This window comes from Lactuca saligna, chromosome 4 (genome assembly GCF_052625555.1).
Source record: "Lactuca saligna cultivar CGN05327 chromosome 4, ASM5262555v1, whole genome shotgun sequence".
In the NCBI taxonomy this organism is placed as follows: domain Eukaryota; kingdom Viridiplantae; phylum Streptophyta; class Magnoliopsida; order Asterales; family Asteraceae; genus Lactuca; species Lactuca saligna.
In genome coordinates, this window is record NC_136420.1 from 35910063 (window position 1) to 35980861 (window position 70799).

The window sequence follows — 70799 nt, forward strand, 5'->3', positions numbered from 1 at the left end:
GACTCGTAATGAGGGTTGATCAGTTATATTCCAATCTTAGGACAGAAGGGGGCAAGCTAGTCATAAGCTCTTGGCTTGAGTGTAATGCCCGTGTTTCTGGACTAAAATCATTAATGATGATATAATAGTCTAGGACAACCATTGGAAATCGTTTTGAAGTAATAAGAATGAATTATGTGCTTTAAACTTAATTATTATGATTAAAGATAAAATTAAGCATCGAAAATAAATATTAGATAAAGATGATATCTATGAAAAAAGTTGTAGTGGTTGAAACAAGAATTCCGAAGATATAAAGAACACCGAAATTCGAGTTATACCGAAGGAGTTATGACTGTCGAAGTTTTGCGACAGAATCGGCACAACGTTGTATGACGTAAAAAGTAAATTTATGATAAAGTGCTTTTTAGCATTAGTGATCTAAACAAAAGTCATAGTGTTCGTTAAAACGAGAGCGTACATAAAAAGAATGTCAAAGTGTGACTTCGTATGAGGAAGTTATGAATTTTCTAAGAGTTGGCATAGAAATATGCAGCCTAAAACTCGAATTTTAGATCGAGTGATTTTTAGCCGAAATAATACAAATGAGAATCGGAGATCTTGTTGATTGTAGTTTAACGGTAAAAAGACAGAAAAAAACTGACGTTGGACGAAGAAGTTATGAATTTTTAATGGACTTTTCCTGTACCGTCCTGTTAAAAATATAACATTAAAATAAAGTCAAAATTAGCCGACGGAGTCTAAACGAAAGTTCTAGAGCATAATCTCACCTATGCGTGGATATAAAGAGCGTAAAAAATGGAGATCATACGTGAAAGATACAAAAATTTGAAGTTTTAGGCACAAACTTCGAGGAGGCGTACGCCCAGCGTACTCGAAACTTGGTCAGGAGCCGGCCATGTCAAATCTTCTCCAGATGAGGGACACGTTCCATACGGATTCGACACGTCGGAGGCCCAAGAACCGAACACGCGCCACGTAGCCAGTACGCCCAACATAACAGAAGTGTACGCTTAGCGTACGAGGTGAAGTTGCACCCTATAAATAGAGAGCGAGTCTCCCCGATTTTTTTTTTCAAATTCGCATTTCTCTCTCACTTTAAACACTCTTATAGCCATTCTAAAATACCCCGAAGCCTAGGGTACCATCCTAGCACCCGAAACAAGTCTCGGAGCCCTGAAGAGAAAAAAAAAGAGTTTTTCGAGCCGAAATTATGTCCGCGTGAAGTCCAGTTTTTGAGAAAATATACTGGTTGCATTTAAGAATATTATTTTAAGGGATGAAGTGCTATACAATCTTTGTCTTATCAAGTGAGTGTATAGTCACTTTCACCTTACACATATATATATGAAGTATTTTATATAAAATATGTGCTATGTGTATATACATTGTTTGTTTATTTGAGATGGATGTTGAATGAATGTTTTATACATGTTTAAAATGATTTAAAATGATTTAAAATTTATATATATATATATATATATATATATGTTTTATACATGTTTAAAATGATTTAAAATGTATATATATATATATATATTATCTACAAATATGTTGGGTAAAACATGGGTATATGGAAGTATGTTTTATACAGATTTTAAAATGTATATGTATTTTACATCTACAAATATGTTGAGTAAAACATGGGTAGATAAAGAATGAGGGATGAAAGTACGATATAGATGTACGTTGGTAGCTATGAATTTAGTACGGTATAGATGTACATTGGTAGCTATGGATTTAGTACCTTGGCAGCTATGGACTTAGTGCATGTTGTATAAACCCTGGCGACAATGTGACTTTGTGCCTATTTGACATAAATTGCTGAGGAAAGCAGTGTTGTCACCCCCAATGTTTGCCTTATTTGACATAAATTGCCGAGGAAAGCAGTGTTGTCACCCTATTGGTTGCCTTATTTGACATAAATTGCTGAGGAATTTCCAAAGCAGTGTTGTCACCCTGATGGTTGCCTTATTTGACATAAATTGTTGAAGAATCCACGAAGCATTGTTGTCACCCCGATGAAAATCTTTAGACTAGGTCCCTTATAAATAGATACTTTAGGGACGTAAAGTGAGGAATACGGGAACGGGTAATCAGGGTTATTTTTGGTTGATGAAATTAATAAATTTATTGTTGGTTAATGAAATTAATAAATTTATTATTTGTGGGTTGAAAACCCTATATGCCCACCAGGCTCCCAAGCCTAACCCACTCAATTTCTTATATTACAGGTAGTGGCAAGAGCATAGTTGGATGACTTAATGAGAGATTTTCGATTATAGGCGAGCAGATGTAATAAATGTTGTAAGGCTTATAATATACTATTTATGCTTTTGATTTGTATTTGAACATGACATCCCGAGGTTTTGTTATGAAACGGAAAATATATTTCTTTAAAAAATAATTTGATAAATTTTTATTATATTTTGTTTTGGGAACAAATTCCGCAACACCTTTAATCAAAGGATTACTCTGATTTTATTTTAAAAACATAAACTAAATCAGTCTTTTCTGGCCATGAATTTGGGGATGTCACATCGAGAGCACACCAGACTTATGTTATGGGCTCGGAAGCAAGCCAGATATGAGTTGTGGGGCTAAAAGGCAAGCCAGACTCACACTGAGGGCTCAGGGGTAATCCAGTCTGTAGAGTTGTGGACCCATTACATGCTGTTATTATGTGTATTATTTGTTATGTATCGGTATTTTGGGGGAATTCACTAAACTTCGGGCTTACAATTTTAGTTTTGGTTTCAGGTACTCCGGATGATCGCGGGAAGGCGAAGGCATGATCATCCAGCTCCTCACATTTTATGATTTTGATTTTTGGGATACTCTAGCATGAAACTATTTTGAAAACAAAATTGTAATAACTGTTGGTTTTTGAATGTTTTAAAAAGTTTTAAATTGTTATAATTTTTATGGATGTTACATCACTACGGCATAACAACGTACTCGATGCCAGGATACAAATCTAACAGATCACTACAACATAACAACATACTCGATACCAAGATACAGATCTAACAGATCAATACATCATAGCAACATCCTAACTATCAAAATCCAAGGAATGCATGACCGTATATATTCAGAGGTGAGATAGCCAACCGGATTAATACTCCTACTCTAAAACCACAACCAAACAAGGAACATGTAAGAGAGCCTAGACCAAGGTGTTGTTTGTTTTTTTAGAAAAACCTTTTCTGACCACTTCTTGTTGTGTCGCGCATCACACGCGCAACACTTGACCTGTCGCAGTTGTTTGTTTTTGCAAGACTTATACCTTAAAAACTGTTGCGCTTGTGTTTGTGTGGTGCAACACTGGACCATCCTCTTCAAACCATTTCTCACGTACTTTAAGTTATATTATTCATCATAGATTTGTTTTAATTTTTTTCAACGACATGTTTATTATTTTAATAATATTCGAAGAATATGTAAACATTTAGAGTATATTTTACATAAATTCAAAAAATTTAAAAACTGTTTGGTAAATTTCATATAAACATTTTTTGAGTTATATTATTTATAACCAAAAATTAATAATGAAAATTACCAAATTTATTGAAGTTTACCGGAAATATAATCATCATCTTAAATTTTTTTACCAAAAATGAACATGTTTTTAGCTAAATTAACAATTTTATTTATTGTTATTTAGCAAATATTATGTTTAATTCTTTTATATAAACCTTTTTAAAAATCATATCATCACGATGATCTTTATATTTGCTTTGCATATGATTAAACTAAATATTTTTTTACTTAGATTTAGTTTTAACTATTGTATAGTTAATTTCAGTTTATTGCAGCAGTCTGCAAAGGTTAAAAAACAAATAGACTTATTATTACAGGCTGCAGCCGTTTGGTCCACATCTTCTATTGTAGAGGGTTGTAGATGTGGTCCATAGATTTCAACCGTTTTCGCTTCGAAAAAACAAACAACACCCAAGAGTCCACAGTCTTTCCTATATGACTATATACAGTCCCTAAGGCATCCTTCTACTAACAGATAACCAAAAATAGTAAGTCGACATTGGTGCCTTCGACCACGGTACAATGAGGCAAAACTTACCTGAAATGAAAAAACTCGGGAACACCATGATACACTCCTTACTACACTGCTTGCTCTCGCGGATCTACTTACATCGTAATCAATAAAATCTTAATCACCAGTCAAACCCTCAAGTTTTATCTATAGTCAAACTTGGTTAAAAACTCAAAAGTCAATGGAGTCAACAAAACTCAAAGTCCAAGGTTGGTTGAGTACGCCTTGCATACTCAACTTATGTCATGCATACACGATGGTTGAGCCAATTACTGGTTGGTTGACTAAGTGCACCCGACGTACCTGGGTTACGCCCAATGTACGCTGCCTACACTCCATTCCTCCATTAAGAGCTTATTCTTTAAGCCCTTTTCTCAAATTCAATATCCAACCTTAAACTAACGTCCTTAACCATAAAGTTTCCAACTTTATGGTTTTGCATGGCTAATAAGTGCTTAATGTCCAAAACCCTATGTTCTTAACCCACTAAGACCCTCTAACACATGCATGAGTTCATTATCACCTTCAAGATTACATTTTTATGCTTCAAGACACTCCTAAATGTCTGAAAGGACAACTCAAAAGGATTAGAGTACCACATACTAATAATACCACGCTCATGGGACCAAAATAACCACAAATCTAAGGCCAACAAGATCTAAATAAAATCAACATCCAGTTCAGAACTTTATACCTCCAAAGGGTGTCAAAAGGTGATGGAATACTGGAACCAAAGTGTTCCACTCTTCAAGGTTGATCTTCTCTTCCAACTTGCTCCTTCAAGGACACCAAAATATACACGAAAGCTCAAAAATGCACTAGAGAAGATTAGGGTTGTGTAAAGAATGATCTTCCATATAAGGGCTGAAGGGTGAATAAGAAACGAGGAGTTAATGTTGTATATATATGGACCAAACCCTGAGAATTAGGGTTTGAGGATCCACCACATACACACTGCGTATGTGGAGTACGCCCCGTGTACTAAGCTTTGCCCAAGTACGCCCACTGTATTAAGTCCTTAGCCAAATTCACTAAAATATCACTATAGGCTGAAATGCAAATAACTATCATACTAAGGGGTTAAAAGAAAAGTACTTGAAAATCAGGATGTTACAACTCTCCCACACTTAAATTAGACTTCGTCCTCGAAGTCTGTTGTTGTAACTAATAGAGGGTAGTGATCGTGTATCTCACCTCAGATCACTCAGACGATTCTCCCCGGAACCCAATCTGAACCAAAAGTCGTCTCAAGTAGGCAACTACCTTCATTACTATCCTTAACCCAATATTAACGAAATTCACGCACCCCGAATAATAACGAATTCTTGACCCACTAACTTTTACCTTTGAAGAAGACCTTCTCAATCCTCCCAAAATCCGGGGATTGAATACCTCGACAAGAACTGAAGCAAGCACACTATCATGAAACATAGTTATTACAACTACTTTACAAGTTGAATCATACGGATCCTTCCGACCCTAAATTACCTTGCTGATACTACTAGGAAACAGAACTCCTGACCATTCACTGCTGTTGAACCCTTCACACAGAAACAAGGCGACTCCCAACACGAGCCTCAGCCAGATAACTGCTGCAAACAAACACATACAATGCCAACATATTCCCACAACTTTCTAATCATAAGACCTAACTTCTAGCGAAAACCATAGAGACGGGACTCTCAAAACCAGAACTAGCGAATCAACTTTATCAATATACTTCCCGAACCCAGAAGCCCATCAGATCCAAGCTTCATAACCTGTATTCCAGGATGAATATTCATCATGTAACCACTCCGCATGAGACTTTCTAAAGCACGATTGATACTCCCAACAACCCTTAACTGCTCACTTATCCAAATCAGCTTGTTCGTGTGGGTTTTCTTAACAACTTCCGAACAGACACATCGGCCAACCTTTCGGCCAAAGAGCTCTCATGGACGGCCAAAAAGTGGGCACTATTGGTCAAACGACCCACAATATCACAATGGGTATCAAAATTCTCCCCCACTTAAATTATGCTAGAATTTGACAACTTCACAATTCCTCGATTCCTAGACTAACCTGAACTCCGACACTTGATCCCAACCACTGATAACCAAATAAGCAGGAAAAATATAAACTCACAAAACATTCAAAAATATCAACACATACAATCTGGCGACAATGATAATTAATCCAGTAATAATAAGAAGTTAAATTTCATTGATCTAATTAAGATAATTCCATTCGAATGATCATTCAAGATTACAACTAAACTTTGAAACGTAATCAAAAAGTTTTAGATAACTAACAATACCACCACAAATGCTAAAAAGAAGAGCTACCAACTCAACTCTTGGTCTCCGGGACTGCGGCCGTCCCATGACGACCGTCAGGAAACTACTAAGCTAAGGGTGTAGGATCCAACACCTCACCAAAAACAATAAAAAGGACAATGAGCTCTAATGTGGCCTTCCTGGATGCAATGGAAACAAACTCGTGCACTCCGCCTACAGTCTCTTCCAAAATGACCCTTCTCGTCATACATGTGATATACAAAATATCGACACCTACCTCAAATTGTTCTCGAACTCTGACCGGTGGACTTGAATCACTTCTCTGCAGGCTAGGAATGATATGAAGCCTGAAGTTTCTCCCTTTTCTGAGTATCTATCTCAATCTATCGCCTCCTAGCAGCACCCTCAAGGTCGACGAGAGAACCGTAGTGTTGTGTCACGGACCGAGTTTCTGGAAAATTCCACGTTCGTCTAGAAAACTCCAGAACGATCAAGTATCCTCGAGAAGTCTCCAGAGAGATCAAGAATACTCTATGAGACCCCGAAAGACTCTAGAAAATTACAGGTGTCCGCAAAACACGATGGAATGATCTGAAATAATTAAGAGAGCACTAGAGGAAGCTAGAATGATACGGAAGGTCCTAGACCATTGTAAAATCCTCTAGTACACAAAAGACTAATATAAAACCTTATAGAATTTTGTATATATAATAAGATCTTGTAAGAATGATCTAGAATACTCGGGAATGTCTATAACCTAGAAACTTCCCTTGAAGAGGTGTAAGGTTCCTATAAATAAGGAAAAGGGCTCATTTTCTAGAACCATCAAGAAGAAGCCTTGTAAAGAATTTGACTTATATAATAGAAGCTTTGTTTCGTACTTGAAGTGTCCCTTGTCGTGACTATTGCTTCCTAAGTTCGTTAGTACATCTAGATTGTTGAAGTTAGCCTGACTTAGTCGGATAAGCACTAAGTGGCACACTGTATTGACTAGTCTAGAAGAGTCATCCCGTGACAAGTGGTATCATAACCAGGTTCATACAAGCAAGAGATCATAGTCATGGAAGGAGAAAGTAGTGAAATAACCAACATTCTCTATCTCGCTGGAGAGAAAGGGAGGAAGTCCAGGAGGAGGGACCAATTGATTGAGCCTATGGCAAGCTTAGCAAAACAATCTTACAATGGTGGAGATTAGCATCAATGAGATCCTTGAGTGGAAGGATACTGTTGATCAGTTCGTTGCGGAGATTAGTGATACGAGCGATTGATTGAAGGAAACCATAGGTTTCATCAAGGAATAAGTCCTTGGACTTATCAACATCTTGCGGTATGAGTTCCGTGAGAAGGTTGCTACGTTGGAAGCCGAAGTAAACTTGTGCAAGGTAGAAATCGTAGGAGGATCTGTTGCGAGTAAGTTACCACACACACAGGCATCCAACCCATTGAAGTATGGAGGAAAATGCGACCCTAAATACCTTGACGAATTCTTTTGGTCGATGGAATGTTTACTTCAATGCTAGTCAAGTAAATGAAGACAAGACAAAGGTCGATATGTCAGTCCTTTACCTATGTGAAAGTGCAGCTCTATGGTGGAGAAGGAAGTACAGAGACATTGGAAAAGGATTATACACCATATTGTAAAACCATAAATTTTCAAACCAAAATTTTCAATTAAAAACACAATTATCTCATTTCAAAAATCACAGAAATCCCACAAATATCAAATCATCAAAGCAAATGTCTAAAAACTGTATATATCACAAATCTAGGATCCTCCAAAAACATAACTCTAACTCATGTGTGTGTACAATCAAGTTGGTGCCTTCCCGTGATCCTAAGAAGTACCTGAAACACATAACACATAACACGGTAAGCATGCAGTTTAGTGAGTTCACCAAAATACCACACACGGCTCATTAGCCACTCGAGGCTATAACTCAATAAGTCCTTATGGTCAATGTGTCTCAGTGGGACCCTCTGGTCCCACAGCTCGGGTGGACCCTCCGATCCTAACCCAGTAAGCTCAGAATAATACACAACATAAATCACAAAGACATAATGCAGTATATCACAATACTCAATATAAACACATAAAACCCTCCGGTCACACAACTCATATTACCACTCTAGGTATGTATAGTGAGAAGACTCACCTTGTAAGAACTCGGATAACCTCGAACTCGAATCACTGGTCTAGCCTCCGCCTAACACATACAATAATTATCCCTAATTAATAACGACTCTCAATGAAGCTAAACTAACCCTTCCACGACTCACAGAAAGGTAAAAGACCATTTTACCCCTCCATGGCCTTAATAGTCTACAAATTGACCAAACCCTAAAAGTCAACCAAAAGTCAATGGCAGCACGTACGCTGCGCATACCAGCTCTCTACGTTGGGCGTACTCCGCTGCCATGCAAGCATCGAGGATGCTCGACCCCTACGTTGTACGTACTGGGATTACGCTCAGCGTACATCCCAGTTTCACTCTTTCTACCCTTTTGGTCTTAATCAGTTAAGACCTTGGCTCATATCACACATCTGGACTCCCTAAAGGCTCTTACTCCATAAAGTTAGTGACTTTAAGCCTTTGCCTGGCTGATAAGGTCACAAACACCCAAAACTCTCACTCTCTTATCTCAAAATGCTCATATCTCATCCATGGTTTGATTCCAACGTCGAAGCCTCAATTTTGATGTCACTACACCACTAAAGACACTCAGAGGAGCAGATCATAGTCTCTGGAGCTTAATATCTCATAAAGTCTAAAACTTTTGGGACAAAAAACCCTAAAATGCTCTAATATGATGCAAAAATCAAAAGAGTGAGAAAGTTTGGAGCTTTATACCTCTAGTTGAAGCTCCCAAAACAGATATGCTCAGATATAAGGCCTGGACTCTCACTCCTTCTCCAAAGCTCCTTCTTCACTCCAAGAACACACAAAATCACTTAAAGGCTCTCAAATGGACTCACAAGCTCTATGAACGAAGGTTTAGGGTTTTAAAGGGTTGTTTGCCTGAGGATGGTGGCCAGGAATGAGGTCATCATATCCTTTATATAGAGACACACCCCAAATTAGGGTTTTCAATATGGGCCTAGTACGCCCAGCATACCCTCTGGTACGCCCAACGTACTAGGTGGCTTCCGCATCAATAACACGTACATGAGTATGCTGAGCGTACAATCGCGTACTCCCTGCATACTCATTTGCCACCTTTTTCTCTATAAGGGCTAAACTTGACAAGTACCAAAAGAACAAGGGTTTATAAGGTATACCTAGACTTGGGATGTTACTCATAGACACTTGGAAAGAGTTTAAGAGGCAGCTTAAGAGACAATGATGACCACATAATGTCGTAGACATGGCAATGAATAAACTACATGGGCTAAAGCATACTGGATCCATCCGAGACTATATAATCGAGTTCACGAGCTTGATGCTAGAGTTACCCGACATCTAGGAGAAGTTCAAACTATTCTATTTCATGGATGGACTACAATGTTGGGCCTACAACAAGCTCAAGAGGAGAAATGTTAGAGACATCGAAGAAGTTATAGTCGTGGTAGAAGATCTAATGGAGTTTCGGAGAGAAACCATGACTGAACGAAATAATGGGAGAGGGCAATCTACATCTGAAACACAACCAAAAGAAGACAAACCCCAACCTTCGAATAAGAAAGGAAAGGAAGTCGAAGGAAGATATCGAAAAGAAGAACGGAAGAGGATTAAGTGTTACCTTTGTGATGGTCCTCACTTAATCTGAGATTGTAGGAAAAAATAGACCTTTTATGCAATGGTGTTGCAAGAGGTGGAAGAAGAAAAAGAAGCTCACATTAGTTATTGTTTTAATTTGATATTGTTAGTGATTTTCTTTTTGGTGTAATTTATTTTTATTTTAGTTTTTTCTTTATTTAAATGTTTGGGTGGAAAGGGGTAAGAATTTGTAAGAAATGCCTTTTATTTTGCCTTCTTTAATATTTGATGTTGGTTGTCATTGTGATAGCATCCTACTTTTGTTTAGAAATTACAACATCATATTTTGAAATCCTACTTGGCATAGAAACATGGAACATAGTTATAGTTATGATTGAATGGATATTTTAAAATATAATGTCTTAATAAGAAAAAAAAGAAATTTTATATAACAAAAACACATACATGATAAGATGTGATTATTATATCTGCACCAGCTTCAAGATAATAGAAAACACTTGTTTCAAGCTGCATATCATGGGAACTCAGAAGTTTAGAATTAGTCACAACAATGTCATATAACGGGCCAGGCATACAAGCAAGAAACAAATTACATGTCCCAGAAATCAAGGAACTCAAGCAATAACTTACAACATGGCTACAAATCAGAGAAGTAACTAATCAAGTCGTTTTGAGCAAAACATCAATAAAGTAGACTCCTAAGTGGACGAAAGAAATAGAAACCACAAGGATAAAATTTCGTTACACTGCTAGTAAAATGAATAGAGTAAGTTAGCTAATATATAAGAAACAACAAACAATCTCAGTTGCAATTTAACACCATGTATGAGTTGACAATAACCAAATCAGAGTAAATATATGAGCATCATGTGCTACAATAGGAATTGTAGAAAAAGCTCAGATCATCTTAGGATTCATAATTAAAAGTTTTAAAATCAAAATTTCAAGAACACCATGTAAGAGTTGACAATAACATAATCTATGCTTGATATAATAATTAGATTTACAATAAAATGGTTGATCATATAGGTTTCAAGCATAGAATGGTGAAAAATCATTAGAATGCCTATGAGTATGAATGGAAAGAGAATAAAACAAGCTTAGTTGCAATTTACCACCATGCAAGAGTTAAAAAAGAATGGAATCTGAGTTGGAGTGAACATGTACATGAACTACTACAAAAAAAATAGATGAAAGTTTTAAAAATATAAATTCCAAGTGAAAAATAAAGAAAGATTACATCTTAAAATAAAATAAATGTTTATTATTTTGAGTTAACTATTTTCCATGTATGTCCCAACTATTAACTTATACATAATATTTTGGCTTTTCCCTCATCATATTATGTATCTAGTTGCTCCAATATTTTAGTTACATCGAGAATTTGTTTGATGTCATATTTTATTGAATCAGCCAATTTAAAAAAGTCAAGTATGATTATGCGAACCCTTCTTCTATGTCTTACTTCACTATTCTCATCTCACAATAAATTGGATTTTCACTTCTCGATTCTCACCACACAATAAGTTAGGCTTGAAAATTATATAACGGGTCAGATATACAAGCAAGAAAAACTTCAAAATAATAACCTGATTTAGATGAATATGACCAACAAGTCCTACACCAATGTTAGTATTATCAATTGATGTTTGTTGTATTGTGAATCTGTAGTAAGAAATAAGGAAAAATATAGGTTAAAATAGGGCAGGCATACAAGAAAGAAAAACTTCAAATTAAGCTAAAGGCTAGAAATAGTAATGTATTTTCATCTATTTGTACAATGTTATAGTTAGGTAGGATGTTATAATTAACAAACAAATGAAAGTAGATTGCTATTTCTTGTATTTAGCAAAACAGGTGGACAAGATTTTATTGTATATGGTATTTCAAGTTTAAACTCATATTATATCTGATTAGGTGATGGCTTCAAAGCCATTAACTTCTAAAGATAAATTTTTGATTTGGATTTGAAGGGTTACTTTATAGATTTCCTTTAAACCATGTATTATATCGAACTTTGCAATTCTTATAGGAGAAATGGTGAGTTTGTATTAAAGTTTAAAACCCAAATATAAATCTAAATCATTCCATACCATAATAAGCTCCATCAACTGCAAGCACATCAATTTGCATGTATTACAAGAAATGTTTACTAATCCTAATCACATAAATAGGCTCAACGAACCTTATAACAGAAAAATAAATAAATATTGACACAGAGAAAGGAATACTCTAAAATGTTAGCAAGACCTACTAACAAGGGCTTGCATGTAAAAAGGAAATAACGAACAGAAAACACAATGGAAAAAAGAAGCAGCTTAAGTCCTTCCTAATGTAAAATACAAAGAGGCACATTCCAACTCTTAACAAATAATTGACCATACTATATTTTGAAAAGGAAAAAAGAAATATATCACTTTCCAACTCATATATACCTGGTAAAGATAAAAGAGTTGGCATCAAGATCCTCAAGAAAATTATCATACTCAGTTAAGTTCTAAACAACTATAACCCCTCTAGAACTATAACTAATGCAGGGATTGCAAATGTTACTAAAAGTCTTGATATTTTATTCACATATTTTTTTTCTAATACTACCCAAACCATGCTTCTTTCAACATATATAACCATATCATGTTGGTATATAATGTATTGTGGTGGCTCAGTTGAGTTTTATCAAAGAAGAAGAGATTCAAGGCTATGTTCTTCAAATTGACTTCATGATAATTGATTTATGTAGTGTATTTAATCACATCATGACAATACTGTTGTTTCTATAGAATCCTATCAATATAAGTTACATGGGCATACTTCCCCTTTATAGATCTATATACTATATGAATCTTGGTTTTATGAAGAGTATAAGACTATTTATCAGCAAAATCTGATTGGATTGGTTATCTAATGCCAATTGGAGATATGATAATCCAATTAATAAAAAATATAAACCTAACACTCAATCGATGTAATAGAAAAAATAAGTTAGGTTTTTTTTTTTTACCAAAACTTGGAGAGAAAAAAAGTTGAAATCGGATCCAATGGTAACGTCTACCAGCTACAGCAACAACTTACACGATGGTGACCATGACAATACACTAAGGTGATGTTGGTCGTCATTCGCATAAAGATAAATGGGAGCAATTTTACTTGGTTAAGAGGCGGTGGGTTGCATGTCAGATCGACAACGAGAAGGAGAAGGCATATTGTGTCGAAGACTTGGAGGAGCCGGATGGCTTTGCTTGTAACAACTGGTTATTTCGGGTCTATAAAAGTCAAAGAAATTCAAACATAAGTCAAGGAATTAAATAGTTAAATATTTAACTCCAAATTATAGTAAATTATACACCACCTTATGATTTTTCAGGATTGGAATCAAATCCCATGCCAAACCTGAAATCAAATGTTGGCCGAAAACCCTCTTGACCGAAATCACTTCTCGGCCGGAAACTATGCGACACCGAAATCCCATGCGATGTCCCACCTTTTTGCACCGAAAACTCCTTGGACCGAAATCTCACATTTAGACCGAAAACACCATAGTTCTTGGTTGGATCTTTTGACGAATATCATGGTTCTCAGTTTGGAAGATAGGTCGAGAACTCTCAATTTAATCTGTAGCACACCAATCAAGAGGATAAAATACATTTCCCTATGCATCTATCACATCACATTTTATCCCATGTATATATAATAAACCGAAATCAAGGTCCCATTTCTCATTTACATCTTCGAAATCCTTCTCATTTGCTCTCAAAACTCATAAACAAATCTTGAAATATTCAAGTGTTCCTAGTACATCTTCAAACTTCCCGAGAACACATTCAAACCATTTCCCAGGAAACTCCTTCATACCTTGTAGGTAGCCTTACACAAATTAGTACTATTTAATATTTAAACGGTTAGTTTATCTAACTTATATATATATATATATATATATATATATATATATATATATATATATATATATATATATATATTATGTGTGTTAAATACTATTAGGATTTTGGATATGTCGTGTGTTCTAACACGAAGAACATCACTACCACATCGTATCCAACTAAGAACACACACTCGAGATTAGTTCATACCCCTACGTTTTTTATGATTTTTTTTCTATGTTTTAGGGGGGGGGGGGGGGGGGGACACAAGTAAAACACAAGATAAATTGTGTTAATATAAAAATTGTTACATTTATATTTTATAAAATATAAATATACATATGAGTATACAATTGATTTCTATAAAACTTTAACCCTTTTGTAACAGGTTGAGCATAAGGGTATAATTATATAAACGTATATAATTATTATTTAATTTCATTTTATTATCATAGTAAAAATGATAATATACATATAAACGATGTACTATTTCACCGAAACAGTTATTTAAACTATAATATGTATAGTTTATGGAAAATTCACATTGTGTAAACATTATGAACACGTAATACATACAAATACAAGAAAAAGGAATTTCACTATATTATACGTAAATCGTTAATATGACTTATTGTGAGACACTATTTTCATAGTACTTACTAGAGCACTCACTAAAATCTTGTATTAAAACCAGAATCTCCTGTAGGAGAACGTGACACTTGTGTATAGATTGATACAAGATGTACAATCCCACACCTAAACTGTTAGCTACAATTAGATCGACAGGTATGGGGTGACAAATATCGTACCATTACGATGCCTGAAGAACATCGTACGTGTCACTAGTCACCAGTCGCTAGCATGGTTATAAAACTCACAAATGGGTATTAACAATGTGTTTGGTTTACATACATACCTTCAAATGGTTTTATTTAGATAAAACTACGCTACACTATTTTCCAGTACAATACAATTTTCATTTCTGGGAACATGCATTCAAAGGGTTTTACACAAATACACTACAATACACTATACGTACAGTAAAATACAGCTTACATACATTCCAAATAGTTTTATAAAGACATAAAACTACCTTATACTATTTCCAAGTACAACGATATTCATACATTTTTTTGTCTTAGGGTATTAAGACTACAGTGCATTTAATAGAAAATATTGGATTTTCTGGAAGAAAACACTATCATTTTCAAGCAACAAAGACTCATCTTTTTCATGCAAAATGCTTATGAACTCACCAACTTAATTGTTGACACTCTTTTCAAAACTACTTGTATTCTCAGGGAATCACTAAGACAACTATCAGCAAGCTTTTGAAGACGAGACAATAAGACGTCATTTAGTCTTATATCATCAGATTGCAATTGAATTTTGAAACATGTAATACTTACAAACCATGTAGTTTTATCAATTATATTTATGATTGTTGTTTTTATTGGATCTCTATTATTCAATTGTTATGATACTGTACATGGCATCATCCACCCTTAGACGTTTCCGCCGTTTCATCGGTTCGAGGGTGTGACATTGCTGCGCGGAGGTGACACCGTTGGTGAATGCAGTGGTCGGATGGTTGAAGATCGAAGATAAGTTGGAGGAGTAAGAGTATCACGTGAACTGGAAAGAGAAGAGGGCAACACGTTCATTTTTTAGTTCCAGTCACATATTTACTGAATTGCCCTAAATATTTAAAAAATAAAGAAAGAAAATCGAATTTTACTAACGGATTTCTGACAGAGTTTCAAATTTGTTGATTTCCGTTGTTAAACCGTCGGTATACTGTAACGATTTATTCTGTTGCTAAACCATGGTAAAAACGTTGCTAATATCTTAATAATTTGTTTGTCGGAAATCCGTCTCTTTTTCCAACGGATTTTTCGGTAGTTAAAATTTTGTCGCTATTGCTCTATTTCTAGTAGTGAGACCCAAAAAGATATAATTAACTATTTTTGGTATGTGTCGTCAATGAAGCCATATATTTCTCAAAGGAAGTGAACCGTAAAACAATATGTTGTTTTACATAATAAATTATGCTTTAAAAAATTGTATAATTTATATATCGTACAACTCCTACAGTAATTAGTAAGAATATATTATAAAAAGAGTAATATATTTTAGTGCAGGCTCATTGTTTTCAATGATATAAAAAGAACTTCAAGACGATATGTAAATAAATGTTGAAACTTTGGATTATTTCAATAAAAAAAAAAAAAAAAAAAAAAAAAAAAAAAAAAAACTTGATTTTCAAGATAATCAGCAGAATAATATATTTTAAATTTCAATATAAAATGTTTTTTACTTTTATTTATTACGATGAGTTGGAGTCTATTTGTCAAACAACCTTATTTTAAATCATGGGGAAAAAAAAAGTTGAAGTGGATTAGCTAGATTTGTCTTTTTACAATAAATATTTTTCTGTGGAAGTTAAATGAAATATACGATTTTCAATTTATTTTAATCATTTTAACTAATAACTATAGTAATAACATATTTGGGATTAGTCATTTTGTTTAAGTAGAGATATTGAAGTGTATAAAATTGAGATATGGTATAATATACTATGTTAATCGCACATTTAATACACGTATAAATGATAAAATTTACGTGATCATGACCTATCAACTAACTATCTTTACCTAGAATTCTCAACTACTCAACTTTTTTGGTTTAAAATTCATTACGTCCTTTGGAGCATCATCCACCATGCAATCCCAATATAATACGTGATTGGCACAACCACATTAACCTTAATTCAACTTTAATATCTCGAGGCAGCAATGGAGAAGACTACCCTTTGGGTTTTTTATATCTTTCTTTTCTCTTCAAGTATTCTAGGCCAAATCCATGCCGGTAACAAACAAACACAAGCTCTTAACCATCTTTACACAACTAAATGGTCTCGTAATTCAGCTATTGACAACAGCCATTTCAACTCGGTTGAAGACCTGAACAAAGGTATCATTGTTAATTCTTCTTCATGATAATGAAAAATATTTTGCTTTATAATTGTTGTAACTCGAAAGTAAACCGGCAAACCACTTAAAATAAAGTACCAAAATGTTTATAATCAAACGGTATCCGGTGTTGTCCTCTCTCCTTGAGGTCGATGATTCAAATCCCGCCGTGGGTATAAGTGAAATTAATGAGTAGTTTAGACGTAGATTATATTTGTCATTAAAAAAACATTAAAATAAAGTCGATTGGTTTTTATTTCGCACGAGTTAAGTTAGTCTTAGTTAACAGCCAAAAATGAATCGTGAAAAGTAAGTCAGACTTGAGTATTTTTTACCTCGTCTCTTCGCTCATTACCAATATAGCCTGCTCCGGCTCACCTCCGTAGTGCCCGAATCTGATTATTAGTAAAAGTTGCATGATTTTCTGGTCATTTTGAAATTTCACTAGAGATTTTGTGGCTTGTACCTCTTTGATTCTCTCACAAACTATGCTAGGGTCCAAAATTTTGATATTGCAATCTTCCAATTATGGTTGTCTGGTCAGACGTAACAAATAGCATTGTCTTTGTAACACCCATAAAAATCATGCCAATTTAAAACTTTTTAAATCATTCAAAAACCAATAATTATTATAAATTTGTTTTCAAAATGGTTTCATGTCAGAGTATCCCATAATCAAATCATAAAAATATAAGGAGGTGCACGATCACGCATTCGTCTTCCCGCGATCATCAGAAGTACTTGAAACAAAATCAACAATTGTAAGCCCGAATCTTAGTGAGTTCCCCCAAAATACCAATGTCATACAAACCATAACTGTATCATATAAACAAACAACATGCATAATGAGCCATCAGCCTGACTGGACCACGTTGCAGGGCCATCAGTGTAAATAAATAGCACTCTGAGCCATCGGCACGTCTGGACCGCCTCTCAGGGCCTTCAGCCAATCCGGACCGCTCGTCGGGCCTTCGACCTGACTAGTATGCCCTACCAAGCCTGCAGTCTATCCGGTCCGCCCTGGGTATGTTAGCCTTCAGCACAAAGCAGGTCCGCCTCAACCCAACCCCTAAATCAAACAATCATGTGCACATAAATATCATATGCTAGCTAGCATGTACATGTAGTCATACAAATCTAACAGATCACTAACATAGTAACATCCTATAAACATGATACCGACCTAACCGGTCACTAACATAGCATTATCTTATATACCAGGATACTAACCTACCAGGTCACTAAACATATCATCATGCAATAAACCCGGATACAAATCTAAAAAGGGTCGGCAGTGGTACCTTCAACCCTGTTAGTATATTGAGGACAACTCACCTCACAAGTAGCTCGGTATGATAATGTCAAACTCCCCTAAATACAACTCCAACTCAAACACCTACATCCACCAATGATCCACTTCCATAAATTTCCAAATTAATAAATACCCCCAGAAGTCAAACTGCTCAACCCTTGATCGAAGTCAAAGTCAACAGTCCATGTTGACCCAACTCGTCGAGTGTAGTCCATTGACTCGTCGAGTTCCTTAAAAACTCGGGAAACCGTGAAAACCCCAGTTGACTCGTCATGTTTTCAGATAACTCGTCGAGTCCATGTGGTGTCCATAATGTCGGAAAAATCCTAACTAACTTGTCAAGTCATCTCACTGACTCGCCCAGTCCATAAAGAAAGCAAAAATGGCCAATCATAATCTTACTCGTCGAGTTAACCATGAAACTCGTTGAGTCCCTTTAGTCAATTTCTCATTCAGACGTTTTTAAGCTACCCAAAGCTCCAAATTGTAGATCTAGCTTCCTAAGGTGAAGTGATCATGTAAAGTTGCTAACTTTACCTGCATGCAAGGTCTTAAAAGGCTTAAAACACCAAAACCAAGTCTAGGATGAGGTTTAGGGCATGGATAAAGGCGAATACAAGATAAATTTGATAGCTTTATGAATTTGGTGCCTAGAGGAGTCCATATCTGAGACCATGTCATTCTGACAAGCTCAAACCGAAGAGTGGCTCCATTAAACCCTAAAAATGATCATAAATGTCCATAGAAGAAGATCTAAGCATGAAAGGGTTAAGGTATTAGCTGTATACCTCAGATTGGTTGCTAAAAGAACGTAGATGATAGATCCACTTCTTCCTTTTCAATCCAAGCTCCTCACCTCTTCAAGTTTCCCTTCCAGAATCAACAAATAACACCTTTCAAGCTCTCAACACACACAATGGGGGTTTAGGTCTCGATCTAGGGTTTCCTCTGGCTGTAGTGATGATGAGGGAGGCTAGAAACAATCGATATGTTCTTTAAATAGGGTGCAACCCCTAAAATTTAGGGTTCCAATGCACAGCCTCTACTTGTCGAGTTGGGATCCTCCGACTCGTCGAGTAGAAGTCATAAATCACGCGGCCTGACTAGGTTCGACACGACGAGTTGGGGCGTATAACTCGTCGAGTTCCTTCAATAAAAAGAATGTAAAGCTTTTAAAATTATACATGTGAGTCGGGATGTTACAATTCTCCCCCACTTGAACTGGACTTCGTCCTCGAAGTCTGCTGTGGCAAACAACTCCGGATAATGCTCCCACATCTTTGCTTTCGTCTCCCAAGTCCACTCAGATCCCCTCCGGTGCTCCCATTGTACCTTTACCAAAGGTACTTCCTTGTTCCGTAGAACCTTCACTTTCCTCTCCAGAATGGCCACAAGCCTCTCCATGTAATTCAGGCGCTCATCGACCTGAATACATCTAATGAAACTATTGTCTCCTTATCCAGTATGCACTTTCGCAATTGCGAGATGTGAAAAGTGTTGTGAATTTTACTGAGCTCCTCCGGGAGGTCTAGTCTATATGTCACCTTGCCAACCCTGGTAATAACCCCAAAAATTTTGATGTATCGGGGACCTAACTTCCACCTCTTCCTGAAGCAAATCACACCCTTCCAGGGTAAGATCTTTAGTAATACCATGTCTCCCGCTTGGAACTCCAGCTCAGATCGACGCCAGTTGGCATAACTCTTCTCCCGACTCTAAGCGGTCTGCATCCGCTATTTGATACGCTGAATCCTCTCGGTAGTCTGCAGAACTACCTATGTTCGTCCCTTCACCATGTGGCCGATCTCACCCCAATAGACTGGGGTATGATATCTCCATCCATACAACAGCTCATATGGCGGAGCGCCAATACTGGAATGAAAGTTGTTGTTGTAGGAGAACTCTGCAAGGGGTAGATAGGAGTCCTAGCTCCCACTGAAGTCAATAACGCAAGCTCTCAGCATATCCTCGAGAGTCTATATGGTTCGCTCACTCTAGTGATCTGTCTGCAGATGATAGGTTGTACTAAAGTGTAGTCGCGTGCCTAGTTCCTCGTGGAACTTCATACAGAAACGAGAGGTGAACCGAACATTGTGGTCTGAGACAATAAAGACTAGTACCCCATGGCGAGCGACGATCTCGTGGATGTACAAGTCAGCCAACTTCTCGGCCGATGAACTCTCTCGTATTGCTAAAAAGTGGGCACTCTTGGTCAATCGATCCACAATGACCCAAGTAGCGTCGAAGCCCCTAGCCTTCCTCGGTAGCTTGGTGATGAAATCCATCGTGATCTACTCTCATTTCCATATGGGAATCTCCAGAGGTTGTAGCTGACCATGTCGCCTCTGATGCTCGGCCTTAACCATCTGGTAGGTCAAGCACCTTTCAACGTACTATGCAATATCCTTCTTCATGCATGGCCACCAGTAACTCAGTTAAAAATCCTGGTGTCCCCCGGTGAATAGAGAAGCAAGACTTACAAGCCTCCCCCAGAACAATCTGTCTAACCCCACCAGACATCAAAACCCAGACCCGACCACAACAGGTCAACAATCCCCGGCTATCATGTACAAACCGGATGTTCTCACCCCTAATCCTCTCAAGATTCCAATTCTCATGTCGCATACCCTCAGCCTGAGCTTCCCTGATCAAACTCACCAGTGGAGAATCCATTGATATCCTTATATATGTTGCTGAAGTAGAAGATCCAGCTGACTTGTGGCTCAGACCATCCGCAACCACGTCCGCTTTACCAGGATGGTAAAGTATCTTACAGTCATAATCATTGACCATGTCAAGCCACCTGCGTTGTCTCATGTTCACGTTCGGCTGATCCATGATGTGCCTTAGACTCTTGTGGTCTGTGTATATGGTATAGCGGACCCCATAGAGGTAATGTCTCCAAATCTTGAGAGTGAATACCACCACTCCCAACTCTAAATCATAAGTAGAGTATCTAGTCTCATGCGGATTCAACTACTACGACGCGTAGGCTATCACACGTCCTCTCTGCATGAGGAACGTTCCCAGTCTTGTGATGGATGCATCACAGAACACTACAAAATCCTCAACTCCCTCCGGGAGAGTGAAGACTGGAGCCTCGCAAAGTCGCTGTCTGAGGTTCTCGAATTCCGTCTGCTACTCAGGGCCCCACCCGAAATCCACCCCCTTCCTTGTCAAACGAGTGAGGGGTACTGCAATCTTGGAGAAATTATGTATGAATCCCCGGTAGTACCCTACCAATGCCAAGAAGCTCCTGATATCCGAGCGAGATTTCGGAACCTCCCACTGCATAACCGCCTCGATTTTGGCCGGATCGACCAAAATCCCCTCCTGGTTAACAAGATGTCCAAGGAACTGAACCTCTCGTAACCAAAACTCGCACTTCGAGAACTAGGCATAAATTCGTTCTCGCCTCAAAACTCCCAATAGCTCCCGAAGATGCTCCTCATGTTGCTATCGGGTCTTGGAGTACACTAAGATATCGTCTATAAACACGATGACCGAGCAATTAATCGTCGGTCTGCAGGCCCGATTATCAGCTCCATGAACATGACCGGCGTGTTGGTGAGCCCAAACGGCATCACCAAGAACTCTTAATGTCCATAACGACTTCGGAACGCGGTCTTCTCCATGTCCTCCTCTCTGACCCTAACCTGATGGTACCCTGACCTCAGGTCTATCTTGGAGAACCAAGATGCCCCCAGCAACTGATCGAAAGATCATATATCCACATGAGTGGATAACGGTTCTTCACTGTCAATTTGTTGAACTCCCGGTATTCGATGCACATCCGGTATGAACCATCCTTCTTCCTGACGAAGAGAATCGGCGATCCCCACGGAGAACTGCTCAGATGAATGAACTGCTTTCCCAACAGTTCCTGTAGTTGTTATGACAACTCCTACATCTCTAGTGGTGCCAACTGGTATGACGCCTTTGGGACAAGGGAGGCACCTGGCACTAGGTCGATCCTAAACTCGACCTGCCTCTTCAGAGGCACTCCGGGTAACTACCACCCGCTGACCCTCGCAGTCGATCATGGCATCGAAGCGACTAATCCAATCCATACCCACAATCACATATACATCCCCATGGAATCGGAATCAAGTATATCAGGAAAGAAACTCTGAAGATCTCCAACACGCAACCCCGATAGACTGAAGAAGCGGAAATCCCATGTTCATTGGCGATAGAGACTCGCAACAGACACTCTATTTCTCCTATTGGAAAACCAAACTCTCTACTAAATGACTGAGAGATAAACGGCAGACTTGCCCCCAGGTCGAATAATACCAAAGCAGGTAAAGAGTTCACTAAGAATGTACCTAACATGGTACAACACATATAAGCATAAAACAAATATAATCAGTAAGATAAGGGATAGAAACATACCAGCAACCACGTCTAGTGTTGCCCTGGCCTCTTCTGCCGTAAGCTGGAAGGCGCTTCCCTGAGCCCTCGGGGCATTGCTCTACCTTGACTCTTTTCAGTAATCCTTAATGTAGTCGGCGCTAGAGCCTGCACGGGCCTGGCAGCGAGCTGTGGACGGTTGGACTTCATGTGACCAACCTAATGGTAGTGGTAGCAGATCCTCATATCCTAAGTAGAGGTTGGTTGGCAATAATACCTTGCAAAATGCCCCTCCTTGATGCATTTGTGGCATGCACTACTCGATCTACAAACCCCCAAGTGACCTTTCCCGTACTTGCCACAAGTGCAACCATGTTAGCCTCCTGACCTAGAATCAACGGTCTCAAACCGCTTTGGCGTCGGCTGCGGTTATGTCGGGGCCTATCTCTGCTCCCATAATTGTAAATCGATCTCAAGCTCACACCACCTAACGGACTCCTGTAACTCTAGCAGTGTATCACAGTGATGGGTAGCAACAAACTGACGGATGTAAGTCATGAGCATGCTCAGATAACATGTCATCTGAGCCTGCTCAGAAGAAAACTCAGGTCAAAACATCTCCCTCTCAGTGAACATACAGGTGATCTCCGTCACCGTCTCCACACCCTGCCTCAAACCCAGAAACTCCTATGCCACTCACTTGCGCTCAACCCATGGAATGTATCGAGCGCGAAACATATCCCTGAACTGATCCCAAGTAATTGCAGCTCTCTGATTATCAGTGTAGGACCCTGTCATCAACCTCCACTAGGCCTTTGCCCCGAACCTCAGCAAGTTTAGGGCACATCTAACCTTTTGGTCAACAGGACATGAGCATGTGAAGAAACATCCCTCCACATCGAATAGCCACCTCATGGCTATAAGCGGGTCCTGAATCCCCTCAAAAGTTAGGGCCTTCATGTTATCGAGGTCCCAGTACTTAAAACCCCGATTGGCACCCCTTACCGTCGTTACAGTTGTTGAAGCTGTTGCGGCAGCCGTCTTAGCAATGGCTGCATAACACTCATCAAAGTACTCAACCATGGTAGTCTTGATAGACCCAAACATCTCTGACAACTGTTCCAAAACAGAGTAGCAACCTCATCATGCAGGATCTCTTGAATACCGTCATCCATTTCATCCGACCTCATCTGACCAATAACCACAGGCACTGCGGGTCCCTCCTGACCGCCATCTCCTGATCCTGATTCGAATCCAGTTTGAAAGCATCTAGTAACCACCATGCAGAAAAATATACAAGGAAGATATCAAATATTCCATACAATAATCTGGGAACCAACTCCCAACAAAGCCCTAGGGGTTGTGACTTCCTTGCTACATGTATGGGTCTTGTGCTTTCAGTAGTACATGCCCATACTACCTTCCACACCTACCCATATTTGTCTCAAGTATCATCACAACGACTAACAATATATGTAAGCATGGTTCACGCTCAATCCTCACTCCTAGAGGAAGGCTAACTATCTCCTAACTAGCCTACTGACCCCGCACAACCCACCCATGAAACTTCCACCAACCCTGTAGTACTCGTGTATGCTAACCATACATAACGTTGGACCCTATAGACTTTCGAATACCTAATCCTACCCTAATCCCTTCATCAAACAAGAACAGGAAATAAGGCCAAAGCAAACATTCTCAGGCTATAAGATCTTAATTATGTATAGTCGTTATGCATACACTAAGCAACTGCAGTAATGGTGTCAATTTCATACAAGGAAAACCCTAGGGTATCAGGCATTATATAATCATGCAATTCTATCATGCAATACATGAAGATCCTAGCCTAGTACTAGCATGTTGTCTAACATATCACAAAATCAAATAATTCGTAAGGTATTTTGGGGTCTACTAACTGACTCCGGTTGATCATACACTAGCATCCTCTTTTAGTATTTTTAAAACCATTTGAAAAATCATTTTAAAATCTTGTCCTTATTTTGAGATTGGATACACACGAGTGTTTCCTCCAATTCACTCAAACCAAGGCTCTAATACCAACTTGTAACACCCAAAAAATTCATGCCAATTTAAAACTTTTTAAATCATTCAAAAACCAATAATTATTACAAATTTGTTTTCTAAATGGTTTCATGTCAGTGTATCTCAGAATCAAATCATAAAAATATAAGGAGGTACATGATCAGTGATCACGCCTTCGCATTCCCATGATCATCAGAAGTACCTGAAACAAAATCAACAAATGTAAGTCTGAAGCTTAGAGAGTTCCCTCAAAGTACCAATGCCATACAAACCATAATTGTATCATATAAACAAACAACATGCATAATGAGCCATCAGCCTGACTGGACTACCTCGCAAGGCCATTAGTCTATCTGGACCACTCTCCGAGCCATCGGCACATCTAGACTGCCTCTCAGGGCCTTTGACCTGACTAGTATGCCTTACCGGGCATGTAATCTATATGGTCCGCCTGGGTATGTTGGCCTTCAGCACAAAGCAGGTCCGCCTCAACCCAACCCCTAAATCAAAAAATCATGTGCACATAAATAGCATATGCTAGCCAGCATGTACATGTAGTCATACAAATCTAACAGATCACTAACATAGTAACATCCTATAAACAGGATACCGACCTAACCGGTCACTAACATAGCATTATCCTATATACTAGGATACCGACCAACCAGGTCATTGAACATATCATCATGCAATAAACCTGGATACAAATCCGAAAAGGGTCGGCATTGGTCCATTCGACCCTGTTAGTATAGTGAGGATAACTCACCTCACAATTAGCTCGGGATCACGATGTCAAACTCCCCCAAATAGAGCTCCAACTCAAACACCTACATCTTCCATAAATTTCCAAATTACTAAAATACCCCTAGAAGTCAAACTGCTAAACCCTTGATCAAAGTCAAAGTTAATGGTCAAGGTCAACAGTCCATGTTGACCCAACTCGTCGAGTTCCTTAAAAACTCGGGAAACCGTGAAAACCCTAGTTGACTCACCGAGTTTCCAGACAACTCGTCAAGTCCATGTGGTGTCCATAATGTCGGGAAAACACTAACTAACTCATCGAGTCATCTCCCTGACTCGCCCAGTCCATACATAAACCAAAAACGACCAATATTCATCTGACTCGTCAAATTGACCATGCAACTCGTCGAGTCCATTTAGTCCATTTCTCATTTAGACGTTTTTAAGCTACCCTAAAGCTCCAAATTGCAGATCTAGCTTCCTAAGGTGAAGTTATCACATAAAGTTGTTAACTTTACGTGTATGCAAGGTCTTAAAAGGCATAAAACACCAAAACCAAGTCTACGTTGAGGTGCAGGGCATGGAGAAAGGCGAATACAAGATAAAGTTGATAACTTTATGAATTTGGGACCTAGAGGAGTCCATATCTGAGACCATGTCCTTATGACAAGCTCAAACCTACGAGTGGCTTCATTAAACCCCAAAAATGACCTTAAATGTCCATAGAGGAAGATCTAAGCATGAAAGGGTTAAGATATTAGCTTTATACCTCAGATTGGTTGCCAAAACGAAGTAGATGATAGATTCACTTCCTCCTTTTCGATCCAAGCTCCTCACTCTTCAAGTTTCCCTTCCAAAATCAACAAATAACACATTTCAAGCTCTCAACACACATAGTGGTGGTTTAGGACTCAATCTAGGGGTTCCTCTGGCTGTAATGACGATGAGGGATGCTAGAAATGGCCCATAAGTTCTTTAAATAAGGTGCAAAACCTAAAATTTAGGGTTTCCATGCACATCCTCTACACGTCGAGTCGGGGTCCTCCGACTCGTCGAGTAGAAGTCGTAAATCACATGGGCTGACTAGGTTTGACACAACGAGTTGGAGCCTCCAACTTGTCGAGTTCCTTCAATAAAATAAATATAAACCTTTTAAAATTATAACTAGGAGTCAGGATGTTACAGTCTTCAACATGCATAGTCTATTGGTGTTAATCCAAACTAAGTCAAAATCACATGATAATCTTTAGGGGTATTTTAGTCCTTTTGTGATTTTCTTTATTTCTTTAGGAGTTTGACTTAGTAAACGCTATGTTGGCAGTTGCTTTGTTAGTAGGTAGAAGTTCCAGCTTCATCAGATAATTTTTGTTTATTTATCGGCTTCTTCATGTGCTACTTTAAAATAAGAGAATAACCAGAAATTTACCACAAAATTTATTTGGTTTTTCCTCTGTTTTGAAGATTCATATTTGGTATGTGATTGAAATTCTGTAATGTCCCAAAAATACTAAGTAACAAATTCATTTTTCAACCACTAAAATCATTTATTTATTTTCTCAAAAGACATCTAGAGTTAAATGTGTTCTCAAACATCATATGTGGAAATAAAACTTCAGGGGGATGCAGTGTGATCAAGTCGGACCCTTCCCGTTGGAACCTGAAGTAACTGAAACACTTAAAACACAAAACCGTAAGCACAAAAACTTAGTGACTTCCCAAACCACCACATACCCTTAGTCTACCTTCCAAAATGTTATAATCCCACCATACAAGTATTATGACTCCACCATAGTCTCTCATACAAATGTTGTGATCCCACCATAGTTTTTCATACAAATGATGTGGTCTCATCATAGTCTTCCATGCAAAAGTCAAAAATACAATCTAGCATACAATAACCCCCCCCCCCTCATATCCTACATACTATAGTGAGAAGACTCACCTCATAGTTGTGAAATTAGTGTTACGCCCCAACTAGCGAAACACCCAAAGTCAACCTTAGTCTACCTTCCAAAACTAATAATTTGTGAAAAAGTAAACCGGGTCAAAAAGCCAACGATTAACGGTCAAAGTCAACTCAGAAGTCCACCATACCGTCGCCAACCCCTGGCCACATCGTGGCAGCTAAACGCCAAATCAGTCGTGTAAACCTCATTCACTACATCGTGGTGAGCACCTTGTCACGTCGTGGTTTATTCTCCTGTGTAGATTAACGGATTAAGCCTTTAAACCATTAAGCCATTTGCTTTAACTTTAAAGAAAGCTTCTTAGGACCCTAAAGGTTCATAAAAATATGAACTTTATGGACATACATGACCCATGTATGTCCTTCACTCAGACTAGGTCAAATAGTAAGAAAATGACCTAAATCCCATGCATGGCTCTCAAAACATTCTAAACTTCTACATCCATAAAATATAATGATCAAGGGATGTTGGTTAGTCATAAAGTTGCTAACTTTATCCCACACAATCACCCAAACTTCAACCATAGAACAAAATATTCTAAATAACCTAGATCTATAAGAAATGAGCCAAAAAGACCAAGCCTTGAAGGCTTACAATGGTCTAAAAGATGACACGAAGGGTGGATATGAGTTGCTTGATGGTTCCTTGCACTAGAACTTGTTCTTCTTCCTTCAAAGATCACAAAAATCACAAAAAATAGGCTCAAATCTTGAAGGGGTGCTAGGGTTTGATCAAGTCTTTCAAAAGAGTGATGGAGGATGAAGGTGGACAAACCCTAGCAATCACATCCTCCAAATAGGGCCTTAAGCTCCGAAATTTAGGGTATTGCACCATGGCGCCACCACATCATGGCGACTTAAAAGATGCGTGACTCCTGTTGGTTTTTCATGTCATGGTGATCCTTCATCACCACGCCATAGCCATCCAAATTTCACAAAATTAAATTAATTTATTCATACCTGAAACTGAGTGTTACATATTCATGTGTGTTTTTCTCACATATGGTTTCAAAGATCCAGACTGATTTTCTCATAGTGAATGCCCAAGTATATGCCCCATAATACCATGGGTTCCTCCTCCAAGAACAAAGACAAAGATGGACATATCACTCTTTAAGATTTGACGTTCTCCAAAAACAATTACACATCTTGTGTAATCATGATGAAGGTCTTTATGTAAGCACAAGACGTCTGGGATGCTGTCAAGCCTACATATCCGAAAGAAGATGTAGAGGTACACACAGATAAAATGGCAATGACAACCATTTATCATGGAATACCGAAGAAGCTCTTGTTGTCATTAATGGAGAAGGAATCAACAGAGGAGGCGTGGGAAACCTTAAATGGGGGCAGAAAGGGTGAAGATTGAAAAAGTGAAAACATTAAAGGTGGAGTTCGAGGCGTTAAATATGAATGAAAGTGACACATTTAATGACTTCTCCATGAAGTTGAATAACCTAGTAAACACCATAGGAGCTCTTAGAGAAAAGTTTTAAGAGGGAAACGTTATGAATAAGATGCCTTTTGTTTTCCCAATAAAGCTTCGACAATTGAGCAATTTGAAGACTTCAATATGATGTTCGTTGAAGAGGTAACCGGGAGACTAAAAGCTCATGAAGAAAGGATTCGACGGTCAAGATATAATAAAGGAAAGAAGTTGCTCCGTACCTAAGAAGAGTGGAAGATAAGATTTAAAAAAATGGGTTCTATGAGTCCTCGCCAAATCAAAGACATCAAGCACCTGATGTAGGAAGTGGATAAGGTCATCAGAGAGGACGCGGTTGTAGTAATTGTGGCAGACGAGGTGGTTGGCATGCCGGTGGGTTAAACCAAGTTCGACAATAAAGTTGTCATTCCAATAAGAGTCGTGATAAAAGCAAGTCCAATTGCTACAAGTATGAATATTATGGGCACTATACGTTGGAGAGTCCTAAGCCTCATCGAGAAAGAAATCAAGAGGAAAATATTTCCCAAATCCACCTAGACGAGCCAAACTTACTATTGGCGATGCACACAAAGATGTTCCTGAATGAAGAGAACATCACACCCAAGTTGTTAACCCTTCAAATAGATGGGTCAAGCTAAAATTTATGGTACCTAGATAATGAGTCGAATATGCACATGATGGGAAAAAAATCTATGCTTTATGAATTGGATACGAGTATTAGCGGCCATGTGAAGTTTGGAGATGATTCGATGGTGTTCATAAAAAGTAAAGGTTTGCTACATTTGCGATGTAAAAAAAGGTGAGAAGCAAGTATTGCATAATGTTTACTACATTTAAATCCTCCACACAAATATTATCAGTTATGGTTAACTTGTTGACAATAGGCTCAAAATGGTAATGCATGGAGAGTTTATGCGGGTTTACGAAAGCAATAGTGATATTCTCATAAAGGTGAAAAGAGCTTCTACTAAACTATATAAAACTTAATTGGAGGTTGTTAAACCAATAAGTTTTCTATCCAAACAATTTGATCAGACATTGCTTTGGTATAAGTACCTTGGTCACGTCAAATTTCAAGCTATGAAACTCATGGAAGACAAAGAAATAGTTGTTAGTTTGCATAGTATCATACCACCAACTCAACTTTGTAACAATTATGTGATCAGTAAACAAGCTCATGCTTCATTCCCTTCACATGCCAACTTTAGAGCATAAAAGGTTCTATAACCTATGTATGGTGACATTTGCAATCCTATTACACCACTGGCACTTGTCGGTAATTGTTATTTCATTCAATGTTATATGGACTTTCATGTTAAAAATGAAATTTGAGGAGCTTTATTACTTCAATAAATTCCATGCACTAGCTGAGAACGAGTCCGAGGAACAGTTTCTCACTTTTATAAGAAATTAGGGAGGGGGGTTTCTTTCGAAAAGATTTGAAGCTTATTGTCGAGAAAATGGTATCAAAAGGCACCTCATAGCACCATACTCGCCACAATAAAACGAGATTGTAGGGAGATGGAATCGGGCCATGGTCTAGATAGAGAGAAGTTTTCTGAAAGAAATGAGCTTACATTTTTAGTTTTGGGGTGAGGCCATTCAACAAGCCACTTATATACTTAACCAGGTGCCGACTAAAGATTTACAGAAACTAACTCCATATGAGGCATGGTAAGCAAGAAAGCCCAACCTTAAACACTTAAGAATGTTTGGGTGTACAACATACGTGAAATTCAATACCATGGGTATAAAAAAAAAACTCGATGGTCGGAGAAATGTTGTAATTTATCTTGGGTCAAAACTTGGAACAAAGGCTTACCATTTATATGATCCAGAAATAGGAAAAATACACATAAGCAGGGATGTCAAATTTTATGAAGGAAGAACATGGTTATAGTGTTCTAAAAGTACAAGTATTTCAAGCAGTGGTACAAATAATTAGCCATATATAGAACCTTTATTTTTGAAAATGCAGGTGAAGACCAATGTGATTTTATTGATGAAGAAAGATACCAAAGCCCACATGTTATCTCAAATGAAGTTTCACATGACCAAGAGGGAGTCGAATTTCCAAGTCCAAACACTTTTACTTTTCAAGATTCGCACACCCACACCACCTTCATACCTAGTTCCTATTCACCATCAATGAGTTTACCTGTAGAAAGTGTTGAATCATCATCATCGACCAATCAAACTGCCCCAAAGATATCAATTGTTATCCGATATTCATGAAGAAACCAAGAGAATCGAACTTCATGAAGAGTTATATTTCTTGGGAATGGAAGAGCCTATAACATTTAGTAAAGCTACAAAAGACGAGAATTAGTGAAAAGTAATGATGAACGAGGTCGAGGCAATAAAAAAGAATGATACGTGGAAGTTAACGACTCTTCCACCTGGCCACAAAGCCATTGGTCTAAAGTGGGCGTACAAATAGAAAAAATATATGAATGGTGATTTTGTCAAACATAAAGCGATATTGGTCGCTAAAGGCTACGTTCAGCGTTATAGAATCAATTATAAAGAAGTGTTCTCTCTGGTAGCTCGAATTGAAACGGTACGCCTTCTACTTACTCTTGCAGCTAAGCAAGGGTGGTAGGTACATATTTTTGATGTTAAATATTCATTTATGAATGGAGGCCTCCAAGAGGAGGTATATGTATCTTAACTAGAAGGGTTCGTTAAGGAGAAACATCGAGATAAAGTATACGGATTGTATAAAGTCTTCTATGGTTTGCGTCAGGCACCAAGGGCGTGAAATGCAAAGTTGAATGGGTGTTTGAAGAAGTTTGAGTTCACGAGATTCCCTTAAGAACATGTTCAAGTAGCCACTAAATTGATATTAATATTAATTAGACTATGAATGATAAATCTATGAATTACCTATGTAAGATCAACACAAACAATAATAGTACATATTATGAATAATTAATGCTTTCTAACACAATTAAAGCAACTACTTTTTACCACCTAACTCTAGGATTTTTTTTTTCAATCACTAGATCAAGCAATTTAATGTTAGTAACAAATAGATAACAAGTTCATGCAATCAAATCAATCTTTCAATCACGTATGTCGTTATCTCACATAGCCATATTCATTGCAATTGTCTAATAATTAATGGAGGCCATTATAAATAACATATACCAATACTAGTATTAAAACCACTTTGCTGAAACGAATTCCCCTTGATGTGCTTCCCCACTTCATTATTCTTATAAAGCAACCAAAAGACAGGACATGAAAAACGATTGCCATCCTCACCTTGTTAATCTTTGTCCATTCACCGAGATGAAGAGACATGTTAGTAAATCACAAGGAGGCACAAAAATATATAAAGTGGTGTAGAGAGCCTTAGGACAATAACGAGTTCTAAAACCAGGGCAACAGTTATACAATTATATGGATGAAATCGAAGCAGCATATCCAAAGGCGAGTCCTACAACATGGGTAATAGATAGGAGAAATTGAAGGAAGATTTCATATGGGGTGTTTGGTAATTAGTTTTTGGGAGATTTTAGAATCATACATACACCTCCCCCCCCCCCCCCCCCCCCCTCTCACTCATAAAATCATCAAATCATGGAGGTACACAAGCACTATTACACTCACATGGGGAATACATTAAGCATTTTTTTATTGGGGGGGGGGGGGGGGTTACGTATAGAAATTCCCTTTTGTTAAACATGTCCTAATAGTAAATTAACTATCTCTTTTAAGTCAACGATATTAATTATGGGAAAATGAATGAGAAAAAAAAGGAGTTAAATAGATTTTTACTTATTATTTTTCGTTAAAAAGTACACGTATTAGGTAAATAAGTTTGAAGTACCATTGATTGGTAATATATTTTTAAACTCTATATAAATGAGCCTAATTTCCATTTTACATCAACGGATGAGGTTACAAGGGGCAGGGCCCCAAAACCTAAACAAAATTTTGTATCAGGTGAGACTCCGACCATGCATTTTTCCCGCTGAAAACCTATTGATGACATCCTGATGGTGTAGGTGTCGGTTATGTCCAGTAACTATCATGTTTTGGCGCCAATTTTTGTTTAACCGGTTTTAACCACCTTTCCCTCAAGTATAAATAACATATGGATGTACCAGAAAAAGGGTTGAACATTAATATTCTCGAAATTATATCATAATTTCTGTATCTCTCAAGAACACAAACAACAAAGTATTTTTTGTGTTTTGGATTTAGAAGCGCTTTGACTTCTAAATTGAAATTCTTTGGATTATCCCAAATCCGATTTCATGATACAGACTATAGGGTCGAAATCGTGAATTTTGGAAAGTGATTGTAATCGCGAAATAAACTAAAATCTAAATAAGCTTATTTACAGGGTACAACAACATTAACAGTGTGTGTACTACCAGATATTTCCACTTGGAGGAGGAAGAAGAGTTTTGATAATTGTGCATTCAAAATAAGGACCAAAATTGTCAAATTTAGCAAAAACGAGGGTAACGCGAACCCGAGTTTTGGTGTCCGTAGGTCATGCCTGTGCACAAGTTCAATGTTTTTGGTGGGACTCATTCTCACATTCATCACTTTTCCTAAATTTATTTTAAAATACCCATCTTTAAACATTCATCTCTTTTGCTAAATTTATTCTAAAATACTCATCTTTGAGTATCAATATCTCATTCACATATACTTCATTTTAAACATATAATATATCGTTTTGAAGTTCTTACGGGGAAGAACACAAACCCACTTAGAGTTAATTATATATACAACATATGTATATTTTATATATGTCCAAAATCAGGAAAAATATAAATATTTATACTAAATTTTCCAACAACTAAAATAGTAAACATGTCTTGGAAATATTTACATGAGTCTAAAGAGGCGAATGTTGTATTTAATAAAAACTTAAAATAATAATTAGAAATAGACCAAGTACAGGAGACTTGGTGAAATACGGAAGGAAAGAAGAAATAAAGCATGAGCTTCACAAGATAATCACTATGGATTTATGGGCAAGGAAAATGTAATTTCAACTATATTGCTAATTAAATATCAATATGGGTTTATACACAAAGAACAATAAAAAAAACAAATGAACAATATTCATATGTGATAAATATTAATATTTATCAATCAAAATAAATAATAAAATGAAAGGTTTATTATGTATATTAAATAAAGAAAAAATAAATAAATAAAAGGTTTACTAATTAAAAGAAATAAATTGCTTATTATTATAATTGACTAAAGTAATTAAAATAATTAGTTTAGGATTGGGTTTTGACTATTCAATGGCTTGAAGGGTCGGGACGTGTACACGGCACTTTGGTTTGGTTATTAAAAAAAACCAAACGATAACCATTACAATCGGTTGATGTATTTCGATAACCATTGAGTATCAGTTAATAATGGTTTCAATTAATGATTTTAGTCGGTTAATGGTTTTGATTATTGATTAATATCGATTAATCAATAATCATATAAAAATTTCTTAAAAACAGAAAACACATTTTTATATAAATGAAAAAACAAAAAGTAAATCATTATAAAATGAATAAAGAGTACTATTTTGTTAACTTACTTGTAATATTTCATCTATTAATTTAGACGGTTGAACACCATCATACATGTCCTCTAAACTCCTTTAAACATTTAGCATAAACACCACCATACATTTCCTCCAAACTCCTTAAAACATTTAGTAGATGTCAATAAAATTAGTCAAAAATATTCACGATAAATGTTAAACATTATCTTATTGATTTTGAAAAACATAGTCGTGTTATAACAAAATTTATTAAGTCCTATAATCTTCTCCTACAACCAAAAATCTATACGTAATACATGTGTAGAAAAAACCATTTCTTCTTAAATTGTTAATTTCATGAAATTTTAAATTTTGCTTAGATTTTATTTATTTAATATTACCAATAACTTGCAATTTGTTTATAATTAAATATAAGGTTTCAACAAACCATAACTAAACCATTATTAATCGATTAACAAAAAAACAAAACCGAACCATTTGTTTTAAAAATGGTTCGGTTATTATGATTTACTTGTATCTATTAATTTGGTTTTGGTTTGATTTTTGGTTATTCTTCCCTGGCGTTAAAAAGCTGGAGCTTATATATAATGAAACTTATTATGTCATTTAGGTAAGTAGTCATAGAAATCCTAATTACCTCTTCTTCCTTCCCTTTTCTTGACTATCCTTCCCTTTTGTTGACTATGCACCATATGCCCACAACCTTTGTGCTCTTATATTTTTGTAAAGTACAATCAAGGTGGTAGTATCCTTATTGATTGAAGAAGCAGCATTTGGTGTCTCGAGTTTGCTTGTATGGATATATTGATAAATTTTCTAGGTTACATTGAAATTAAATTAACATTATTTGCATAGCGTAATTTACATAGAATAATTTATGGGCACAAGCAACCTAGAACTCTATTACTTTTCTTATAATAGAAACATACTTTGAAAAACTAATCTAACCTATGAATTATTAAAAATTACAAGATTAGAAGTACATTCCTTTTTCTATAATCGATTATAACAATCTACTTTCTTCAAAACCGTTCTTAGAAAGCTAGCACCAGAAGTATGATGCCCGTAATGGTTCACACCCAATACCCTAAGGAACGATTTTGAGATAAGAAAGAGGATGAAATTTTTGGCTATGACTTCTCAGTAGGGTTATCCTTATCTGCTAAGGAAGGCTTCTAGAACCCTTCTAGAACCTCTCCAAAACTGTCCACACCATGGAAGGATATGGAATTGTCTCATTTGTTCGACTATTAAACAATTGCAATTTAACCCTTATACATTTAGTTAATTCTAATTAATCCAAAATTAATTTTCAATTAATTTTGTTAAATTCTTAACCATTTCTAATCAATTTATTAATCAAATAGTAAACTAACAAATTATTTTCTCATTATCTAAAAGTTGTTCCTAGCTATTTCTAGTTATTGAGAGCAACCTAAAAAGAACTTTGCTTTTATTCATAATACTATAAAATTTTAGTTAAGATGTTATACACTTTAATCCAACAGTCTCCCACTTCGAGAAGTCGTCAACTACAATTATTTGTTTATACTTTAATAACTAGCAAAATGTGCTTTCCAAATCCACTGTCGAACACTGATTCAAATCAAGCATTGAGCATTAAGTAATTAATTATTCCTTCATTCTACAAGGTATCGTATGGACTCGAGACACGGATATAAATCAATCTCATAACCCAAGATTTTGTTTCCCGATTTCCGAATTAAGATGACCTTATTGGACTACTAATTGACACATCAATTTAGTCTAGGCTTGGCCCAACACTATAATTTCAACATCAAATCACTGAGGGTCCCAAGGATATTGATGTTCCTTTAATAGTAAAAATGAATGAATAAACTTTGACTACATAATTACAACCTTTATTCATTATGTCATACACGAAACTACGTTTTATCATATCAAGTTACAGATGCGTTTACATAATACAAATGCACAACAGACTTGCAAACTATAACTTATGTATATTTGCTTGAAGGATAGAAGATATTATCATCTTAGAATTATTCGTGATTGAATTCATGTAGTAATATTGAAGTGTGGATTTAACCAATAATTAAAATCTCCATTTTAAGCACTCATGAGTATAGCAGCAATCTCTATGCAATGTCCATCCTCTGTAACAGTCTTGAATCATTACCTATTCCCTAAGAGTATGAATCGCTATGGTATTATTAATACTTAGGAAGTAAACATATAATATAAAACACAAGAATAAACAATTGAAAAAGGTAGTACACATACTCATAAACAAATTTATATTATTTAATCACCAAAAAACAATTACAATTTACTTCGTTGTATTGTTTCAACCTATCAACTAATTACTGAAACTAACATCATATCTTAACCATATTCTCCTAGCATGATCTATGTGCTTGGTCTTGCTCAACGTCATTGTAAAAGGATCAGTAGGATTATCCTCTAGTGATACTCGATTCACCATGAGGTCTCCATCTTCAACTCTATGTCGGACATAATTGCATTTTATTAAAATGTACCTAGATCTCCCATGATCCTTTGGTTCTTTGGTCAAATAAACCGCACCTTCATTATCGTAGAAATTTTATAAGGGTTCTTGGTTTGATGGAGCAACTTCGGGATCACCGATGAAATTCATCAGCCATGTTGCTTCCTTCGCCACCTCGCTTGTTGCGATGTACTCTGATTCACAAGTAGAATCAGCCACCATTTTTATTGGAACTCTTCCAAGTCACTACTACACCATTCAATAGGAATACCCATCTGGTAGCATTGTACCCAAACCGAACGCTCAATGCATTGTTCGTGAACTGTTCGGCGGGAAGTTCGTTTATGTTCATTTATTTAATAAATAAATAAACATGAATACAATTTCTCGTCCATTTAGTTAAACGAACAAACATGACAATGATTTCGATTGTTTAATTATGTTCATGAACATTCGTTTATGTTCATTTACGTTCGTTTATGTTCATTCATTTAGGTTCCTTTCATGTTCATATGAGTTCAATTGTGTTTGCTTACATTAATATATTATATGTTCATATATGTTGAATTATGTTTGTTTATCTCCGTTTGTTTATGTTTGTTCATTTATGTTCATTTAGGATGTTCACGAACATAAACAAACAAACATGAACAATGTAATTTTTTAAACAAACGAACATGAACAAGAAAACTCGTTCGTTTATCTGTTCGTGTTCGTTTGTTTGTTCGACTAACTTAAACAAATGAACTTTAACAAGTCCTCGTTCGTGTTTGTTCAATTCATTTATAGCCCTACCAGCTGGATTGTGAATAAAAGTTATCTCTATCCGTTTAAAAGTTAGCATCACTGTAACCACTCACTCTTAACCCGTCTTCACCACCAAAAACTAAGAACATGTCTTTAGTTCTTCGCAAATACTTAAGAATATTCTTTACTGATGTCCAATGGTTCTACCATGATTATCCTGAAATCGACTTACCATGCTTAAAGCATAAGACACATCACGACGAGTACAAGTCATAGAATACAAAATCGATCCTATAACCAAAACATATGGATTTGACTCATATCATCGATTTCTATATCATTACTGGGACATTAAGTCTTACTCAATTTACTTGTAACGTCCAAAAAAATTATAGTAAAATTTTCATTTTAAATCATCAAATCTGTACAACCATTTGTTTAAAGCTAATAAGAGTAAATATATTTTCAACATCAGAGTAATACAATAACAATCGCTCGATCTTGTTAATCTCGGATGCTCAAATGTTCCTCCATTTTCTTTTAAGCATGAGTCATCTTCTTCAATGATCCATCTATCACTAGCCCACTCTATGAATCATCTCCACTAGTTATCAAGCTCATAATTCTTGTTGTCCTCTAAGTCTAATTGCTTTGCAAAAGTTTCGAATATTCCCACTCTACTAGTCTCCTTTAGATCTGCAATTATGCTCAGAAAACTAGAGAGTACCCAAAGTAGTAATAAAATAACAAAAAGGAAAATATGCATGATGATTAGCTAAATTATGAATGAAATATGCTAATAGTAACTATAAAAAAAGTAAATAAAATGAAACTATCATATATATGAAAGGGTGTATTATTAAACTTTTAAGAAGACCAAATTTAAATTTTAGTAATTCAATTAACTTTTAATTAATTAATATCTAAATCATCTAAGATTTAATGATTATATTTTAATTAAACTTTTAAATAAATATTTTATAATTAAATAATTATCCTTAACTACCTTTTAATTAAATAATATTTAATTTTATCTTCTTCCTTAACTTTGAAATTAAGGTTTATCAATTACCTAGTTTTTAGGTGTTTAAAGTTTAGGCAAGTAAAACAACTAATAAGGAAACTATTAATAACCCTAGCAATTTGGAAAAAGGCAATAGAGGGAAGGAAAAAATCGAAAACCCTAGAGAACTACATATTTTCGAAAAAACAGGTATAAAACGACTTTTTTTATATGTTTACTAATGTGAAAATTATAGACAAAACTCCGGGCTTTGATACTACTGATGGGTTTTCTAGGTTACATTAAAATTAAATTAACATTATTTACACATCACAAATTACATAAAAGAATTTATGGGTACATGCAACCTAGAAATCTATGGTTTTTCTCATAATAACAACAAACTTTGAAAAACTAATCTAACCTATGAACTATCGAAAATTACAAGATTAGAAGTACATACCTTTTTCTATAATCGATTATAGCAATATACTTTCTTCAAAACATTTATTGAAAAGATAGCACCAAAAGTATGATGCATCTAATGGCTCACACCTAATACCCCAGAAGGCTAAGGAACGATTTGGAGAGAGGCGAAGGGATGAAATTTTTAGCTATGACTTCTCAAAAGGGTTAAGGCCGAAAATTCTAAGTCAAGGGGTCCTATTTATAGCTACTAGGATACGAGGATAAACTCTAATTTGAATAATAAAATATTTCATCTTTATCTTATTCAAGTGGTTCTCCTTATCAGTTAAGGAAGAGTTCCAGAACCCTTCTGGAACCTCTCTAAAAGTGTCCACATATGAAAGGTTCTAAAATTATCTCATTTGCTCAATTATTGAACAATTGCAATTAAACTATTATACATTTAATTAATTCTAATTAATCTAAAATTAATTTCCAATTAATTATGATTAATTGTTAACTATTCTAATCAATTTATTAATCAAATAATAAACTAACAACTAAATGGACTTTGGCCTAGCGGTAAAGAATAACACTCTCAAATGAGTGATCATCTGTTTAAATCTCACTGGGAGACATAAGTTGTATTTAGGAGTATGTTAGTTTGTTAGTTCAAAAAAAAACTAACAAATTATTTTCCCACTCTATAAAAATTGGTCTTAGTTATTTCTAGTTATTGAGGATAATTCAAAAAAAATATATTTTTATTCATAAGATTATATCAATTTAGTTAAGATCTTAAACATTTCATATTTGCACAAAGTTTCTTATATTAGAGTTCATTAAGAAGGTATTTCTTAAAACCCTATATGGTTGGATATTAGTTAATTTACAAAGATTCAATTGATTTTTTTGGGGAATTCAATTCTTATTACATGCCTTTTATTACTTCCATTGCGTTTAATTGCTTAAAATCATTAGAGTTACGGATTATGTTCTAGACTTTACTAAATTGACACATATGGTCCTTTAATTTCTTATTTTCCTTATTTGGCCCGAGATGACCCTAAACCTTGACTTGTTTTGATGTTTTACATATTTCCTGTTAACCTAATCAACATATTTATTAGAAAGTAGTTTATAATATGGTTAAGTGGGTTAAATTAGAGTTTCACATGGTATTTTCTAATATAATCAAGTAACTCCTAATTTATTAAATTTTATATTTTAACAACTAATATTATTAAATCTATATTGGTTATTAATATTTTTATTAGTTTTTAAGTTTATTTTATTTATTTATATTGTAATTAATAATTTTTTAATTTACCCCTAAAAAAGACATTACAATTACCTCCCCTTAGAACGATTATATCCACCAAAACAGGGCCAGTCCAAATGTAAATGTATATGGAGTCCGGAGCGAAAAGAAAAAAATGACTTTTTAAGGACAAATATAATAAAGATTAAAAAAATAATCATTTATTCTTCACTATAAACGCGTTTAATTAGCAATAACAAATAAACCAAATTGTTTATATTTTAAGCTAGTTTGAGTTTGAACCAACTTTAAGCCATAAAAACCATTTAGGTAATATATATATATATATATATATATATATATATATATATATATATATATATATATATATATATATATATATATATATATATATCCTAGAAATTTTGGCCTCCCTGGAGACATGGGCCATGAGCGATCGCCCGGGTTATCCACCGTCTGGATCGACCCTACCCCAAAATCACACGTTCCAAGAAATGATGTGGAAATTGTTTTTTCATCTTCCTAAAATGATTTCTCTTGAGCCTCGGTCCACACAAACTTCACAATCTTATAGTTCAACATGTTCAAAAGACTTGCTTTTTGAGAATTTTTTGATAAATCTTCCAAATCCAAGAAACTTCAGATTTCGATTGGACTCTTTATTTTGTCCCAATTCATAACCGATTCAAAATTTGTTGAGTCAACTTTAATTCTTCTTTTTCTTACAGCATGACCTAAAAATTAGACTCCATGAATCCAAAATCCACACTTAGGAATGTAATAAATATTTTTTCTTCAACGTTTCAAGTAATAATCTTAAATGCTTCATGTGGTCTTTCTTTTTGTGTTCGAGTATAGAAAAATGTCATCAATAAACATGATGAAAAACTTATTGAGAAATAATATAGACACCTAATTCATAAGATCCATGAAAGTTGTGCGTCGATGGGTTGGTTAACCCAAAAGGCATGATCAAAATTCAAAATGGACATAACTTGTTCGGAATATTGTTTTCTCAACATCTCCATTTCTTACTTTCAATTGATAATAACAATGCCTAAGATCGATCTTTAAGAAAATTTGGCCCTTGTAATTGACCAAAGAGCTTATTGATCGGAGGAAGGGGATACCGGTTCTTGATAGTCACAATATCAAGATCACGATAATCAATACATATTCTTATTGAACCATGTTTCTTCTTTACAAATACAAAAGGAGCTACCCAAGGTAATGTGCTAGGTTGGACAAAGACCTTATCCATCAACTCTTGTAATTAAATCATTATCTCTTTTAACTAGATAGGTGTCAAACGATACGGTGCCTTAGTAATGGGTATGGTTCTTGGAATCAAGTCAAAACAAAATTCAACTTGATGACCGGACGGTAATCCAGGTAAATTGTTAGGAAAATATCATACCACATCAATTTCACCCATGATATTCTTCTATAGTAATATCCACTACATATGGTAAGTAGGAATGATACTCTTTCATTAGATATTTTGCTAATAAATTCATGAGACTCTTGACATTTCAAACAATAAATAAGTAAGATGAAATGTCTATTGAGTTCCATTAGTTTAAGACTCATCAAATAATGAAACATTTCAAATGACCTTTTATTTAGCTAATATTTTGTATTTTCAAAATACTTAGATAAAACTTTAACTTATTTCAAACTCCATGAAAAGATATAAAATACATAATGCATGATCATAAACCTTTCAATTGGAAAAACTTATGAGTTATCCCCATATCATTATGAGTTATCCCTGTATCATGCATTGTATAAAATATGAACCTTAGTTTGAAGACCTGTCATGAAACAATGATAAGCTTACGGGTTCTCCCATGTTATAATATTTTTATGCGAATACAACCTTTAAATTAAAGATTTTAAAAAAATGATCACAAATTCTCTCTGTATCATGCCTCACCAATATAAGAAAAATAGTTCAACTCATTATGGTATTTATAAGCTAGGCATCTATTTCATGACATGATGTATAACCCCAATATAGCATTCTCATCTTCTACACCATATCAAAATGAATGCATTCATAACATAAACCAAAAACTCAATAAAGGCATAACATTCCCAAACTCAGATAAAACCCAATTAATCATGTTATGTCCTTTAGCAATGCTTAAAAACATGTATCAAAACAATAGCAAACTTCAAACTTTATCAATAATTCATAAAAATGAACCAAAACAATAATCATAGTCTAAAATACTCTTAAACTTATGACATGGTTTCTAATATGAATCAAAACAATAATAATATTCTTAAATACTCTTTAGCTTATGAAATGGTTTCTAATATGAACCAAAGCAGTAATGATATTCTCTACTACTCTTAAACTTATGACAAGGGTTCTAATATGAACCAAAACAATAAACATAATTTTTATTTGTAATATTTTTCATAAATTCATACCAAAAGTTCTACAAAATAACTAACATAGAAAACTTATTTCACATTATACATTTATTCAACATAGTATTTATAAGCATTTTTTCATGCTTGCAACATTCATAACTTAAAACAAGTATCTTAAGTGCTTCTTGAAAATAATCATAATCATATGAAATTATCATTTAACTCATATAAAATAACTTGTTAGCCATGTATCACATGTTAAAAAAAATCCAAATATGCTCACCTCGATAGTTATGTTGTATAACTATGTATCCACTACTTCTTTCCCCTTTCCTTCAATTCTTGAAACCTCAACTCCTATAGATTTGGTTGATCCTATCCTCATTAGAACAAGTAATTACCATGGTATCCCATGCTTTAACTTCTAATTCACCAAGACAATGACAATTGTTCCTATATTTCACAAACTACAAAATATAGAAATTTATCTATTCCATAATTCATCCCTAACATAAGAATATGAAATTAATGTCTTTAATCTTGATAATAACTATAGATAAGATGATAGTATGATACAATTAATAGTTATCTTTAACAAATTTTCATGAGCAAGAAACTTTTCCAAATTAGGGTTTGTGATAATAACTTAAATTGTTGATTCAAGATTGGATCATGATATTAGCAACATGAAAAATGTTATTGAAGTTTATTTTAGTGATTTATAAACTAAAATGTGGCATTCAAGTCTAAAAAATAAACCATTCATAACATGCACACACATATGTTCATCACATCTATCAAGAAATTAAGAGGTAGAAGGTGGTTACCTTATGATTAAATCATGGGGATAATGATTATTGTTAATACCCTTAGTTTATCTTTAATTCACCTAAAATTCAGCAAATACACTCATTTTCCACACCTTAACTTGCATATACTATTTGTGAAAAGTTTAACTCTAAATGTGGTGCAAAATGGTTTAAAACCCCGAAAGTACTACATTTTGCTACAAGATCTCATGTGGAACATGTAGGAATTCATACGAGCCACATGCAAGGGTCACTAAAACTTTGAGATTTCTTTTTTATTTACACGGTCACTTGGTTATTAGGTTGAAAGTCATGCAGGTTGCGTAGGCCATATGGTTAGTGTCTCCCATCTTACAGAGTCCATAACTTCATCGATATACCTACGTTTGACATGATTTTTATATTCATGGGAAGCTTAACTTGTGTACTACAACTCTCATGTTTTGAGTTCATTCTAAAACTCTGTGCATTGTGACTTATAAGATCATGAACATGAGGGTTGCATAACTTAATCATCAAATTAAACTTTCTCATTTCAACTCCAAATGAGTTTATTCATATTGCAAATATTTCCTTTTGAGTCCGCTTTAAAATTTACTTCAAAAATAATGATTACGTGCATTAAAATCTCATCTTTTACTAATTACATTCTACTATCATGCTATAAAACTAAATGCAAGTGCACATTTTATAACCATCTTTAAACAACATTTTCTCGTTTATTTCAAGTTTCACACTCCAACTAATGCTTTACTCCCACCATATCATAATTTATTGCAAAGCTACATAATATAACATGTTACTATAGTATGATTGTAAACATATAAATCATTTAATTAATTATTTTAAGCATATAGTTTGTTATATTTATTCTTCACATAAGTAAGACTGTAAACATAAAAATCACTTAATTAATTATAAAATGACTTGTTTAAACTTAAATGGATTTCAAACGTGGTCATTATCTTATTTATGACAAAAGTTTTAGTTTTGTCACCTTTATGCTAACGCAAGGGAATTGATCCATCCATTCACATTTAAAATGACACTTCATATTACACACTTTTCTAATATCTTTGAAACTGAAATCTTGTTGTGTTATATCTAGAGCACTCAAGGGAACATAGACATATAATAGTATAAGAAGCGAGGGTAAATTAAACATTTGTAGGATTTGATTTCAAATCCTTTTGTAGCTTGCAAGTTGCAATCGAGTCTTGTAGTGGTTTGGGGGTGGTTTTCCTAGCCTTCTCACTAGTGCCTCTTTATTAATTTACTAGTTTATAACCCATGAAAAGCACAGTTATAAAATTAATTAAACTTTCATATTAAAAAATCAAAATTATTAATCAATTATTTTGAATAAATTATTACTTAAGAGATATTTCTTTAATTATATAAAATTATAATCGTTGATTTAAATAAATATGTGATGTTATATCACCTTATAATCTGTATTTATTTTATTTTATTTTTAATTTTTAATTTAATGTTATTATTTTAATATAATTAGAGTGAAACAATTTAAAATTTGAAATTTAAAATAAAAAATCATTTATTAATTTAATATAATTAGAGTGATAATTTTAAATTTTAAATTTTAAAATGGATAATCAATTATTAATTTAATGTAATTAGAGTGGAAATTTAAAATTTAAAATGGATAATTAATAAGTTGACAAGTAATATGATAGATGATATATAATATTAATGAGAAGTTTTAATTATATAACACCTGTCAATAGAAGAATAAATCTATTATTTTATTCGAATAGTATGATTTTTCTCTTTTGTCGTTAAAAAGATTAATGAAATAATAAAACAAAAATTAAATATCTTTATATATTTTATTCCTACTTTTCATCCTATTATATAAACGCGATAAGTTTAGCTAATGATAGCTATCAACTAACAGTCTCATCTTATCTCTAAAACCTCGGATCAACTTATCCGTTCCAAATTGATGATCAACCGCTATTAAGTACTTCGTGGTAATTAACACCACCACATTAACCTATTTCAACTTTAATATCTCGAGGCAGTAATATATGAAGCGGGAAAATGATTTAAAAGCCCAATGAAATTTTCAAATTATTCAAAAAACCTCAATCATGTTTTATCTGTTCAAAAAAACCCAACGAACTTAACCTTTTGTCTAAAAAATCCAACACAGTTCCAAACCGTTTAGAAAATCCCAATCTTGTTTTGTTTAAGTTCGTTGGGTTTTTTTGAACAGTCAAAACATGATTGGAGTTTTTTAAACATTTTGGAAACTTCGTTGGTTTAACAAGTCAGTTTTCCGATACGGTAATAAGCCACGTCATTCGTTTCTCTTATTTGACTTTCAGAAAAGTGTAACTTAGTTGGGCTTTTTAGACAAAATGTTAAGTTTGTTGGGATTTTTTGAACAGACAAAACATGATTGAAATTTTTTGAACGATTTAGAAACTTCGTTGGCTTTTAAGTCATTTTCCCTGTATGAAATAGACTACCCTTTGTGTTCTTTATATCTTTCTTCTCTTTTCAAGCTTTCTATGCCAAACCCATGCAGGTAACAAACAGACGCAAGCTCTTAACCATCTTTACAGCGCCAAATGGTCCCTTAACTCCGCCATTGACACCAGCCATTTCGAGCCACCTCAACATGTGAACAACGCTAGCATTCTTCTTCAAGAAGGTCTGAAGGAGAACGATAAAATCCACAAATTGCCTGGTCAACCATACGTCAGATTTGACCAGTACGGCGGGTATGTTACTGTAAACGAATCGGCCGGTAGGGCATTTTACTATTACTTTGTTGAAGCTGATCAAACCTCTAACGAATCATTACCACTCCTTCTTTGGCTTAACGGAGGTAACAAACCCTAAACTAAATCTGATGAATGATGATCGATCGTGTGCGTTTTTCCATAGTATATATATATATATATATATATATATATATATATATATATATATATATATATATATATATATATATATATATATATATATATATATATATATATATATATATATGAACTACTTTCGAAATGAACGAATTGTGTTTTACAGGGCCAGGTTGTTCGTCACTCGCTTATGGAGCTATGCAGGAGCTTGGGCCATTCCGAGTCAACAGCGATGGCAAAACTCTTTATAGAAATGATTTTTCATGGAACCATGGTATTGCTATACATTGGAGAATTGTATAGAAGATTTCTGTACATTCATGTTTAACTTATGTTTATATTTTCATGTTTTCAGCGGCGAATGTTTTGTTTCTGGAGTCACCTGCGGGTGTAGGGTTTTCTTATTCAAACTCGTCATCAGATTATATTAACTGTGGAGACGAATCAACAGCAGCGGACAATTATTTGTTCTTGTTGAATTGGCTGGAAAGATTTCCAGAGTACAAAGAAAGAGAATTTTACATTTCAGGAGAAAGTTATGCTGGCCACTATGTGCCTCAGCTTGCACATACCATTCTTTATTACAACAAGATGGCCAACAAAACCCTAATCAATCTGAAGGGGATCCTTGTAACTCTTTCTTCCTTACTTTTTTTCGAGTTTTAGTAATTGATATCTAGAATTCTTTAGTCGTTTAGTTTCTTTTGATCAACTTGATGTTGCATTTGATATAATACAGATTGGGAACGCGGTGATCAACGATGAGACTGATACGATAGGGATGTATGATTACTTTGGTTCACATGCTATTGTTTCAGATGAAATACTTGATCAGATTCGTATATATTGTGATTTTTCCCCGAATACAACCAAACAATCAGATAAATGCTTGGAAGCGAACGCTGAAGTTGGTCAAAATATTGTCAATATTGATATCTACAACATCTACGCGCCTGTATGTTCCAAACAAATTCTTACTTCCAAGCCGAAGCCGATGGTAATAAGTCAATAATCTTCATGAACATTATATATAGCTGAATCCAAAAATTAACGATGAAACATGATCTGTTTCTATTTTTGGTGCATGCATCAGTCGCGAGCTATTGATCCATGCAGCGAACACTACACGTATGTTTATATGAATCGTCAAGATGTTCAAGAAGCTCTGCATGCCAATGTCACAAAGCTAGATCATGATTGGGAACCATGCAGCGATGTCATCAACATATGGAAAGATAGCCCTTCGACGATGCTTCCACTCCTTAGAGAATTCATGAAGGATAACCTTCGCGTGTGGATATACAGGTATATAATTAACCTTATAGTAAACTGTATTTGGATATGGGAAATCAAGTAATTAATCATGAAGTGTGCTTTTTCTTGCGTATATATATAGTGGTGATACTGATGCAAGGGTGCCAGTCACCTCAACCAAGTATTCCATCAATTCAATGGGTCTTCCCATAAAGACTCCATGGCATCCATGGCTTTATCAAGGGAAGGTATGGTTAATTTAGACAGATATGATGCTCTCTATACGAGAAGTAGATGATTATTGATTAGAAATTGATTTCATAAATTAAACCACAGGTGGGTGGATTTGCTCAAGTCTATGAAGGAGATCTAACATTCGCCACAGTGCTTGGAGCCGGTCACCAGGTGCCAAGCTACAAACCAAAGAGCGCACTTGGACTGGTTACACATTTCTTGACTGGGAAACCTCTTAATGGTTCAAGATATCGATTAGGTTGATTTTGGATTTATTAATTCTTCTATTTAGAATTAATGACGTACATTTTCGTGATCGTGTTTGTTTTTTTGTTATTAATCCGAGACACATTAACCACAACGACATTCAACAATATGTCCAGCGGGTTTTACTTTGAGCTTATTAGTTAAATATTTGTTGAAGCTCAAATTTTTTAGAATATCGATTATTTGAACTTCACCGATCATCTTTTAAGTATTTGGCCATTGTATCACTAGTTAACGAGTCAAAGAGGTCAAGCTCATAAGTCATAACCACATCGTCTCCATTTAACACCTTTTTTTTTTTCTGAACGGCAATTTAACACCTATTTAATTATTTGTCTTTATACAAATGTAAACATTTTTTAACCCAACGTTCCAAAAAATAATCGAAGATATTATTTTACCAAAAACAGTCATTGAGTCCGAGGGACTCGACATTAATATATATTTTGGTATTTTTTTTCATTAGCCCTCGATAGGGTTGTTCAATATTCGGTTAAAACCGAATTATCCAATTTGACATTTTGGATTGAACTATTTGGTTCGGATATTCGGATTTTGGATTGGTTTTTCAACAAAACTGAATTATTATTTTGGATTTCGGATTTGTTTTGGTTTATAAAAATAAGAACTAAATAGTCCAAAAAAAACCAAATATACATTTATTATTTATCTATTTATAATATATATATATATATATATATATATATATATATATATATATATATATATATATATATATATATATATATATATATATATATATACTTATTTACTAATTTTGTAATTTATTTTTTTAAATAGGTTTAAAACGTTTCATACGATAACAAAAAACATTAATATGTATTTTCTTTCAAAAGTTTTTTATTTATAAAATATTTAACTATAATATATCTTCTTATTAGTTGTTTATAAATTTCAAATCACAACTATATAATTTGTTTTGTTTCTTGTGTAAAGTTGGATAATATTATAATTATATGTTGTTTTAGAATGTTTCGGTTTTGAAAACCGAATTATAAAAACCGATCCAATAGAATTATAATTGGATCGGATTGGAAGTTAGAGGTACACTCTTTGACTTTTTTTTAAAACCGAACTGGTTTTTTATAACCAGTTAGTGTATAAACTGAATCTGGTTATTAATAGTTTTTTTGAAAAACATTACAAACTTTTTAAACTGACTTGCAGGTTATTAATAGTTTTTTTGAAAATTATTACAAACTTTTTTCTCAATTTTTCTAATAAAAAAAAGAAATTAAATATCCTCATATTTTTTATTTCGATCAATCCTCTTATTCATTTAAATGATGAAAATATATCATATTTCATATTGATATACTAAATTATCATTAAATTTCATTAAATAAACATTAAATACCATTTATTTGGTAAAAGGATTTATAGAAACAAAAAATAAAAGAATATTTAATTTCTCATAAAAAAAGCTAAATTTTTAATCCGTAAAAAACTTATTTTCATACTATAATATTAAATCCACCATTATAATAAAACCTTTGAGTTTGGTTCTAAGAATCGTTTGTCCCATTCATAGTAGTTTGTCCAAAATTCATTGGCACAAACTTTTCTTCGACACTTTGCCGCTGAAAAAAAATACATGGGGTGGTTTTAGAGATGTGATTTAAAATCGGAAAATCGGATCGGAATCGGAATCGGAATTGGATCGGGACCGGAATCGTTAGAACCGGAATATATAAAACTGGTTCCAGTTCTGGGTTTAAAAGTTAGGTTTATCCGGGTTCCGGGTAATCCGGATTTGGGTCCATCGGGTCTGAGTAAACCGGGTCTAAAAACCGGAACCTGTGTTTGGAACCGGAACCACTTTTAGGGCCGGAACCGGTTTTTGTGAAACATTTAAAATGTGCATATCTCATTCGTTTCAACTCCGACTGACATGCGGTTTTTTCCAACATGTAGTTTAGAGTTTGTACATGATTTTAGACTATAAATTTGTCATTTTTAGTTTTATATTAATTGACTTACAGTCCCCAAAAATCGAGATATCAAAGCTGGAAGTTTTTAGTTTTTTAGTTTTTTTGTATTCGGTGAAAGTTTTAAAACATACATATCTAATTCGTTTAGAGTCGGATTGACATGTGGTTTTTTCCAACTTGTAGCTTACAATTTGTACATGAGTTTAAACTATAATTTTGTTATTTTTGGTTTAATATTTAATGATTTACAGTCCTCCGAAGTCGGGATATCAAAACTGAAAATTTTCAATTTTTTAGCTATTTGGTATTGTACTTTGTATTCTGTGAAAATGTTAACACATGCATATCTCATTCGTTTAAAGTCGGATTGACAAACGGTTTTTTCCAGAGTGTATTTTAGATTTTTGACATGATTTTAGACTATAATTTTGTTAATTTTTGTTTCATATTCAATGAGTTACTATCACTCAAAGTCGGTATATCAATATGAAAATTTTCAAAGTTCAACCTACTAAGTAGTAAGTAATTACCAAAAAAATTCGATTTTTCTGGGTTTTTCGGTTCTAAACCAACTTTATCTGGTTCCAACCTACCCACTTTGATGTTTCTGGCTTTTCCGGTTCTAGACCCACTTTACCCGGTACCGTATTCGGAAACAAACCGGAACCGGTTCCTACATACCAGTCCGGTTTCCGGTTCTTCAAAATCTCATTAATCGGTTCTGGGTTTTCCGGATCCGAGTCCATTCGGTTCGGGTTTGAACCCACTTTCATCTCTAGGTGGTTTTACAGCCCATAAAACCTGCCAAATCGGATGTCTATGTAGACATCTACCGTCTACACTTACTCCATCCACCAGGAAAAATGCTTAGTCATAAACTCACAATTATTGGTGGTACAACTTTTAGTTTTTAAAAGAAATCTATAAAATATAACTTATATGAATAAAACGATATATATTAAAATCTATAATTTTACTTTATAAATAGAAACTAATAGTAACGTGTTTTTCTTATATTTTTTTATTATTAAATAGATTATATTTGATTGCTAATACATACAAATAATTATATTTAGTTGATTATATATTTATGTATGAGAAATATTAAATTGAGTTAAGTTGCTAATAAAAGTAGTTTAAATAAACGCTAAAACATTAAATGATAAGAGTTTTGATTATTGTCGCGGTCGATGATCTTGAGTCGAGCCTATAGACTTTAATTATTTCCCCTATTATATATTTTGTAGACTTCTGTCTTTAAGAAAATAGAAAAATCAACACTCAACACTCTTTTGATTTTGATATGTTTACATGCATTTTATTGTCTTTTTTTATATATAATTGATTATTGACTCGAGTATTCTATACTTGCTCATAATTAAACCTATTCATAATTAAACTTTCAATAATAAAAGTTTGGGATAATGACTTAAAATGGTAACATATTATTGGTTTTGTATACATTTAGTTACTGATTTTTTTGTCCATATTTTACCCTTGAACTTGTTGTTGTATTTAATTAAGTTCTTATTACCGGTTGGTGCCATATTTGCTGATATGGCTGCCTATGTGGACACTCATTAAAGGAAAACACTCCTACGTGGATCATCTTTGAGTTCCATTGATTATAATACGATTCCTAACCCTAAATTCAATAAAAAAAACTTTCGAATACCCAAAATCGAAGAAGAAGATGTCGACTCCCAGTTCATCTGGTTCCATCACAGGGAAAGAAGAGCTTTGGGATTGTCGACTCCCAGTTCGACTATGCACATCCAAGACTAAAGACAACCCTAACAAAAAATTCAAAGTTTTCCCCAATTCCTTGGTTTGTCGATCTTGATTTCCCTTTATATTTTTTATTCTCCTTCAAATAAATAAAGATTTTGATCTTCTTACCATCTTTATATTTGATTTCGAAGAAACCAGGTAAGAAGTGTAAGTATTGGGAATGGATTGATGAATCGGTAACTAGGAATCCTAATTTAGAACAAGAAGTTAAAGTAGTTAAAGAGGATGTTGCATGTTTAAAGAAAGAAGTTCAAGAGCTGAAGAATAAAGCATATAGTTATGGGGTTGAAATCAGTTGTAATATTATATGAAAACAGTTGAATAGAGTTTGGTATGATGAATTAAATTTTGGTAATTTGAATGTATTGAATGTTTTATATGGAATGTATTAAACCGTTTATATTGAATGTATTGAATGGAGTTTACATATTGAATGAAATGTTACATGGTACACATTAAAATGTAATTTACATTGAATTTGGCTGTAATTTCAACAACCAAAAGACAATGATATTGATAATTGAATTTGGTTGCAATTTCAACAACCAAAAGACAAGGACATTATTCCTAGTAGACAATTGACATATGATTCTCATTATAACAAGATTTTTAATAAACTAATGCATTAATACCAATAAAGATTGAAAAAGACAAAACACAATTGACATAGGATACCATATCCGATTCTATTAGCTAAATGTCATCAAAAGTTGTCAGGTTACAAGCAAGGGTAGTATTGCCAATTACATCAAAAGCTAGCCCAATTAACAAAAGAAAGTCACGATACATAGTATAATATTACATACTTCCAAAGCAAAAGAAAACAACTAACCCTAATCACTCTAAAGTAATTGGGTTGTCCTCAGTCAGTCCTTTACCATCCTTTCGAAAAACCTGCTTTCTGGTTTGTATCTTGTTGATTCTCTCTAAAGGCTTCCTTGCTCTAACACCAAAACTCTTAGGCACTCTAACACTAAGATTCACAGGCACTCTGTTAACAGGTACTGGATTTACATGATCTTGGTTAATAGGTACTTCATTAATAGGATCTTGATTCACATGCTCTTGATTCACATGGGCATTCTCTTGAATGACAGGCTCTTGATTCACAGGGACATTCTCTTGAATGGCAGGATCTTGATTGACATGCTCTTGAGCCAAAGGATCTTGATTCACATGTGTTGGAGCACTTGGAGCTGGAGTGCTTGGACCTGCTTGTGAAGGACAATTTTTTGCATTACTCTTCCTTCTTTCTTTACTTGGACCCGCTTCAGAAGGACCCCTCATTGGACATGTAGCTTTGTTGTGTCCAGTTTCATTACAAATTATACCTATGTGTTGAACACCTGCCTTGCTTATAGTATGTCTTGTATTCCTACCGAGTTCATTTTTTGCTTGGTCTCTTTTTCTTTCACACATGGCCTACCAGGTAACCTCCTCCTAATATGAGGTAGTATCTGGTGAACATTAGGCATGTAGGGCCACAAGGTACTATCATTCATGGGATGTATAGTGTACTCATAGGCCCTAAGAAATGCAGATTTAGTAAACCACTCTGCAACATATTCCTCTAAATCAAGATTCAAAGAAGATATGGCACAAATGGCATGTACACAAGGAATTTCTGTCAATTTCCAACCTCTGCATCCACATTTTCTCTTCTCCAAGTCAACACCATACCTTTCATCACCTTGCACAACTTCAAACTGTATGTATCCACTAACATATGGTGCCTAGAATTTGTTATTACAAAAAGTTAGTTAGCACTTGCATGTACAAAAAGTAAGTAAAATTGTTTTTATCCACTAACCTTATCAACTTCTTTAGTTCACCAAGCTTCTTTCTGATAGTTGGGCAGATTACCAAATTCCAGCCCAATCCTTTCCCTTTCTGCATGTATAATCTCTCCATTACAAATACCCTTATGTCCTCCAACATAGTGATCAATGGCTTCTTTCTAGCTTCTTTAATATCAGCATTGAAGCTCTTAGAAACACCATTTTCCATTGCATCACATCCTATTCCCACCTTTAAAAAATCCCTTGACCAACAGTTAGGGTCCCTTTTAATGAGATAATCATATGCCCCTACATCAAAGCTCTTGATCTCTTTCATTGCAAGTTCTAAATTTTGAATTGTAGTTGCCTTTTCATCCCTCCAAAAAGGTTTTATGTAGCAATCACCCTTAATTTTTTTTGAAGTTAGCAATGATGTGCCTAACACACAACCTATGCTCAACTTCTAGACATCTTTCTTTCACAACCTCCATTATACCCTGCATTGATTTGGAATGTTAGTTTGTGTAAAAGGTAATTTGTGTATATGTACCTTGTGTCCATCTGACATCAATGTGATTTCATTATCATTTCCCCCTTCATTTATGTCATCAATTAGATTGTCCAAGAACCACTTACATGTACTCTTGTTCTCAACATTTACTATTGCCCATGCTATTGGGTATATGTTATTGTTGCCATCCCTGCCTACTGCTGAGAGGAGCTCCCCTTTACATATGCCCTTCAGAAAACATCCATCTATCCCAATAACCTTCCTACACCCATTTAACCAGCCATCAACCACTCCTTTAAAACTCACATAAAACCTTTCAAACACCACAATAGAATTACTTTGGGGCTGCACATACACTTCAACATGAGATCCTGGGTTGGCCCTTTTAATTTCAACACTATATTCCCACAACTTAAAATAATGATCCTTTAAATCACCCTCAATTTCACACAATGAAAATCTTCTTGCATTCCTACATTGTCCAACACTAACATTTATATTGAATAACCTGGATACAATAGCTTTCATCTTCCTCAAACTCATTTTAGGGAACTCCAAAATATCAGTTACAAACTGTTTCCCTATCCACTTGTAGGTAACAACTGACCAAAGTTTGAATGCCCTTGAGCAATTATGGTCTTCTCTAAGGGACTTTATTACTGAGAGATGACTTATGTTCAGCATGAGAAAAGAGTCTCATACCTAGTTCAGGCTTCATCTTCCTCCAATCCTGAGTAGCATCATGCCTAGGGTAGATAGTTGGAAGTTCATTGCCTTCTTCATCTTAATCTACAACAATTACTGGACATAACTTGTTCAAAAACTTATCATTATAGGCTCTTTTAAAGATTCTTTTGCTTGATATAACAAATCCATCCTCTTCATGTTCACAGTTCTCATCATCTGCCAAAACAGAGTTGACATCTTCTTTTGAATACACAAGTTCTTCATCGTCTGGTTCTTCTTTCTGAATCCACTCAAATATAGGTTCATTATTATGGTCAATATACACATCCAGATGTCTATGAGCATTTGCAACCTCAAGAAACTCAAAGTAGTCACATTCATTTTGTAGTGTTTGGAGCCTCTCACTCAATCTCACTTCAGGTATATAGAAATACACATGCTTGCACTGAAAATCGATAAGCTTCTCAACATATTTGATGAAATCGGAGAAAACAAACTCGTTTGCACCTTCATTCAGTCAGTACTTCTGGAGCAAAATACACTAATGTATTAGGCACAAAAGCACCATTATAGTGTACATCGACTTTTGGAAAAGCTTGATTTTCCTCCATTGAATCAGAGTACTGTTTTGAAAGAAGAGAATGGTGAGTAATGAGGCACTGATCAAGAACGGATGGTGAGAATAAAGAGAATAGAACCGTAACCGTTCTTAGTAAATGAGGTTTCTTCATAAATAAGGTTTCTTCACAAAATGACCGGCTTAACCGACATCAACCGATAATAAAAACTTAATTTACACACAACAACAAGTTCATAAATAAAATATGAACAAAAGAATCAACAACTAAATATGTAAAAAACCAATAATATACCCTAAAGATATAAATTAGAATTAGTAATTTTGAAGATTGATCATGAGAGAGTGAGAACCTAGCTTACGCTCAAAGTCATTAAAAATGCGACACTAGCACGCGTCACTTCCAAGCTTGTCCACGCGTAACCCAAATGTTCACGTCATACTACGTGTCAAGGTGTCATCAACCGCCACATTCCGGATCTTCGGCATCTGGTAGCATAAAACCCTGCCAAAACCTCTATCCCAATTCGAGGAGGACAAATATGGAGAGGAAATCGGAAGACAATAAAAATCGCAAACCCAAAGAAGATGAAGCTGAACATGAACATGAGCTCCCTCTCATGTCGCTAAACCATGTGTCGAGGCTCTGCACGTCAGTCAAGGACTCCGTGGAGTTCTACACCAAGGCGTTGGGCTTCGCGTTGATAGAGCGACCACAGGCGTTTGATTTCGATGGCGCCTGGTTGTTCAATTACGGAATAGGGATTCATCTGGTTCAAGCCAACGATGAAGACAAGTTACCAAATAACCATGAATTGGATCCCATGGATAACCACATATCCTTTCAGGTTCTTAATTAATCAATTAATAATGTTTTTCTCTCGATCTTTCCTACTCTTCGGTTTCTGTTTTTCATTAGGGTTTGCAATTAATTGTTCAGTGCGAGGACATGGGAGCAATGGAGCAGAAATTGAAGGATTTGGGGATCAAATACATGAAAAGAACAGTTGGAGGGGAGGAAGATGGGGTGATTGATCAGCTTTTTTTCAACGATCCAGATGGATTCATGATCGAGATTTGCAACTGCGAGAACGTCAAACTGAAACCGGTAGGTTCTTTTAACCGGATTAAACTACCATTTGATCGGCATAATCCTCCAGTGGAGCTCGACGCAAATGCTGCCAAAGCTAGCTGAAGAATACTTCTAGTTGTTCGATCTGTCATGGCTTATTCTGGATTGTAATATGAAAAAGATGATTTGTTGTTTCATTGCAAATTGGAATCTGTTTGATCTTCGTTGTAGATTGAAATTAGGGAAGTTTTCGCTTAAAAATGTGATGCATAAGAAAATTTGACAGCGACAAGGATTATCATCTTATTTTTTAAATTGGAGACTAGTCTTTTTACTGTTTTTCTAAAATACATTGTAAAATTTAGTAAAAAACAATTAGGTCTTTTTTCTGGAAAAAAAAATGCTACGCTGGAAATTGAATATTTTTTTTCAACTTGATGATGACTTATGTTGATGTTGTGGGTTTTGATGATGAGGTGAAATTGGGTTGTATGTAAGTAAAAATTAGGTTGAGAAGATGTATGTAATTTCAAGGGAAAGTGTAGGTCAAAATATGCAGGGTTAGGATAATATATGTGGAGGTATGCGGAAAAATAAATTACTAATAATGGTTTGATAAAATTTCTCGTTTGGCTCCTAAGTTTAGTTTTGCATCGTTTAATTCGTTGACGAACATGAAAAGATCATACTACCTTTATAATTTTATTTTCAGTTTTTTGTTTGGTTATTATTTGTTTATTATTGTTTTATTTTGTGTTTTAGTCCCAGACATACATCGACAAGACTATACTACTTCTATATTTTATTTTTTAGTTTTTTTATATGGGTATTATTTATTTAGAAGTTGAAAATTAAATTAATTGATTTATCGACTCGATCATCAGATGCCGCCCCCTATCATCAAGACCAAAACCAGCCATCGGAAACTATCTATCGGACACCAGAAAATCACCACCAGTCATTGGAAACCACCACTGAGAACCTAAAATCAACTTCAAAGTTATATGTAGTTTTTTTCTCTTGAATTTGATTTATTTTTCTACATGCAGGTAGGCTTCTTATAAATATTAGTTTAAATTATACTGTATTTGTTTTTCCAATTATTTTATTTGTGTTTATATAATGCCAGACTACTTATGGGGTACTAAAGGTGGTTTAAGTGGTTCCTAAGTTTTAGTTTTCAAATCCTCCCCGCGCCCGCTACCCTCGTTTCTGATCGATATTGATAAAGTGAGCTTCATATCTCTATCATTTATTTTCAATAATTTCACATGTCATTATGTTTCGATAAAATCTACTTGAATTTGATACTTCTAGTCATTAATTTTTTCATTTAAAATGGTTGTACGCGAACATCAGAAGTGTTGTTTGATATGTTAATATAACATCCTATTTTAAAAGTTTTTATTTCATTTATCCATTTCACTTTCTTGTTCTTTTTTTAATTTAATTTTTTATTAAATCCTTGTGCTTTGGAGGTACATTGATATAATTGGGCATTCTTTGAAAAAACTGTCTAATTATAACAATGTACTTTCAAAGTAAAATGCTTTAATAAGAAAAAAAAAAACTCAATTATAGCATTTTTTGATGGTTATTAGGCAACCTATTTATGGTTTATGGGTTTTTCTTTGGCAACCTACATATGCAACACAGGCTGAAAATGTACTACTTTTACTAATATATTATACTTAATATTTCTAAAACTATGATTAAATGCAAAAAATAACAACAAACTTCAATTGATTTGTTAATATAGATATTGTAAACACTATACATACATTTTAATAAGTTATGTAGATGTAAATTCTATTTTCACAAGAACAATTTTCATTTTTAAATAAGGTAAAATCATCATTTATATAAAACTCAAGTTATGGAAACCCATTTGTTCCAAATATAGTTGTTTAAAAATTAGATTAATATAAATAATGTGGAATTTCCATTATTGTTGATGAGTGTGTACATTGTACAGTCACGCCTTTGCCTTTCCATGATCACCAATGGTACCTAAAAAAATATTTAATCCACAACTATAAGTCAAAGCTTAGTGAGTTCACCCAAAATACCACACACCACAATACACATACGATGCATGCACACATGAGCCTTCAGTCTATCCGGCCCGCCTCACAAGGCCTACAGTATGCCTGGACCGCTCTCCGGAACCTACAATTTGACCGGATCGCCTCGCAAGGCCTCTAGTACACATAGGTCGCTCTTACTCGGTATATGGTTGATCCACACTTGGCCTACAGTACGCCGTTGGCCTGTCTGGGTATCTTGGCCTACAACACAAAATAGTACCTCCTTATCCCACCACCCAATATGTCGACATATGTAACAAATAAGCAATCAAGTAAACATATAAACACAGGCAACTATCTACACTAGTCTACTTGTCTAGTAGCTCACTACTTCATAGCATGGATCATACAGTACACTATGCCACTACCGGCAGAACTCCAAGGAATGCATATCTATACGTAACCAAAGGTGAGAAAGACATTCGAACATGTTATCCCACTTTAGAGCCATAACCAAACAAGGAACATGAAAGAAAGCCTAGATATAGCTCTCAGATTATCCTATGTACATACCGCCCCTAGGGAACTCCGCTAGACGACCACTAACCTACTGGTACTCTAACCAACATACCATTACTCCTATATCCTGGCATATAAGTATATATATATATTGTAACACATAGTATAGTGAGGAAACTCACCTGAATCAAAGACCCAAGAAAATACAGCAACATGCTCACCCCCGTGCATTCATCATTCCTGTGAACCGGCTAGCACCAAACAAAGGTAAAACCATAATCAATAACCCAATTCCTTCAAGTTCTACCCAAAGTCAAATGGGTCAAAAGTCAACGGTCAGCGGTGAACAAAAGTTAACGGTCAACCTAGTCAACCCGCACCACGACGTGAAGGACTCTTAGCCACGTCGTGGGAACATCAGGACAAAATAATCGCGAAGCTGAGAACTACCACGTCATGGAAAGCCCATTGCTACATCATCGGAAGTGGAAAATTGCCTTATTTTTCATTAAGTACTTAATCCTTACAAATCTAAGCCCAAAACTTCATATCTTCTTTTCAATAACTTAACGGATAAAGTTTCCAAATTTGACCATTAGTACTCTATTATAAGGCTAGATCTGCAACCCTAATTCGATTAAGTCCTTAATGTGGCCAAAACTTGAGCATAAACACAGGGGCCTCGAATCATATTGTAACAACGTAAATTTTCAAACAAAAATTTTCATTTAAAATCACATAATTCTCATAACACATTTCACAAAAATCTCATTTATTTAATTTACAACTTGCAACTCCATAATTGTTTGATTAAAATCCAGGATCCTCAAAACATAAGTCTTTCACTGGTGTGTACAATCAAGCCGGTGCCTTCCCGCGATCCTGAGAAAAATCTGAAACACATATCACATAACACGGTAAACACGAAGCTTAGTGAGTTCCCAAAAATACCACACATAGCTCATTAGCCCCTTGAGGCTATAACATAGTAAGAACCTTCGGTCAATGTGTCTCAGTGGGACCCTCCGGTCCCGTAACTCGGGTGGACCCTCCGATCCTAACTCAGTAAGCACAGAATAATACACAACATAAATCACATAGACACAATGTAGGATATCTCAGTACTCAATATAAACACATAAGACATCTCAGTCACACAAAGATACCACTCATGGTAATTATAGTGAGAAGACTCGCCTCGAATGCTGAACAACCCCTATAAATGTTGATGCTACACATCGCCTCTAACTCTGAGCCAAACCCACAATTAACCCAATTAGAAACTAAGTCCAAACTCTTACGCATTAGGTCTAAAGGTAGTCTACTAACCAACCCATCCATATCCTAAAACCCATTGGGCCCACCAATGCCCAATAATAAATGGGCTCTACCGAGGCCCAACTCTCAAATCTAAGTGGCAAGCCCAATTGAAGGGCCCAAAACACACACACACCCACCCAGTGTATATATATATATATATATATATATATATATATATATATAATCCTCTGGTCCAAAACTCTATTGCAACAAGCCCAAACTACAGGCCCAACACTCAAAGCCCAAAAATGAGACTTAGCCCAAAAGTCCACAGTGAGCTTACGCGGGGCGTACCTCCCTTGGTATGCTCAGTGTACTCACGAATCCAGATTGGCCATCGGGGACACTGGGGCAGTACGTGGGGCGTACTGGAATTACGCTCAGCGTACTCCCTAGATTCACTCTTTCTACTCATTTGGTCTTAATTGGTTAAGACCTTGACTCAAATCACAGATATGGATTCCCTAATAGCCCTTACTCCATAAAGTCACTGACTTTAAGCCTTTGCATGGATGATATGGTCACAAACACCCAAACACTCACTCTCTTAACTTAAAATGCTCATAACTCATGCATGGCTTGATTCCAACGTCCAAGGCTTGATTTTTATGACACAACACCACTAAATACACTCAAATGGGGTTGGTCATACTCTCTAGAGATCAATACCTCATAAATTCTCTAACTTTGGGACAAAACCCTGAAATACTCTAATATGAAGCTCAAAACAAAAGAGTCAAAAAGCTTGGAGCTTTATACCGCATGATAAAGCTCCCTACTTAGATATGCTCAAATCCAAGGCCTGGACTTTCACTCCTTCTTCTACAAAGCTCCTTCTTTACTCTAAGAACACACAAAATCACTTAAGGCTCTCAAGTGGACACACACAAGCTAAAGAACGATGATTAGGGTTTAAGAAGGTTTATTAACTGAGAATGGTGGACATGAATGATGCCATCTCATTCTTTATATAGGGACACCCCTCAATTAGGGTTTATCATTCTGAGCCTAGTACGCCTAGTGTACCCTCTGGTACACCCAACGTACCCTCTGGTACACCTAGCGTACTAGTTGGCTCCGCTTAAAATTCATGTACATGAGTACGTTAAGTGTACACAAACGTACGCCCAGCGTACTCCGTTGCCACCTTTCTCAAATGAGGGATTTATCCTGCCAAAACTTCAAACTTCCATAGCTTCCTTGAAATCACCCTGATTCCAATGAACCTCATACTCACGGAAAGGTGTCGATATGCCCTACGCTTCTAGCAACTCGTCGCAACCCCGAGACTTCCTCATGCCCGGGTTGCAGCCCACAAACCCTAATCTCAAATGATCTGATACAGGATGTTACACATACCTCCTTTTTCTCACTTTTAAAAGAATAATGATCATAAGAGACCATCCATAAGCTTTGGAGTTCTTCAACTCCCAAAGCATCCAGATAAAGGGACCAAAATCCTCTAAAATGAGCTTATACTAAAAAAGAATAATGGCCAAGGTATGAACTTTATACATCCAACAACTCAGATTTATAAAGAGAATGTTGGATTCAAACTTTCTCTTTGTTCCCTAGCTTCCTTGCGACTTCCTTCTTCTTCATGTTCTACCAAAATCCAAGAAATAAGCTTCAAATCAAAGGAACAAGCTCCTAAATCTTCATGGAGGCTAGATTTTCATTTGGAAGGGTTGGAGGTTGAAGAAGATGCCCTAAAACTTGATTTTAGGGGCTTAAATATGGAAGAACCCCTAAAAGATCATGGGCTTGGGTGGCAGTTGCTGTCACATCGTGGCCTTCTTCTTGCCACGTTGTAGCAGCCATCCAGATACACATTCATGCATTTGACATGCCACGTCATGGTGCTACATTCACCACGTCATGGCACAAGGTCTTCCCTAAAAAACTTGCCTTTGATCCCTCTAAGCCCTCAATCGATCTATTTTGGAAAACGAGTATTACATGTAACGTCCTCAATTTCAAACAATTTTTTTTTATTTAAAACCAAATTAAACATACATAGTCATTCCTTGAAAATATATCATAATATATCCATTTGTTTAAAATTCATAAGTTAGATAGGAGTTAACTTATGGAAGTATTGATATGCCAATATAAATCTGATGCAAATGTACGATCACATTGCGCGCTTCCCTGTAACACCTGCATTTCTTGCTAGGCATAGTCGTGAATCTGTATGTACGTCAGTCAATGATTGAAATATTGTATGAATAAATAAAAGTAGATTACTCATATATATATATATATATATATATATTGTGATATCTGCTCTGGACTTAACACTGTTACTAGCTGGTTCCGGTTGAATTGAGCTTTGTAATCACAACAATGAAGAAGTAACGTCAGTCGACGTCCGAGAGGCAGTCTCGGGATGAATCTCTGATGGTCTAGTTAGTGTCAGTCTGAGAGTAAAGTAATTAGGGTTTCAGATGAAGATGGGGCGATCCCTTCTTCTTGAGAAGAAGGATCTTTTATACATGTTCCTTTCTGTGCACGATCCCAACAGTGCTTTTTATCCTGTTTGGGTTGACAGGACGTAGAGGAGTCTCATTGGAGGATCGTGCACCACTAGTGGTCATCTGCTATTAGTGTAGAGTGGACATGGTACAACACTTTGGGTGCAACATGTTTCGCTCTAGGAGGTGACCAATGGTCTTTTGTCTTGTTATATACCAAAGATTTTCATTAGGAGTTGGACCTCGGTGCGAGGGCACCAAGCGAGAGGGTTCTAGCACAAGGGCGAGGGTCCATGTGTAGTACTAGGATATATTTTTGTAACGCCCGCAGATCCGGGCTAGTCAATTTAGAGGCAATAGGGGTCGAAAATGGCTTTTCGATAAAAGATTATTTAGAATAAATAATCTTAACCAAGTTGTAAAATATGTCACAAGGTTTCCGTACATATAAAGAACGTCGAAATCCGAGTTATACCGAAGAAGTTATGGCCCGTCGAAGTTTCGCGACAGAACCAACACGGCACCTGGAAGCGTAAATAGTGAATTTACGATGGAGGACTTGTTAGCCTTAGTGATCTAAATGAAATTCGTAGAATATTTTAAACTAAGAGCGTCGATAAAAAGAACGCCCAAATCTGACTTCGTATGAGGAAGTTATGATTTTTCTAAGATTCGGCTTAGCAGTGTACACCCCGAAACTCGAATTTTAGTTCGAGCGGTTTTTGGCTTACGCGACCTAAATGAGAGTTGAAGATCTCATTAATATGAACTCAACGGTAAAAAGACAGACGAAAACGGAGTCCGTATGAAGGAGTTATGAATTCTTCGCGGTCATTTAACAGTCTAAACGCCTCCTACTATTAAATTTGAGATCGGTCAAGAATTAGCCAACGGAGTCTAAACGAAAGTTGTAGATCTTGATTTTACCTACGCGTTGAAAAAAAGAACTTCGAAAACAGAGTCCGTATGTGAAAGTTATGATTTTTCTAAGTTTGAAGGCTGATACGCGATAGGGATGACATGGCACCACCAGAATTGGACACGTGGCACCACCAGAAGGTTGCCACATGCACCAACTCGGCGAGTCATGACTCAGACTCAGCGAGTCCATCATATTTCTCCACTATAAATAGAGGTGTCGGGTTCCATTCATTCTCACACCTTCAAGCCCTTCTTTCTCTCTCTAAACTCTCTCTCTCTAAGCCTCCCTAACCCCCCAAAGCCTAGGGTAACTCCCTAGCACGAGGCGGAAGCCCCGGAGCGCCCAACGGCTCCAAGATAAGAGCCTTTCGGCTCGGGAAACGCTGCTCCAGCGAAGCCCGGTTTTGCGAAAAACCCGTTGTAAGTGAGCTACGCCTACGCTAGTTTTAATATAGCTTCTAATTAATTATAGTAACATTATTAGGACCTTAAAATAATTATTTGGGCTATTATTATGAGTTATATTGAGTGTTATTTAATGCTTATATAATAATAATAATAGTCAGACTATTAATTTGTCGCGGATATCGGTAGACTAAACCCTAATGGTGTTGATACTAGGTTTTATCGAAGGAAATTGTTTTGAGAGTATCGAAGCGTTGTCCGAGTGCTGAGTCACCACCTTTCAGGTGAGTGCATGGTACCTTTCATCTTACAAATAGATATGAAGTATTTTATTATAAATTACGTGCTATGTGTGCATATTGTCTGAATACTTGTTGTCTATGCTGATGAAAGATTTTATACATGTTTTAAATGATTTAAACTGTATATGTATTTTATATCTACGATAATGTTGGGGTAAAACATGGGTAGATGGAGTATGAGTTGGATGATGAGTTGAGAGGTGAAATAGACCGTGAGGTGAGGATGAGAGGTGGACGATGTGAGAAGCCTTTCTCCCAAATAATGGCCCCGTCATTCAGTAGAGTATGGATGACAACCACAGACTATTCTAGACAGTCCAGTGGAACACTAGCAGGCTCGCAACCTGTAAGTGTTGTGAATGACGTGTTCACCTGGTGTACTCTAAACCCTGGTGATCATGTAGACTTGATGCATAAACCCTGGTGATCATGCAGACTTGATGCCTAAACCTTGGTGATCATGCAGACTTGATGCCTAAACCCTGGCGACTATGCAGACTTAGTGCATGTTGTGTAAATCGTGGCTATGATGGACTTTGTGTCGATTCCTTAGGATAATCCTGAGGAACGAATGAACGAGAAATAGTTGATTCTTAGGGTAGAGCCTTAAGAGTAAAGAAGATAATGGGGATGGGTAATTGGGTTTAATTGCTTGATTGTTTAAACATAATAATTATATTATTGAGGGTTGAAAACCCTATGTACTCACCAGGTTTCCCAACCTGACCCATTCAGTTTATTTATATCACAGTTGTTGATACGAAGTCACTTTACACTGAGAGATTTAAAGAGATGTAGATCACTAGTGTAAATAAATGTAAGTTCTGTTTATGCTTATGTTTCTGTATTAACGATGACATCCCAAACGTTTTGAAATGAATAAAATATGTTTCTCCGAAAATGTTTTAATAACGTATTTATCATTTTTTTTGGGAACAAATTCCGCAACATTTTTATTAAAAGAAGAACTCTGATTTTTATAAGGCATAAACAAAACCGGTCTTTTCTGGCCGTGAAAATGGGGATGTCAAAGTTGGTATCAGAGCATTAGTTTAAGCGAACTAGGAATATGGATTTATTTCTAGACTTAAACTTAGAATGCTAAGTGATGATTGTGAGGAGTGTGTCAAATAGATTTAGGTAATGCACCTGAATAAACACAAGCACTAGCTTATTTTAGGAATGATGCCTAAATTCCTTTTACGTGCTAAATGATGCTATAGTTTGATCGGATCTATGGTCTGTTGCCGACCGGATTTGGAAACCTTATGTGTTTAGGATTCTAAACGTACGAATACGATATTAGAACTATCATATAAACGTTTCGGAGTGATAAGGATGATTTAAACGTCAATCTTAAGTAAAGGTCTAGATTCACCTTATTCGGTGTATAGATCAAGATGGCAAGGACCCGTAGCGGAAACATGAATGCAAATGGGAACCGAAACCAACCCCCAGTGATTGAGCAAATACCGGTTGTGGTAACTGCTACTGAGCCAATAACAATGGTTGGAGTGCAAGCGATGATCCAGGCGATGTTGGATCGTCAAATGGAGGAAACCAGACGTTTGCTCCAGCAAAATCGAGAAGAAGCAACCATACAGATCGAACAGCTCGAGTTGAACGAAGGGCAGACTGAGGAGGGAAACTACAGTGGGACTGTTGGTCAAGCCAACCCACCGATAGTTAGGCAAAACCACGAGGATGGAGGAAATGATGGATGTGGATGCAAATACAAGGATTTCATGGCATCCAAACCACCGAGTCTATCTGGAAGCCCGACGCTGGTAGAAGTCATGATCTGGATCTCCGAGATGGAGACGATGTTTGAGAGTTGCGAGTGTAGCAACAGGCAGAAGACCGCTCTCGCGGTTCCTTTGTTGAAATCTGGAGTACTAAGCTAATGGAAGCTACTAGCTGATTCGATGCCCAAAGGAGAAGCGAGCAAGATGTCATGGGAGGATTTTCTGGTGCAGTTAAAAATGCAGTACTGCTCTAAGCAGGATCTTCTGGAGATCAACAACGAGTTTCAGAATCTAAAGAAGGGAAAGATGAGTGTCATCGAGTATGCTGCAAGTTTTACAGAGAAAATGAAGCTTGTTCCTTATCTAGTTCCAACTGAGCTTTCCAATAAGTTTGCCCATGGATTACCAGCAGACTTTGGACCAATGGTCAAGCAAGCAACCACTTTGAAAGGAGTCATCTGGGCAGCTAGGAATGTTGAGACCCAGATTAGGGAAAAAGGTCTGGAGAGAGCTGAAGTTGGCGAGAAAAGGAAACATGAAGGATCATCAAAATCCAACAAGGAAAAGAAATTCTCAAAGATTGAAAAAGGAGGAGGAGGTGAAACCAAGTGGTGCGAGAAGTGTAAAAAGAAGCACTTCGGGAAATGTAGCGAGGAGGTGACTTGCTACAAATGTGGAAAGACAGGGCATTACGCCAGCAAGTGTGCGTCCAACAAGAAGGTGTGTTATGGATGTAACAAGGAAGGGCATATTTCCAGGGACTGCCCGGGGAAAAAATAATGCAGCAAGACCATAAACGCCACCGAGGCCAAGGGCATTCCACATGATCCTCGACGAAGCAGAAAACCGTGCAAGGAATCAATGATGAGGACTTCATATCCGAAGATCAAGTTATGCAGTAGCCATAGTGTCGTATGATGTAGCCTATTAGAGGCATAGTCTAGGGTGAACTTGGACACCTATATAATAGTTTCAATAAATAATAAAACCTTCGTTTTGTTATCTGATGTGTTAAAATGTTATGTGATTTTCTTGTATGGTGACTTGGGAAACTACGGGACAATACTTGGGACGAGTATGAGTAGGTGTGAATGGTAGTAGAGGCCTATACTACCGGAAGCACAAGACTCACACTTGGATCAGGGAAAGTCACAAGGTTACCAAGAAGCCAGTAATTGATTTCGTTTTATTTAAGTATGTCGTTACCATTGTTTCGGTAATGACTAAGAAGATTGTTGTTATCCCGACCCTAGTGGTCATATCACATTGAGTCTGACTACGATGAGTAGGTTATGTGGTTCAGAGAACCAAGTTTGATATAGCGTCCGACTTAAACCAAACGATTAAAATCAAAGCTATCAATAGAAGTATCGCGCTCGTTGGTAGCTAGAAATGCTACATGTTAAAGTATGATTATATCACATTAGAACATGAAGGAAGGCTTAGTCTGTTTTAGAATTTAACTCTAAGATACCTGAGTCTAAACGTGCATCACATGATGATATGTCATAATTTGGAGTCTAACCTGAGGTAGAGAGCAGGTGCACGATCAAGTACTGCTCAAAGTCAATAAGTCTAAGAGATAGACTCGAAGGAATAAAGAAGTTATAATTATTACCTAGGATGAAGAGATGACGTATGGAGTCATTATACGAGCCCTGTTTCGTTGATGATTCCGGGACGTAATCATCCTAAGGGGGAGATAATTGTAACGCCCGCAGATCCGGCCTAGTCAATTTAGAGGCAATAGGGGTCGAAAATGAATTTTCGACAAAAGCTTATTTAGAATAAATAATCTTAACCAAGTTGTAGAATATGTCACAAGGTTTCCGTACATATAAAGAACGCCAAAATCCGAGTTATAACGAAGAAGTTATGGCCCATTGAAGTTTCGCGACGGAACCGACACGACACCTGGAAGCGTAAATAGTGAATTTATGATGGAGGACTTTTTAGCCTTAGTTATCTAAATGAAATTCGTAGAGTATGTTAAACTAAGAGCGTCGATAAAAAGAACGCCCAAATCTGACTTCGTATGAGGAAGTTATGATTTTTTTAAGATTCGGCTTAGCAGTGTACAACCCGAAACTCGAATTTTAGTTCGAGCGGTTTTTGGCTTACGCGACCTAAATGAGAGTTGAAGATCTCATTAATATGAACTCAACGGTAAAAATACAGACGGAAACGAAGTCCGTATGAAGGAGTTATGAATTCTTCGCGGTCATTTAACAGTCTAAACGCCTCCTACTATTAAATTTGAGATCGGTCGAGAATTAGCCGACGGAGTCTAAACGAAAGTTGTAGATCTTGATTTTACCTACGCGTTGAAAAAAAGAACGTCGAAAACAGAGTTCGTATGCGAAAGTTAGGATTTTTCTAAGTTTGAAGGCTGATACGCGATATGGGTGACATGGCACCACTAGAATTGGACACGTGGCACCACCAGAAGGTTGCCACATGCACCAACTCGGCGAGTCATGACTCAGACTCAGCGAGTCCATCATATTTCTCCACTATAAATAGAGGTGCCGGGTTCCATTCATTCTCACATCTTCAAGCCCTTCTTTCTCTCTCTAAACTCTCTCTCTCTCTCTATGCCTCCCTAACCCCCCCAAAGCCTAGGGTAACTCCCTAGCACGAGGCGGAAGCCCCGGAGCACCCGACGGCTCCGAGATAAGAGCCTTTCGGCTTGGGAAACGCTGCTCCAGCGAAGCCCGGTTTTGCGAAAAACCCGCTGTATGTGAGCTACGCCTACGCTAGTTTTAATATAGCTTCTAATTAATTATAGTAACATTATTAGGACCTTAAAATAATTATTTGGGCTATTATTATGAGTTATATTGAGTGTTATTTAACGCTTATATAATAATAATAATAGTCAGACTATTAATTTGTCGCGAATATCGGTAGACTAAACCCTAGTGGTGTTGATACTAGGTTTTATCGAAGGAAATTGTTTTGAGAGTATCGAAGCGTTGTCCGAGTGCTGAGTCACCACCTTTCAGGTGAGTGCATGGTACCTTTCATCTTACAAATAGATATGAAGTATTTTATTATAAATTACGTGCTATGTGTGCATATTGTCTGAATACTTGTTGTCTATGCTGATGAAAGATTTTATACATGTTTTAAATGATTTAAACTGTATATGTATTTTATATCTACGATAATGTTGGGGTAAAACATGGGTAGATGGAGTATGAGTTGGATGATGAGTTGAGAGGTGAAATAGACTGTGAGGTGAGGATGAGAGGTGGACGACGTGAGAAGCCTTTCTCCCAAATGATGGCCCCGTGCCCCCGTCATTCAGCAGAGTATGGATGACAACCACGGACTATTCTAGACAGTCCAGTGGCACACTAGCAGGCTTGCAACCTGTAGGTGTTGTGAACGACGTGTTCACCCGGTGTACTCTAAACCCTGGTGATCATGCAGACTTGATGCCTAAACCCTGGTGATCATGTAGACTTGATGCCTAAACCTTAGTGATCATGTAGACTTGATGCCTAAACCCTGGCGACTATGTAGACTTAGTGCATGTTGTGTAAACCGTGGCTATGATGGACTTTGTGTCGACTCCTTAGGATAATCCTTAGGAACGAATGAATGAGAAATAGTTGATTCTTAGGGTAGATCCTTAAGAGTAAAGAAGATAATGGGGATGGGTAATTGGGTTTAATTGCTTGATTGTTTAAACATAATAATTATATTATTGTGGGTTGAAAACCCTATCTACTTACCAGGTTTCCCAACCTGACCCACTCAGTTTATTTATATCACAGGTGTTGATACGAAGTCACTTTACACTGAGAGATTTAAAGAGATGTAGATCACTCGTGTAAATAAATGTAAGTTCTGTTTATGCTTATGTTTCTGTATTAACGATGACATCCCAAACGTTTTAAAATGAATAAAATACATTTCTCCGAAAATGTTTTAATAACGTATTTATCGTGTTTTTCTGGGAACAAATTCCACAACATTTTTATTAAAAGAAGAACTCTGATTTTTATAAGGCATAAACAAAATCGGTCTTTTCTAGCCGTGAAAATGGGGATGTCACAATTTTTTACTGTTAGCTAAATCTTCCTAAAGATAACGGTTCTGTTATCTTTAACATATTCCTAGTGAGATATGTTAACAAGTCCCCTAGGCTAGTAAATGTCAGTGTTAGCCTAATGTAGCCAAGTTGTTCTAGCAATACACATCGGTGGAGATGACTTTGACGTATGCTGATGTGACAGAGCCATCTGTGCAAAAGGTTTCATCATGGTAACTGTTAGATATTCCTGCCTTGCATTTAAAACCTTCTTTATCAAGGACGGTTTTCTTCGTTTCCTTTCCCGCTTTTTCAACTGCTCCTATCTTTCTTTCGTTTCTTTCTCGTCTGACTTGTTCTTGCACTTCGAGAGAAACTGGTAACATCACAGACTGTAATTGAGCCAACCCCAGCTGAGTCTGAAGCTCCTCAAACTAGGTTTAACTCACATGAAACCTTATCATAAAACGAACACATATACACTAAGAAGAGACCCAATAATGTACTACTAATATACAACCATGACTTTTCAAACAAGTCACATTCCACAAAAGCCCAACCAAAACTTGTCTGCTATTGAGCAGTCAGTAGTATCTCCATACTACTCAAATACCTAACTA

At 35.7% G+C, this 70799-nt stretch overlaps 3 protein-coding genes across 3 annotated transcripts; 2 read left to right on the forward strand and 1 right to left on the reverse strand.

The window, feature by feature from the left end:
- Positions 1–16662: 16662 nt before the first annotated feature.
- LOC145038423 (serine carboxypeptidase-like 40) lies at positions 16663–48259 on the forward strand. The gene is made up of 8 exons (XM_078986792.1): positions 16663–16900; positions 45968–46270; positions 46471–46578; positions 46660–46934; positions 47044–47301; positions 47398–47609; positions 47701–47806; positions 47895–48259. Exons 1-8 carry the CDS (start codon positions 16723–16725, stop codon positions 48054–48056), a joined length of 1602 nt encoding a protein of 533 aa, XP_078842918.1. The 5' UTR covers positions 16663–16722; the 3' UTR covers positions 48057–48259.
- A 5170-nt stretch (positions 48260–53429) lies between these two features.
- On the reverse strand, positions 53430–54634 carry LOC145039481 (uncharacterized). Its single transcript, XM_078987536.1, has 4 exons — positions 54131–54634; positions 54031–54077; positions 53613–53957; positions 53430–53535 (listed from the first exon to the last, which is right to left on the reverse strand). Exons 1-4 carry the CDS (start codon positions 54632–54634, stop codon positions 53430–53432), a joined length of 1002 nt encoding a protein of 333 aa, XP_078843662.1.
- A 1139-nt stretch (positions 54635–55773) lies between these two features.
- GLYI8 (Lactoylglutathione lyase / glyoxalase I family protein) lies at positions 55774–56742 on the forward strand. The gene is made up of 2 exons (XM_078986793.1): positions 55774–56203; positions 56296–56742. The coding sequence occupies exons 1-2, from the start codon at positions 55784–55786 to the stop codon at positions 56548–56550; spliced, it is 675 nt and encodes a 224-aa protein (XP_078842919.1). The 5' UTR covers positions 55774–55783; the 3' UTR covers positions 56551–56742.
- Positions 56743–70799: the final 14057 nt, after the last annotated feature.

Coding starts and splice junctions, on each gene's coding strand:
- LOC145038423 (XM_078986792.1), top strand. CDS start 16,723: ATGGAGAAGACTACCCTTTGGGTTTTTTATATCTTTCTTTTCTCTTCA. Junction 16,901..45,967: donor GGTTGAAGACCTGAACAAAG/GTATCATTGTTA, acceptor AAACCCATGCAG/GTAACAAACAGACGCAAGCT. Junction 46,935..47,043: donor TCAATCTGAAGGGGATCCTT/GTAACTCTTTCT, acceptor GATATAATACAG/ATTGGGAACGCGGTGATCAA.
- LOC145039481 (XM_078987536.1), bottom strand. CDS start 54,634: ATGAGTTTGAGGAAGATGAAAGCTATTGTATCCAGGTTATTCAATATA. Junction 53,958..54,030: donor TGTCTAGAAGTTGAGCATAG/GTTGTGTGTTAG, acceptor ACCTTTTTGGAG/GGATGAAAAGGCAACTACAA. Junction 53,536..53,612: donor GAACTAAAGAAGTTGATAAG/GTTAGTGGATAA, acceptor AACAAATTCTAG/GCACCATATGTTAGTGGATA.
- GLYI8 (XM_078986793.1), top strand. CDS start 55,784: ATGTTCACGTCATACTACGTGTCAAGGTGTCATCAACCGCCACATTCC. Junction 56,204..56,295: donor ATAACCACATATCCTTTCAG/GTTCTTAATTAA, acceptor TTAATTGTTCAG/TGCGAGGACATGGGAGCAAT.